The sequence below is a fragment of the Astyanax mexicanus genome, chromosome 24, assembly GCF_023375975.1.
Source record: "Astyanax mexicanus isolate ESR-SI-001 chromosome 24, AstMex3_surface, whole genome shotgun sequence".
Classification (NCBI taxonomy): domain Eukaryota; kingdom Metazoa; phylum Chordata; class Actinopteri; order Characiformes; family Acestrorhamphidae; genus Astyanax; species Astyanax mexicanus.
This window is the reverse complement of record NC_064431.1, coordinates 31,896,911-31,968,725: the sequence shown is the minus strand read 5'-3', so window position 1 is coordinate 31,968,725 and position 71,815 is coordinate 31,896,911. Positions and strand designations below refer to the sequence as shown.

The 71,815-nt window shown below is 36.0% G+C and overlaps 5 protein-coding genes across 7 annotated transcripts; 3 read left to right on the top strand and 2 right to left on the bottom strand.

Annotated features, from left to right (window-relative positions):
• Window positions 1-10,361: 10,361 nt before the first annotated feature.
• Window positions 10,362-18,868, bottom strand: elf3 (E74-like factor 3 (ets domain transcription factor, epithelial-specific)). Its single transcript, XM_007256710.4, has 9 exons — window positions 18,673-18,868; window positions 18,149-18,306; window positions 15,849-16,079; window positions 14,965-15,087; window positions 14,708-14,821; window positions 13,631-13,705; window positions 13,415-13,519; window positions 13,096-13,291; window positions 10,362-11,915 (listed from the first exon to the last, which is right to left on the bottom strand). Exons 2-9 carry the CDS (start codon window positions 18,297-18,299, stop codon window positions 11,810-11,812), a joined length of 1,101 nt encoding a protein of 366 aa, XP_007256772.2. The 5' UTR covers window positions 18,300-18,306; window positions 18,673-18,868; the 3' UTR covers window positions 10,362-11,809.
• Window positions 18,869-27,581: 8,713 nt separating this feature from the next.
• Window positions 27,582-38,295, top strand: apobec2a (apolipoprotein B mRNA editing enzyme, catalytic polypeptide-like 2a). The gene is made up of 3 exons (XM_022682507.2): window positions 27,582-27,827; window positions 35,187-35,728; window positions 37,183-38,295. The coding sequence occupies exons 1-2, from the start codon at window positions 27,601-27,603 to the stop codon at window positions 35,725-35,727; spliced, it is 768 nt and encodes a 255-aa protein (XP_022538228.2). The 5' UTR covers window positions 27,582-27,600; the 3' UTR covers window position 35,728; window positions 37,183-38,295.
• A 200-nt stretch (window positions 38,296-38,495) lies between these two features.
• On the bottom strand, window positions 38,496-42,041 carry pth4 (parathyroid hormone 4). The gene is made up of 3 exons (XM_049471693.1): window positions 41,840-42,041; window positions 40,492-40,580; window positions 38,496-38,951 (listed from the first exon to the last, which is right to left on the bottom strand). Exons 2-3 carry the CDS (start codon window positions 40,578-40,580, stop codon window positions 38,708-38,710), a joined length of 333 nt encoding a protein of 110 aa, XP_049327650.1. The 5' UTR covers window positions 41,840-42,041; the 3' UTR covers window positions 38,496-38,707.
• Window positions 42,042-44,888: 2,847 nt separating this feature from the next.
• srsf3b (serine and arginine rich splicing factor 3b) lies at window positions 44,889-55,389 on the top strand. Of its 2 annotated transcripts, XM_007256706.4 has the most exons (7): window positions 44,915-45,010; window positions 47,579-47,643; window positions 48,542-48,752; window positions 50,236-50,370; window positions 53,295-53,333; window positions 53,703-53,789; window positions 54,749-55,389. In XM_007256706.4, the coding sequence occupies exons 2-7, from the start codon at window positions 47,637-47,639 to the stop codon at window positions 54,774-54,776; spliced, it is 507 nt and encodes a 168-aa protein (XP_007256768.1). In that variant the 5' UTR covers window positions 44,915-45,010; window positions 47,579-47,636; the 3' UTR covers window positions 54,777-55,389. The 2 variants fall into 2 exon arrangements, with proteins under 2 accessions (XP_007256769.1, XP_007256768.1); XM_007256707.4 differs by lacking the exon at window positions 47,579-47,643 and having other exon boundaries at window positions 44,889-45,010.
• A 6,907-nt stretch (window positions 55,390-62,296) lies between these two features.
• On the top strand, window positions 62,297-70,757 carry cdkn1a (cyclin-dependent kinase inhibitor 1A). Of its 2 annotated transcripts, none has more exons than XM_007256709.4 (3): window positions 62,297-62,486; window positions 66,616-67,060; window positions 68,348-70,757. In XM_007256709.4, exons 2-3 carry the CDS (start codon window positions 66,625-66,627, stop codon window positions 68,401-68,403), a joined length of 492 nt encoding a protein of 163 aa, XP_007256771.3. In that variant the 5' UTR covers window positions 62,297-62,486; window positions 66,616-66,624; the 3' UTR covers window positions 68,404-70,757. The 2 variants fall into 2 exon arrangements, with proteins under 2 accessions (XP_007256771.3, XP_007256770.3); XM_007256708.4 differs by lacking the exon at window positions 62,297-62,486 and adding an exon at window positions 65,340-65,644.
• Window positions 70,758-71,815: the final 1,058 nt, after the last annotated feature.

Sequence of the window (71,815 nt, the reverse complement as noted above, 5' to 3'; positions counted from 1 at the left end):
TGGAGTGAATAAGTTGTTTTGGGATAAGTTTGAATAATGGCGCACCATTGACCTCCTTTGGAATGAGTTGGAGTGATTGAGCTGATTTGGGATGAGTTGGAATGATGGAGCTCCATTGACCTCCTTTGGGATGAGTTGGGATGATGAAAATGTTTTGTGATGAGTTGGGATGAATGAGCTCCATTAACCTCCTTTGGTATGAGTTGGTGTGATTTGATTTGAGATGAGTTTGTATGATGGAGCTCCATTGACCTCCTTTGGGATGAGTTGAAAAGATTGAACTCCATTGACCTATTTGGGATGAGTTGGGGTGATGGAGCTCCACTGACCTTCTTTGCGATGAGTTAGGGTGATTGGGCTGATTTGGGATGAGTTGGAATGATGGAGCTCAATTGACTTCCTCTGAGATGAGTTGGAATGATAGAGCTCCACTGATCAGCTTTTGGGATGAGTTTGGGTGATTGTGATCTTTTGGGTTAAGTTGGAATGATGAAGCTCAACTCAAGATATTTAGGATGGATTGGAGTGAATAAGTTGTTTTGGGATAAGTTTGAATAATGGCGCACCATTGACCTCCTTTGGAATGAGTTGGAGTGATTGAGCTGATTTGGGATGAGTTGGAATGATGGAGCTCCATTGACCTCCTTTGGGATGAGTTGGGATGATGGAAATGTTTTGGGATGAGTTGGGATGAATGAGCTCCATTAACCTCCTTTGGCATGAGTTGGTGTGATTAGATTTGAGATGAGTTTGAATGATAAAGCTCCACTGACCGTCTTTCGAATAAATTGGGATGATTGAGCAGTTTTGGGATTATTTGGAATGATAGAGCTCCGTTGACCTCCTTTGGGATGAGTTGGGGTGATTGAGCTGTTTTCGGATGAGTTGGAATGATTGGGGCTCCATTAACGTCCTTTGGGATAAGTTGTAGTGATTGAATTGTTTTGGGATGAGTTGGGATGATTGAGCTCTTGTGGGATAAGTTGAAAAATCAAGCTCCACTGACCTTTTTCAAAAAAGTTGGGATGATCGAGCTCTTTTGGGATGAGTTGGAAAGATGGAGCTCCATTGACCTCCTTTGGGATGAGCTCAAATGATGGAACTCCATTGACCTCCTCTGGGATGAGTTGGGGTGATTAAGCTTTTTTTGGGATGAGTTGGAAAGATTAAACTCCACTGACCTCCTTTGTGATGATGTCTTGTCGGTATAAAAGTATACTGTATGTAATGCATTTAATATCTGGACGTCCAATTTAACTACTGTGTTTTGATATGTGTATATTTGATATGCCAAAACACGGTAATTAAATTGGACGTCCAGATATTTTTGCACTTTATGCTACCAGCAGAGGTTCAGGTGCAGAACAGGATTAGTACACAGGTTGATTTATATGTAACAGGTTGATGTGTATGTTATTTGTGTAAATGTCTGTAATTAAATCAACAATTTGTCTTGAAATTCTGTGTAAAACTGCAACTAAGTACAGTCATAACAGAATGACTCACAGAAACCACAGTGATACCAGACCTTCTGCAGGCCTGAGGCATTCACACACACACACAAGATACCTCAAGGGAGAATCAAAATGAAAAAAAAAAAAGTAATAACCTTAGGAGTGTATGAGTGTGTGGAAGTATCTGAACTATGAGCCACATGCTGTGACTAACTGACAGAAACATTATCTGATTATGATTATTAATAATATTTACATCACTAATAGTTCAGATTCCATTTCTAATACAATTCTCATTCTGACTCTGAATCAGACTAAGATTCATATTCTAACCGAGTATGATCTAAAATGATCATTCTAACTCTAAATCAGACTCAGATTCTGATTCAAACTGATTCAGATTGCAAATCTAATTCTGATTTTAATAAATTCAGATTACAATTTTCATTCTAACTCTAAATCAGACCCAGATTCTGACTCAGACTCAGATTAAAATGATCATTCTAACTAAATGTGACTCAGATTTTGATTCAAAGTGATTTAGATTGCTAATCTCATTCTAATTTTAATAAATTCATATTCTCATTCTGGTTCTAAGAGATTCAGATTTAAAGTGATTCAGATTACAATTCTTATTCTGACTGAATCAGAATCAGATTCAGTATAAAATTCTAATTCTGAATCAAACTCAGATTCTGATGCTAACAGATTCAAAGAGTCAAAATACAATTTTATTGGCTCTGAATCAGATTCAAATTCTGATTCAAACAGAATTAAATAACAATTTTCATTCTGACTCTGAATCAGACCCAGATTTTTATTCTCACTGTCTAAAATTACAATTTTTATTCTGACTCTGAATCTGACTCAGATTCTGATTCTAGCAGATTCTGAATACGTATATTTTTAGACAGCTGCTAAAAATAACACTGAACTTCCTTGTTCGCTCAGAACAGATCAGACACAGAGCAAAACTCAGATAAAAAGCTAAATTTAGGTTCACATCTCCTGAAAGCGTCAGCAGGGATCAGTAATCTTTAACAGACGTGCGTATGTTTCCCACAATTCCCTCACTGTAATCTAGATCACAGACTAAAGTTCAGCACAGTTCACAACTATTATGACTGCAACTCGCTCTTTACCTGTACTTTCATCTCTTTCTATAGATAAAAGAATATTAAATTGCTAACTGGGCATTTTTTTAACCAGACAGTGTCTAGGCTTAAAAAAAGCTTCAAATACATTTTAGCTTCACATTTTAGAAACACATCGGTTTTGAATGTATTCCAGTAATCATTCAAAACCCAGCAGAAATGTGCAAAACACATCATCTGCAAAACACATCACATGTGCAAAACACATCACATCACTCATCTTCTCATCTAAGCAAGAGGTGCAACTTTAAAGAATCTAGAAAAAGCTATTATTTACAAATGGAAAAAACAGGGAACACTGGTGAAACTTGCCAGGAGTGACCGGCCTACTGAAATTCCTCCAAAAGGGCATGGACAACTCATCCAGGAGGTCACAAAACACTAACTTGCTGCTAACCTGTTGCTTAACTTCAAGCGAGTAAGTGAATTAGATCATTAACTTTATGTTGGATAGTTAGTGTTTTTTTGGAAGAAATTTGTGTTATTTTTCTAGTTATTTGTTGTATGATGTCACTTCCTGTTTGGGTCACCTCCGGGGGGTTTCAGAAGCTGTTGTTTTGCTTGTCAGGAAGCTAGTCAAGCTCATCCACCTCCGTCCTAGGCGAATATCAATGAGGCAATGCCGTAAGTTTATCCAACAAAATGATTGTGTTAAATTTCAGCTACTAATGGAGATATGGGTAGGAATTATGTTTGTTAATTTAGTTTAAAATGCATTGTGTATGATAGGTGTGAGAAGCTAACAGCATGGTTGCTGCTAGTCGGAGTACAGGACAGCTTTATGTGTGCTAGTAGTAGTAGTTTCCAACTACAATGTAATGTATAATTAAGTCAGAAAACGTGTTTTTTTGTTGTTTGATTACATTTTTCACACTGTTTTTTATACAGTTTTCACTATAATAAGAAAAGAAAGAGACTGGGTGAAAATGATCTCCATGGGAGAGTTCCAAGGCAAAAAATCACTGTTGACCAATAAGAACGCAAAGACCCGTTTCACATTTTACCTAAAAACTAAGGAAATATTCTTTAGACTGACGAGACAAAAGTGGAACTTTCTGGAAGGTGTGTGTGCCTTTAAATCTGCCATAAAACTACCACATAATTTCAGTAAAAACTACATCATACTAAATGTTAAACATGGTGGTGGTAGTGCTGCTTCAGGACTTGGAAAACTGAAAAACTTGCTGTAATTGATGGAAACAGGATTTCTGCTCTCTAATCCTAATTCTAACCCTAAAAATAGGGTTAGAATTACCGCATTTTCACTCTTAGCTCAATGAAGTCGCAAAGTAAACTGCTAATTTGTACCTGTCACTCACATTCCTCTGCTATGCAGGCATTGGAGTGGGCGAGAGAGTTAGTGAGCGAGAAAGTGAAAGTGACCTGGTTGCTGCTCGGCTGCCTTTTGAAGGGTTAATAATAGAAAAGCTTGATATCGCTTTCCACCAATCAGGGCGCTTGGCCCCGCCCGCTGGCGGCTTTACCGGTACTGCTAACAGAGTTTCCAGTAAGCTACGTGCCCATAGAGGCCTGGAACTGTGCCAAATGCACCTGTTCAACAGGTATGTGTCTCTCGCTGCAGGTGTCAATAGCCTTTGTGCCCTTTCTATGTAGACGGTGTCGGGTGTCCTTGTGTCTTTGTTTATTGTGTGTGTGCGCGCGAGTGTGTGTGCGATTGTGTGTGTGTGTGTGGAGGTCTTTGTGAGAAAATAATCTTATTAAAGAATTATTCAGAAAATTGTAGAAAAATCTGCACCTGATTAAAAACCGCCATTAGTTTTAGTTTGGGCTGAACCGGTTCCTCTCCTCAAAACAACTCAACCGCGCTCCACTCACCCTGCACTTTACACCCTACACACCCCGGCCACTTTATAGGAAACTCCTCCTTTCTTTACTGCTAATGTGAAATAAAGTGGCCAGTTAGAAAAAAAACAAGGTAGGTGTTTCTAATAAAACGGCCAGTGAATAAAGCACAGTATGGGTGTTCCTAATAATGTGACAAGTGTGTAGAAGCACAATACGGATGTTCCTAATAAAGTGGCAATGAGTGAAACCGCAAGGTAGGTGTTTCTAATAAAGTGGCCAGTGAGTGGAAGCACATTGTAAGTGTTTCTAATAATGTGGCCATTAAGTGAAAGCACAATTTAGGTGTTTCTGATAAAGTGGCCAGTGAATGAAGAACAATATAGTAGGTGTTTCCAATAAAGTGTCCAGAGAGTGGAAGCACAATAAAATCAGTAAATAAAATCAGAAGGGAGGTGTTTTTAATATAGTGGCCAATGAATAAAATAAAAAAGTAAGTGTTTCTAATAAAGTGGCCAGTGAGTAAAGCACAAGATAGTAGGTGTAGGTGTTTCTTATAAAGTGGACAGTGAATAAAATCCTACAAGCAAAAGGTGCTACTTTGAATGTTAAAAAAAATAAAGCATATTTTAGTTTTTGTTTTTTAAATAATTCCATATGTTTTTCTTCATAGTTTGGATGATTTTAGTATTAAAATCTACAATGCAGAACATTTTAAAACAATGAAAAAACACTGAATTTAAGGTGTATTCAAACTTTTCACTGGCCCTGTATATTAATATGTAATATTTTATAATGTGTAATATAGTGCTAAATGTTCGGTTTCTATGGAAAGTCTTCTTTTGATGTTGAAGCTCCACAGTTTGAAGTGTGATGATAAAAGTGACAGGCGTTCACAATCACACCTGAACAATGCGACTGACGCTCAGACAGCTGATTCACCTGCAGCAGGTAAATGACAGACTGTGGATTTCTTACACAACAGCTTTATTGTGTGGGGAGTGTGTCTGTCACTCATGGTGTTTAACATTTTGATTATTATGCTAAACCAGGGATGGGCAACTTCCATGATGGAGAGGGCCACATTTTTTTCAGCATGACCATTGGAGGGCCACATGACCTCGCACTTCAAATAATTGAATATGAAAAACGCTACAAATGATTTTCAATAAGAACAAATTTTATATGAATTTATATCTGTATGTTTACAGCACCAACATTTATCAACAACTATTTTCTGCATATTAATGCATTTTAATACGGCAAAAGACAAACCGTTTGCTTAAAAAAAGTGCAAAAAGGAAGTCCTTCATATCAAAGAACAAAAAGTTTGCTTAAAAAACTGATTGCAAATACAGTAGTTCCTCTGTGTAAAATAAGTTCATTATAACAAGTCCTTCATAAGCAACAAGGACAAAACATTTGCTTATAAAAGTGCAAAAGGCATTTGAACTCATTTATAACAAAGAACAAAAAAGATTTAAAAACTGATTGCAAATAGCTCATTCAATAATAGCAGAAAACTAGACCACAGAGGCCCAACATTTATTGAAGCTAATGAGAGAGCTGTGGTTTGGCCTGCTGGCTCACAATGGACTGGATGTCAATGTCAATTTTCGTGGTTGTTTGGTCAAAAGTAGAATTACGTTTTTTTTGTTGTTTTTTTTTTTTATTATGAAATTATTAAATTATTTTTGATCTATTCGCGGGCCGCACTGAGTGATGACGAGGGCCATGTGCGGCCCCCGGGCCGCCAGTTGCCCATCCCTGTGCTAAACCATTCAGTCACTCTGTATTCAATTACCCAAGATTTCACAACACAGTTCCATCTTTTACAGCATTCTGAAATGGAAACAATGTACATTCATATTTCATAATGCATTCATTGTCAGACGTCAGAGGCATTTTTTCTATTGTTTTTCTACAAAATAAATAAATAATAAATGTTTCCACAGAGATACACAGCCTTCTGAATATGTACATGAATGAATGCAGAGTAATTGGAAAGTATTTTGGTATTCTAGAGTATTTTAGGTACTTTTGGGTGCATTTACATCTACCAGAAAGTGTCCAAACAAGTAAAAACTTTCATTAGCGAAGAGCATCAAAAAAACATTAGGGCATGACTAAAGTATAACATAGAAATCTAAAAGCAGACTAAGAGTCAGAACTCTGGAACAGTGTTCTTTGGAAAGACGAATCCTGACTTGATGTTTGGCTCAAACCAAACCAACTGTGAAGCATGGGGGTGGAAGTGTCACGGTATAGACTTGTTTTTCTATAGCAAATCATAGTTCCAATATGAATTCCTTATTGTATTAGAGGGAGCTTAAGGAACTTTTGAGAGCATCTATGCAATATGAACATCACACAGGTGAAAGAATTTTGCATGGAGGAGTGGGAAACAGTAGCAAAGGATGGATGAAGCATTGCAGATTTATGGTGTGTCGGAGATAGGCAGATGTGTGTGTGTGTGTGTGTGTGTGTGTGTGTACTGTCTAGCAAACATGCTACATTTACACTCACTCACTGTGATTGACAGTCCAGACGGATGCTGAACTTTCTGTCTGTTTCTGAGAGACATCAGATACGTTCAAAACTACAGAGTACACAACTCATGTGCAGCTCGACTTACACACACACACACACACACACACACACACACACACACACACACACACATACACACACACACATACAGACAATGCGGTTTTGTGCAGAAGACTTATGGCGGTTTGGTTTCGTACAAAAAAAAACTGCATTTGCAACAAAATGCAGTACAATACAACAAAGCATGATATTGGGGCGGAGCTTAAAAGTAAATACAGAAAGAAGGTCCTGCGTTTGAGACTAGCATATATACAGCTCTGGAAAAAAATAAGAGACAACTTACAAATGATGAATTTCTTTGATTTTACCAAATTGAAAACCTCTGGAATATAATCAAGAGCACAAGCCATCAAACCAAACTGAACTGCTTGATTTTTTGCACCAGGAGTAAAGCAGCATAAAGTTATCCAAAAGCAGTGTGTAAGACTGGTGGAGGAGAACATGCCACGATGCTTTAAAACTGTGGGTTATTCCACCAAATATTGATTTCTGAACTCTTAAAACTTTATGAATATGAACTTGTTTTCTTTGCATTATTTGAGGTCTGAAAGCTCTGCATCTTTTTTTCGTTATTTCAGCCATTTCTAATTTTCTGCAAATAAATGCTCTAAATGAGATTTAAGGAGGAATGTTGTCTGTATTTTATAGAATAAAACAACAATGTTAAACAACATTTTACTCAAACATAAACCTATAATTAGCAAAATCAGAGAAACTGATTCAGAAACTGAAGTGCTCTCTTCATTTATTCCAGAGCTGTATGTGCAGTTTAAAGCTGCTTTAACACTGAACATGAAACTAAAAATGTGCCACTTAGTAATTTCAGTAAACAGATTAGCAGATTTGCGGATTTGCAGATTTGCGTGCACTTTGCACATACCATGTTAAGTGTAAAAGCCTCTTGTTATTGGTTATACAGCAGCAGAGATGCATTAGTTAATAGCTGTAGTGATTTAATTTGGGTAGTTAATCAGGTTAAACTGCACCTGAACAGCCGTTTTTTTTGCTCAAACATTAGTAGATTATATGTTACTTGGGTCGACAATACAAATCCAGTATTTGTTAGCATTGTTAGCCTAGCAACCAAACACGTTGCGGCTGATGGGGTAAATCAGGAATCATAAATCAATCATGATGATCTGATAATTCTCCAAACTGATCATTTAAACTACACTAAAAAAACAGCAGTTTGCTTTTTAGTCTAATGTGAATAAATTCTGACTGCTCAGATAAACAGCTCTACAGGTCACTTCCTGTATACTGTACAATCTTTCCTTACATAAACACACACACACACACACACACACACACATTCCACTCATTTTAACAGAACTTACAGACTGAAATCTATCAGGTGAGACTGTTAGACGGGAAAACACACGTTCAAAAATATCCGCATGTTTCACATCAATCTCTTTAATCTCTCGTCAACAGGAACAGGAACAAACTCCAGCAAAGTTTTAACCCTTACAGCCTGAAACGTCCCTACTGTAATGTTTTTTTATGTAATTACATCATTAGACGCATTATACATTATGTAACAAACAGCAGATGAATCTGTATTTTTTATGTTTTATATATGAGTTTGCCGTATTCTGTTTGTTGGTGTCAAAAAACAATATATCTAATGCTTTATTCTCTTTTTCTTGTTCTTTCTGCAAAAAATATTATATATTCTCCTCTGCTGACAGACACTGATGTGGAAATAAAAGTTTGCAATATGTGTTTTGAATGTGGTTTCTCCACCTTTTTCAGTAAAAAAAGTTTAGTAAATTCATCTCTTCAACTTAAACACGCCCAGAGCAAAGGAATAAGAGCATAATTCTCCAAAAGTAGACCAAAAAAATGAAGAGAGCACTTCATTTTCTGAATCAATTTCTCTGATTTTGCTATTTGTAGGTTTATGTTTGAGTAAAATGAACATTGTTGTTTTATTCTATAAACTACAGACAACATTTCTCCCAAATTACAAATAAAAATATTAGAGTCATTTAGAGAATTTATTTGCTGAAAATAAGAAATTTCAGAACTTTCAGACTTCAAATAATGCAAAGAAAACAAGTTCATATTCATACAATTTTAAGAGTTTTGGTGGAATAACCCTGGTTGTTTTTAATCACAGTTTTAATTTTATGCATCTTGGCATCATGTTCTCCTCCACCAGTCTTACACACTGCTTTTGGATAACTTTATGCTGCTTTACTCCTGGTGCAACAATTCAAGCAGTTCAGTTTGGTGGTTTGATGGTTTGTGATCATCCATCTTCCTCTTGATTATATTCCAGAGGTTTTCAATTCAGTAACATCAAAGAAGTGATATCTTATTCTTTTCCAAATCTGTCTATTATTTTTAGGGTTTTCTAAAGCAGAAAAGACCTTAGAACATCATGCATCATGCTACTTTCAAGACCTTTTTATGGACATCTATGTATTATTTAACAAGACAATGCCAAACCACATGCTCCACACATAACAATGGCAATGCTACAAAGCAGTAAATGCTTTATTATTCACTGTTTACTGTGATGTTTACTGATTAAGAGTGTGTTAACTCTGACACACATCATTTGTAGGTCAATATTACACTTGAATTAGCCTAATAATGACAAGTAATATAGTACTTAATATATGCATACTGCTTAATACTTTCTGTGGGTAAATTAAACAAAACATCTGGAACATTCTACAACAGGAAGTCACATCTACAACAGGAAGTGACATCAGTTGGTTCTTCTGAAGATCATAGGAAGACCAAAATTAAGTTCCCTTATTAGTTTTTCTGTATATTTGATTTTACTTATTGTAACGATGACTGAGGAGGAGCTCAATCTCAACACTCAGTCCTGTTTCCTAAATTCATTCTTACATCTTATTGGTTTATTTTTAAAATACAAATTTTGGGAATGTTTTTGCTAATGCTATGCTATGCTTTTACTTTCAGTCCTGTTACTCAAAACATAAAAAGTAACGGGAGTGAGTTCCAGTAACAGGAGTGTTTTTTTTTTGTCATAAATATCAATTATTTGAAAATGCAGTCAACCACTTCTTTAAAATAAAGACTTTCTTAAGAAAAAAAATCAAATGAATGAGTGGATTTGCTTTTTAAAACATGCTTTTTAAATGGCACATGAGTTTTGTAACCATCTCCAGATTAGAAACTTAAAAAAATATATAAATATATAAATAAATAAATATATATATATATATATATATATATATATATATATATATATATATATATATATATATGTGTGTGTGTTATTAGATTCAGAGCTGAAAAAGATCAAATATATATATATATATATATGTTTAAATTGGAAATACAAAAAACAAAAACAATGTATGATATCAAGAACTTTATTTTATAGAAAATTCTTCTTTAAAAAAAACACACAATATGTTGTACATAGTAATAAATGTCTCTTTAGTGATACGATTTGAGAAGAAATTCTCATACAGAATTTGTGATTAAATCACAGTCCAGCTGAACAGAATAACACAGAATTAAACCCCCCCCACACACACAAAATAATACAAATAATAATCCAGATTTTTTTTCAACTGATTGTTGACACCAAGGCAGAGCAGAGAATACGCTGAATAACCTCGTTCATTAATAAAAGAGTGTTCTGTATAAAAGTAAGTGTGTATAATGAGTAAAGCTGAGAGTTTTACTTTAATTTCGTAAAATCCTCATCAGAGCAGAGCTTGTTCCTTTTGGGGTTCTGAGGGGGTTGCTGTGGTACTGTAACAGGATTTTGAACTGCAATGAGTTTTAGAAAATCCTTTTCTTCATTAGTTTTTCTGTATATTAATTCTTAGATCTTAAAATACAAATTTTGGGAAAATAACTATAATGTGCTCAGTGTCCTCAAGCATAGCATAGCCGCCATTTAGATATTTTTCATGTTTTTGCTAATTCCTGTTACTTTTTTTTCCTGTTACTCTAAACATAAAAAGTAACAGGAGTGAGTTTCTTGTCTTTCTTGTCTTGTCTTTACTAAAAAACCCTCAAAAAAATCCCCTGTTAAGGATTGTAACATGTACCGTACAAAGACTCATAATAAGATGTACTAAGAAAACAGCAAAGGACCTAACACAGAACCCTGTGGAACCCCATAAGGAAAAATGAGAATCAAAATCAAGACGAAGTGCGATATGAATTACAGCAGTGTGGTCAAATTTCGTAAAATAAAAATTCAACAAAACGACGACAACTTTAAAAAGACAATTTTATACATCAACCTCTAAAGTCTGAAGTCTCTGAAGTTTCTGAAGTTACTCTGGAGCGGTGCAGGATCTCAGAAGATCTCAGAATACGTCCGTTTCCGAAACGGTCGCTTACTTTCAGTAAACATAAATCGTATTCGCGGTATTTTGGTATAAATCCACACCTCTATCCAGAACTGGAGACTTTTGATTTGGGTCACGCCAGCGTGCCCAATGGACCAGAGAGAAAAGAGCCAGTCAGAAATAAAAAAAAGAATTACACCATAAGAGTAATATTACAATTAATATTATTAACATTATTATTGGTTCATAAAACCTACTTTAGCCAAACGTGGCTTACAGTTTGTCTGTATGTCTCTCTTCCCCACATTCGGGAAGTTTCTGTCTCTGTACAAAAAGAAAAAGGTCCTTCAGACTAGAACGCCGTCTCAGCTTTAATGTCCTTCATGGTAGGAGTCTCCAGCTTTTACGTTCAAGTGCGAGAGGGAGCGTTCTGTCCGTCCGAATCTGCAGCTCTTCCTCCGTCAGTTTCCTCCTGAATCCCTCCATCACCTCCCCTTCACATACCGACCTCCTCCGGCTTCCAGCCGCTCGAGTTCTTCCCGAACTTGTAGACGAGTCTTCGTCCGTCCACACGTTCCAGGATTTCTCTTTTATAGTAGTACCTGTAGGACAGGGGACAGAAGAGAGGACAGGTGAGTGCACTGATATACTCTATAGTACACACTGTGAGCTAAATCCCATTTGTTTTTTATGAAGAACTGTGGGAGAAGCTAATCCCAAGCTAATAGAGAACATTTTATGAACGTTTAGCAACGTTAGCCTGTAATGTGTGACATAATAATGCTTTTAATTACGTTACTAGAAAGTTTCAGCTAGATAAATACTGACATTATAGAAACGTTAAAAAAGTAAAACTGAATGTTTTAATTACCAGAATGTTTAAAAATGTTACTTAAAAGAGTTTTCCAAGAACATTCCGCAAACTTGATAGATTTAACTTTCTAAGAATGTTAATTAAGTTAACTCTAATTGAAACAGTTCTACTCTTCTACTAAAAATTGCAACATTGTCTCAACTCATTATTAATTGGCACTAGTAATTAATTAGACATTATTAATTAATTACAGTTACAGAGTTTCGGAATTTCAATTCATGGTTCATTAATTATTTGCAACATTCTTAGACATTGACATTTGGGAATGTTTAATAATGTCAATGTCTTAACTAATGTCAATTGATTATTAATTGAGACATTTCCTAATCATTAAACAATGTTTATTGTATATTGTTGTTAGTATTGTTAATTAATTAAGACACAATATTTACTTCTAATAACATTATATCTATTAATATAATTTAAAAAAATCGAATTGTTGTTAATAATTCATTCTTTATTCTAAACAATACTCAGCTATTTTGAGTTAGTTGAACTGAATTTGTGAGCTCATATACTGTACTATTCAAACTGAGATATTTGAGCTGAACCAACTTATAATAATAATAACTGAGTTTAGTCTGTTTTGCCATTAACAGCTTCTTTTCCATTGGCTTCTGTCACAATCTATTTGCATACTGGGCGTGTTCAACCGTTTCTGACTAACGCTCACCATCAGTGTGTAGTGATTCCCCCTGGGCTACCTTACAAATAAATCAACTTCCCCTTTATTTGTAATAAATAGATATTTTTATTTCATTTAGAATTAAGTTTTTATTCCCCATTCCCCATTTTTAAGGCAACCGGTTTCCTTGATTTTATTAAATAAATTCAACTTATATATAACAGGATTAACTGATTCAACACTTATAATATGTAGCATATAATAATAATAAATTGGTGCTGACCTCATGGCTCTGCTGAGCTTCTCGTACGTCATGCTGCTGTTCTTCTTCTTCTGGCCCCAGAGCTGAGCCACCGCCTCCGACTTCAGGAACTTGAAGATGCCGTCTCTGCGGTCCTCCCACTTCATCAGGCCCTGGTTCTTCTCCGGGTGGATCAGGATGTCCCGGATGAATTCCCACAGGTGTGTACCGCGAGGAGCTGCGGGGTCAGAGCACAAAGTTAATAAATATCTATATAAAAAGCCCATCGATTAGCTGCTGCAGATTAATAGCTATGGTTTGTAAAGGAAAGGCTAGAAGCTACTGGTGGGTAAAAACTCACAGTGTTTGTTTTTCTTGGTCTCCACAAAGTGTTCGGAGCCGCGGCTGAGTTTAGGAGGCCTTCCTCTCTTCTTCCTCTCCAAAGGCTCCTGCTTTATAAAGCTCTCTGTGGGGAGAACACAAAAAACATCCAAAATTAATATTGAGCTTCTTTACCAGCGTATATGAAATGTTTTTATATATATTTTATTTAACATGTGTGATAATCAGTACTCACTTGATGGGATGGGGTAATACTCTGGATCAGAGTCGCTCATGGTGGATTCTGGAGAACTCGGGTTCAGAAAACTGCCTGGAATTAAATAGAAAAAGAGAGATTTAGAGCTGATCTGATGTCTAATGATTAATATGTAATACTTTATTTGATTTATTTTACCCTAAACAGCAGATTTACTATTCATATTAAACATCTACAAAGAATTATCCATTATGAATTACCTCATTTCTACTATCCACTATGTAGATGTTTTATGGATTATTTAATATTCACTATGAATTATCTATGTTCTACAATTAAATATTAAGAGCCCATTATGAATAACTCAATAGTGTTAACGGATACTTTTGTATCCAGTATGAATTACTCAGTAGTTTCATGAATGATTGAGTATCCACTATTTGTCTACTTACTCTATTATTACTCATTTAAGATACACTATGAATTGTCTTATTTCTACTATTATTTATTATGTATCCACTATAATGTATCTTGTTTCTAATATTAAGTATCCACTATGAATTACTCCATAGTTCTTAATGGATTATTAGGCATCCAGCATACATTGTTACATTTCTACTATTAATAATTAAATATCCATTATGAACTACTCCATAGTATTAATAGATTATTATGTATCCACAATAACTCATAATTATTATGTATGCACTATGAATTAGTCAATAGTTTAATGTATGATTGAGTATCTACTATGAATAATCTTGTTTCTACTGTTAATCACTAAGTATCCACTGTAAATGATTCTGTGTGTAGTCATGTATGTACTCATTCACTATGCACAATTTCTATGTATTACTGATTATTACGTATGCAGCATGAATCATTCAGTAGCCACTATCCATTACTCAGTATCCACTATGAGTTATTTTGTAGTTTTTGAGGATTATTCAGTATCTATATTGAATAATTCTGTGGGCATTCTCTATTCATTATTTTTGATGTTTTATTGGTTATTATAAGTGTTCATCATGGACTCTATGAAAATCACCTAGGACATATTGAGTTACTACAAGAGTTTAAGAGAAGATCAGATAAGGAGATAATAATAATAATGACCTGTGGTGGAGCTCTGGAGACTCTCGGAATAAGAGTCGTAGCCGTTGTCGCTGCCCGGCGTCAGCTGGGTCTTGTAGTCGCTGTAGTAGCCGAAGTCTGGAGTCTCCTTCTTATCTATTAACAAAGAATAAGAAGAATAAAAAGTTAGCATTAGCTTAGCATTAGCATAGCATTAGCATAGACGTTTATTATCTTAATAATCTGGATCAATTCCGCTGCTTTAACATAATACAGGATGTGTTGGATGGGCAGCTCACCTATGGGTGCATTATTAACGACCACGGTGTCCAGCAGACCGAGACCCTGAGGAAACCCCAGCAGGAAGTCGTCCAGAAGCTCGTAGGTCTCATTCAGAGTGCAGTTCTGCGTGAGATCGTCCACTGAGAAGAACAACAAGTAGAGAAATCAGTAAACTATTGCTAATTCTAACTTGTTTGCTAACTGGTTTGCCGGTTGATTACCTCTACAAGCTTTGATTAGTGGTAGACAATTGGATTACACTAGAAACTCAACAGCTTTCAAGCATTTTAAAACATTTTTATTAAATGTTCTTGACTAAAGTGCACTAAAAATGAACTATAAGCACCTAATCTAACAAGTTTAGACATCAAAATACAAACTTACTGCTTAAAATGAGCTAAATTAGCTTAAACAAACAGAAAGCGGTACCATTTTCACTCCAAATAAGACTACCTTTATGAAGGGTTTATAAATGGTTTATAAAGGTGTTTATTAATGGTTATTAATACACATTAATAACCATTAATAAGCAGTTCATACATTTATAACACATAAACAGAAATAAATCGCAAAAGTGAGCAGAATTAAGCAAAATAAATGAGTAATTCCACACTCATTTCTACTGTCAACCCTCTTTTATCTTTATAATCTTTATAGATTCTGACCTTACTTTTTGTAAGCATTAAACCTGTCATATTAACATATTTATAATTATGTTTAACTATTTATTATTAAGTGTTGTAACAGTTTATCAATGGTTTTTAAGGCATTTACAATTCAATCAATAATAATTAATAATTTAATTGATAAACTATTTATAAATTATACACTTTATAAGGGTAGTCTTATTTTAAAGTGGTACCCATAAAGCTAACTGTACTCCAGCCCCCTCTTCACTCACCATGTCTGGCTTTGAGCACTTCCAGGCTCTGGTAGAGACGCTCTCCGAACCCCAGGCCAAACATGCCGGTCATGGTTTCTCGGCTGAGCTGGCACAGCACGGTTCCATCCATGTTGCAGAACTCCATGTTCAGCAACCTGGCGTCAAATTTGCTGTCCTCCACGTGGAACTCGATCCAGTCCAGGACGTTCCTCTTGGTCCAGTACTGTGGGTTCACCTGGTGCCAAAGACCTGAAGAAGAAGGGGCACAGTTTGTTGGTCAGCCCTAAAAATATCTCAATTTTTCTCGATTTGTCAATGTTAAAAAAAAAATTGATGAATGAACAAATAGAAATTATCCAAAATAGCCTGAAATAAATTTAATCGACTGTTTTCATTGATTTCCATTGAAAGTTGAGAAGGTTTCATAAGAAATTCTCCTGTAAAGTTGTTTTTTTGCTTTATTGTCATTTTTTAAAGACCATTTAAATGCCACTGACATGACAATGACTATAGAACAAAGCGTCCTAACAAAGCACTGATGGATCATTTAGCATAACTGGCTAAAATACTGTTCACTTTTAATATGTGAACAGACATACAAATTAACACCATTAAGACCATATTAGCATATTATTATTATATTATTATGGTCATGTCCATATATTGTACGATTAATCGATAAAATGTAATTATCGTGACATGCCTACGTAGCTTAAGTCAGTTGAACAAACAGTACGAAACAGGAGACGAACTCAAAAACTCCAATTAATACATTTCCCTCCATTTTTTAATGGTTGTGTGGGAGGACGGGAGGTTTAGAGGTCAAGCTCAGGTTTATTAGCTGCAGGGTGAGCAAACACAGGTTTGGCGGCAACAATGAGAAACAAGAAACCACTTTAACTGACTAACTGTTTCACCTGAAGTAAAACAAACTTATCTGATCTTGGCAACAGTTCCTGCAAAACCGCCGCCTTCAAGTTCTTAGCCCTAGCTCTTAGCACTTAGTGCTTAGCGTCTAGCGCTTAGCGAGTTAGTACTAAAAGCTTGTGTCTTTAGAAAAACACACACGGAGATGAAAAGGCCACATTCCTGAGGACTGGCTGCGGGGGACGTTAAACATTCCCCTGGGTTAATGATTTTACAGCCAGCAGATGAAGTCACTGTAAAGCCTAACCCTGTCTGGCTAGCCTGTGCCCTTTCCCGCTAACGCTAACGCTCTGCTGAGATAAGACGTTGGCTAACTGTTGATTCAGATCGTTAACTTGGAGGCTGCTTGGAGATTGATTGCTACATGCAGCTACATTTACAAGCTTTGTTTAGGTTAGTCATACTAACCTTGTACATACAGTTTTACATTAGTATTTGCTAATTGTCACGCTAACAACTAAAGAGAGCTTTTGAGCTTGTGTTTTTAGCATTTTTGCAGAATAAAAGGCAGAAAAACTGTTACAAAGTAAAACGTATGGGTACTTAGTCAACATTAGAGCTAAAATATATTTAATATTTATTATTAAAAAGCATAATTTGAACACTAGAGTAGAGAATGCAAATGTTAGCACACTTTTCACTTCACTTAGAAGTTTAGATTAGCTTTGTTTAGGTTAGTCATACAAAACTGTACATAGTTGTATAAACAGTAGTATTTGTTAAAAATTTACTAAGCATTACGCTAACAACTAAAGAGAGCTTTTGAGCTTATCTTTTAAGCATTTTTGCATTAAAAAGGAAAAAAATGGTGTTAAGCAAAAGTATGGGTAGTTTTTCAACATTAGAGCTAAAATATACTTAATATGCATTGCTAAAAATCATAATTTGTACACTGTAGTGAAGAATACAAATGTTAGCTCACTTTTCACTTCACTTAGAAGTTTAGATTAATTTAGATTAAGAGTTTAGATGGTTGAAATGCATGAAAAAAATGTTTTTCTACAATCGCTCAGGTGTTCATACTTTGAACATACTGTAAGTTTGGTTAGTTCATTTTGATTCTATAAAAAATAGATAAATCAGCTAGCTGGCATCAAATTCTGACAATCATCTCAACTCATCTACTGAATTTAGAGCTTACAGATCATGCATACTATAAACTGATGTGTTTACAAAGCAAAACATATATATCTAAGCAAGAAAACTAATTCAAATGTTACTTTTAATATGATTTAACAAGTATTAGTTCTGATTGCTGTTCAATTTTCTTAATAATTTGCTACTTTCATTGGTTAAAATGACTAGAAATCGCATGCTAAGGTATTAAATTAGCCAATTAAATTAAAGTATTGGCTAAATGATCATGTTTTGACGCTTTTTTAAGGTCTTACCATGTGATGCTGTGCTGCTGGAGAAGTCCAGGAGATGGGGGCTGCGGATCATACTGGAAACCATCATAGTGGTGAGTGTGGGCTGGGACTCGGATGGGTACAGGTTAGCATTGGCGTTGTTGAGGATGTGACTCAGCTCACTCGAAGCCATTGCAGATCTGAAATGAGGAATCATAGACTAAATATATACATATAATCGAAGCTATATAATGCATATTTATCATTATAATTAATGTTATACAGTGATTAATAGAAGAAATGGTACAAATTTTGATGCAAATATTAAAAGAAACTGATTAAAACAAAAATTATATATATATATATATATATATATATATATATATATATATATATATATATATATATATATATATATATATATATGTATTTATACATTTGCTTAATAATGAATAGTGATATTAATAATGGAAACTTTAGAGTTTTTACGTGTGTGTAAGTGTGTGTGTATTACAGGTACAGGTGCAGGTGTGTATAAATGTGATTTTTAAAGGTGAGTGTTTTACCTGTCTGCCTGTGCAGGTATAGGTGCAGGTGAGAAGTACAGGTCCACTCAGGGTCAAGAGGTCAAGTTGTAGCCAAGTAATCCACTCAGGTGTGTGTGAGCCGCTGCGCAGACCTCTCAGCGAGTGTGTGTAAGAGCGAGAGTGTGTGTGTGTGTGAGTGTGAGTGTCTAGTCTCTGCCTTTACCTGAGCTGCGTCTACCTGTGTTTATATAAGGTGCTGATGAGGGCGGGGCCAGGTGAGTTTTCGCGCTGGGAGGGGGAATTCCACAGAAACAGGTCTAACACCCCTCTGACACACACGCACACACGCACACACACACACACTGAGAGAGACACATGACTGGTGCACCGCCAACCTCTCTCTCTCTCTCTCTCTCTCTCTCTCTCTCTGTCATTTTCTTGTGAATTGTTTTGATAAACTAACGTCACCTCTCTCACACATTAAATTAATGACCCCCCTCCCCCCGTTTCTCTCTCTTTCTGTCTCTCTCTCTGTATATATATATATATATATCACTCTTTTTCTCAGTCTCTCAATCTCTTTATTTTGTATTAACAGTGCTGTGAAAAAGTATTTGAACCCTAATAATATATATTTTTCTATTTGCTTTTTTATAATACTTACATTTTTCTAATTTTTAATATCAGACAAATACAATTTGAGTAAATACTAAGTAAAAATCAGTTTTTTAAATGATAATTTTATTGATAAAAGGAAGAAAATAATCTAATAAAACCAACTTGTTCCTATGTGAAAGAGTATTTGCCCCTAAACCTAACCAAACAAGGATGTGCAACATCTGAAATCAAGTGTTTTGATACCATTTTCACCCAGTCTCTTTCTTATTATTGCATCATTGACACATTATTTACCTTAACTAAGGCATATGAAGCCTACAGTTCTTTAAATGTTGTTCTAGGCTCTTTTGTTCTGACCTCCTGGATGAGTTGTCCATGCTCTTTTGGAGTAATTTGTTTAAGACGGTTACTCCTGGGAAGGTTCACCACTGTTCCACCATAGTTCTCACTGTGGTTCTCTGGAGTCTCAAAGCTTTAGAAATGACTTTATAATCTTTTCCAGACTTCTGATAGATGATCAATGACTAATGATTTTCTCATCTGTTGTTGAATTTCTTCAGATTTGGGCATAATGTGTAGTTCTTTGAGATCTTTTATCTGCTTCATATTCTCAGACAGGTTCTATTTAAGTGATTTCTTGATTCTACAGGTCTGGCAGTAATCAGGCCTGGTTGTGGTTAGTAACACTGAACCACATGAACTACATGTTTTTAATCACAGTTAATTCAGGGGGTGGCAATTATTTTTAATTATAGTTTTTTTCAAAGGGTCAAGTTGGTTTGGATTGATTTTTTTTCCTTAATTAATGAAATCATCATTTAAAAAGTGCTTTTTATATTTACTCAGGTTATACTTGTCTCATATTAAACTTTGTTTGATAATCTGAAAAAGTAAGTATGACAAAAAAGCAAAAAAAAAAAAATTAAATCTAAGGGGCAACTACTATTTACAGCAATGTATATATATATTTCTGTTTCTTATATTTCTTCTAATTTTTGATAACTCTCTTTCTATTTACTTTTCTCTCTCACTCTAGTTATGTCTCCCTATTTTCTCTTTTTCTGTTTCTTATTCTTTCTGTACTCTTTCTTTTCTCCTCCTGTTTCTCATCATCTTTCTTGTCTCTCTATCTTTTCTTTTTCTATTGCTATCTTTCTATCTCTCTCTATAATGCTTGCTCTCTCTTTCTTTCTATTTTCTTTCTTCCTATCACTCTGTTATCCCTTTCTTTCTGTCTCTGCCTCTCTCTCTCTCTTTCCTTTTCTGTCTGTCTCTCTTGTTCTATTTCTTTTTGCTTTCATTTTATTCCGACTCTTTCCCTCTCTTTCTCTTACTGTGGAGTTGGCATACAAAACACACACACACACACACACACACACTGCTATATTGACATAGCCCCATTTTCCACACTCTCTTTACCTCTACAGTGTGTTTGCACTCAGGCAATGAAGTCATTCTCGCTAATATTTACTGTTTACCCAGAGTGTGTGTGTTTCTCTGTGTGTGTCTGTGTGAGTGTGTGTGTGTGTGTGTGTGTGTGTGTGTGTGTGTGTGTGTGCGTGCAGCTTTATCGCAGGTTTCAGTTTGATGCTGGCTGGCTGGGTAATGTTTACTCAATGTTGGTGCTTTTCACAGCCAGTCGCACACACACGCTCATTGTGTGTGTGTGTGTGTGTGTGTTGAATGTAGGGCAGTTTATTGTAATGAGTCAGGTTATGATAGCCTCCTATCAGCTTATAATAATAAAAATAATTAATGATTAATAAAGAAGTAAAAACAGATCTGAAAATATGTTGCTTATTTTGCATGTGAAAAAAAAGCTGAACCAGGTGAAATTAGAGTATTATTGTATGTCAAAGTAACAAATAACGAATTCTAATTTGTATAAGAGTATTGCATTAAATAACACAAAGCACAAAAACTAAGGAAATGTGTGTTTGATAGATTTGGCATTTCTTTGTTGCTTCTTGGTAATAAATCTTATATTGATGGAAAACCAGTTAACTTATTTATTTATTAAATGACGCCACATTTGTGAGGAACCTGCGTTTGTGGGATGCAGATGTGGATTGCACCTATAAATAAAATGTCAAATCTTCTCTGCCATTGACTTGTTTCATGTTTGAGGATCTTCTTAGGTCGCCCACTTCACACCCTGTCTCTGATACTCTCTCTCCATCCCCCGTTATCTAGAACTTGGCATCAGTTTGGAGTTTGGAGATACTGGTACCATTGCTCACAAAAAATGCTGGAACTTGGTTTCGATGAAAACACCAGTTTGAAGTTGTTCTATCACACAGGCTCTATCCATATCAGCCAAACGTGGCATTAAACTGATTCTTGGAGCAAAAACCCACTGACCACTAGAACCATGAGCCCATGATCACAGGTGCTGCCAATCAGAGGCTCAAAATCACTGGCAGAAGAGATTTGTTTTTTATTCGGCTAATCTCACAAATACATGTACTTTACAAATGTTGCTTCATTTAAAATAGAAATAACAACATTTCCAACTGTATAAAATGTATTACAAATAAGCAACAAAGCTAAAACAAATTGTTAAATCCAGTTGGTGCATTATTTTCTGCAGGTTTAGGTGAAGCAAGTGGTGAAAGCGATAGTGAAGAGGGTGGCAGGTGGTAGGTAATCTTGTAGGTGGTGATGGAGGAGCTGGTGTTGAAGGTAATCTTATAGGTGGTGGTGGGGGAGCTGGTGGTAAAGGTGATATTACAGGTGGTAGTGAAGGTGGTGGTGAAGGTGCTGGAGGTAAAGGTGATCTTATAGGTGGTGGTGAAGGAGCTGGTGGTGAAGGGGTTACTGGTAAAGGTGATCTTGTAGGTGGTAGTGAAGGTGGTGGTGTTGGTGGTAAAGGTGATATTACAGGTGGTGGTGAAGGTGTTGGAGGTAAAGGTGATCTTATAGGTGGTGGTGAAGGAGCTGGTGGTGAAGGGGTTACTGGTAAAGGTGATCTTGTAGGTGGTAGTGAAGGTGGTGGTGGTAAAGGTGATATTACAGGTGGTGGTGAAGGTGTTGGAGGTAAAGGTGATCTTATAGGTGGTGGTGAAGGAGCTGGTGGTGAAGGTGTTGGTGGTAAAGGTGGTGCAGGAGCTGGTGGTGAAGGGGTTACTGGTAAAGGTGATCTTGTAGGTGGTAGTGAAGGTGGTGGTGTTGGTGGTAAAGATGATTTTATAGGAGGTGAAGGTGGAGCTGGGTGGTGAAGGTGTTGGTGGTAAAGGTGATGGAGGAGCTGGGTTAGTGGTATAGGTGATCTTATAGGTGGTAGTGGATGAGCTAGTGGTAAATGTGTTAGTGATAAAGGTTATCTTATAGGTAGTGGTGAAGGTGGTGGTGAAAGTGGTGGTGGTAAAGGTGATCTTATAGGTAGTGGTGAAGGTGGTGGTGAAAGTGGTGGTGGTAAAGGTGATCTTATAGGTAGTGGTAAGGGAGCTGATGGTGAAGGTGTTGGTGGTAAAGGTGATTTTAATGATGGTGGTGGGGTGAAATAATGTAGAATGTGGTGAACGTGGAGGTAAAGGTGATAGTGAAGGTGATGGTGAAGGTGATAGTGAGTCCAGTCTGGCTGCAGGTGTGTGTGTGTTGATATGTTGAGCTTCATTAGGCGCTGTCTGTGTCTGAACTTCACCTGTGTTTACCTGTGCAGTATGTTTACTGTGTATGCAGGTGTGCGGGAGGCGCCATTCAGAAGCTCTCTGCTGCCCCCTGGTGAACCCAGTGCACACAACATGTCTCACGCACACAATAACAAGAGGATAATGCATGGTTATTCAATCCCAAGGTAGAACTTTTTGGTGAAAAAACAATTGCATGCTTAAATTGCAAAATGTTAAAATCTATGGAGTCAAAAAAGGGTCATAAAGATTTTGAGTTTGTAAAACAGAAGTCACAAATGTATGAAACTTGTAACTGCGTTTAAACAACTGCATGCACCCATTGTTCTGATTGGTTAAACAAACCCCGTAATCTGATTGGTCCGGATAAAGCTTTCCTATTGGTTCATTAATCAGGCGTCAAAACAGGGTCAAAATTCACAACTGCAGCTGGAGCTTATGACCCTTTTTTGACTCCATAGAGATCTGCTCTGCTGCACATCTTAACATCAAAGCTCAGTTTAAATTCACTGTATTATGTATCCTGTGCTGTAAAAGATGGATGGAATCAGAGGTTCTGAAGGTGAGCTTGGTTCTGCAGATTCAGGATGAGTCAGGTGTGTGTTTGCGCATGTATGATTGACAGCTGTATTGAGGGTGGTTCCGTGACGCGTTTGGACTCTTTTTTTCGTCAGTTTTTCCTGCAGATATAAAACACCTGTCCAGGTAACTCTACCTGTCCTTTCCCACATTTCACAACTGCGTTCAGCCCCGCCCCCTTTTCCGCTCAACCTCAGGAATGCTGGAGAGCAGCATTTATACCCTGACATAGTCTTTCTGTGTGTGTGTGTGTGTGTGTGTGTGTGTGTGTGTGTTTCAGTTTGGTTCAGTTCAGCTTGGCTCTGTTGAATCCAATTAAATTCAAGTAACTTTATTTGATTACAGTTTAGTTCTTTTAATTTAGTTTAATTCAGTTCAGCTCAATTCAGTTTGTTTAATCTAATTCAGTCTAATTCAGTCCAGTTAATGGAGTTCATGTAACTTTAGCTCAGTTCAGTTTAATTCAGTTATGGTAATTCAATTCCATTTAATTCAATTCAGATCAATTTCATTCAACCCTTCCCAGTTTTTTCATTTGGCTTTAGTTCAGTTCTGCTAAGTTTAATTCAGTTCACTTCAGTCCAGCTGAGATTTACACTAGACTGAATCAGACTTGATTAACTGGATGTTATTTATTAAGCAACAAAGACTGAGCAACACACACACACACACACACACACACACACACTGTGGTCATTCAGCCTGCTTAACTGTTACACATTTACCAAAACATTCCCTGGAACCCCGGTGCGGATTGTGTGTGTGTGTGTGTGTGTGTGTGTGTGTGTGTGTGGCTGAGGGCGCCAGACAGACAGAAACTGTCCGTGGAAAATAGCCCGTGGAGGGCGAGAGTGTGTGTGTGTGTGTGTGGGGGTGTTTTAAGAGGGGTTTCAGTTTTAGTTATTCTTTTACTAAAGCACTGTTCCCACCCCCACTATCCAGTTCCACACACACACACACACACACAGACCCACCCACATAAACACACAAAACCATCACAACTCCCACAATAGCCCCATTACACCCCCCCCCCCCCCAGAAACCCATCAATCAAATCCACATCTCACCCCAACTTCAAAAGTAATCAGATTCTTTATGTTCACACTGGAGCTGTGAAACCTATTACAGAGAAAGGGCCAGTGTACAGTGAGGAGTCAATGTAGTAGTAGCATTCAGTCACCCAGAGCTGGAATTGAACCCCAGTCTCCCACGTGATAGGGTAGCTCACTGGCAGGTAGTGGTGTTATCCACTGTGCCACACCAATCAATTAGCATGGTGATTACTGAAGGCCTTAATTAGAGCTGTGTACTAACAAAAAATGTTCAATAAAACCCCTATCCAGATAAAACTCTCCATCCAGATCCATCCAGAGTGAATCTGATTGTGATTGGATGTAGAGATACCATCTCTACATATACCATTCCGACTCCCTATTGGTTTATACTGTGATTCATCACACCTGCACACACAACCACCCCCCCCCCACACACACACACACTCCAGTAAGAACATAGCAGACGTATGTAGCCTAGTATGAAGATGATCCGTGTAGAGACTCAAGAGACAAACTCCAGCCCATCTAAACTTCTTTTATATATTTACTTTATTCTACTAAAATACATTAATTTTTAATGAGCATATATGCAGCTGAAACACTAGGGAGGAGCCTAGTGCAAAATCCCAAATTATTTTATCAACATTAACATTACGTTTACTTTAATACCTTAAGTAGTTTTAAAATCAGTACATTTAATTAAAGAGTAAAAAGCTTGAGTTGATCCTTCTTTAACTTCTACAGAAGTATTTTCTTAAGCACTAGTATCTATACTCTATTCTACCTACAGAGTAATGAATAGAGATACTATTCACACCTTTGTCACAGATTGTGTCACAGAGTGTGTATGTTACCTGAAGCACAGCTCACTATTATCCATAAGGCAGCAGCTCCTCAGCAATAGTGAAAAAGTATTTGCTGCCACATTGTGGTGAATGTGTGTTAATGCCAGTCTAGGCTGAAAGGTTGATTCCATTTGGAGACAATTTCTGCTGCATAACACCGTTAATGTGTTTCTCCATTATGTTAAAGATATATGTTTTAATAGATGATGCACTTAAAAAAAACATTTTCAGCAAAATAAAAAACAGAACAAAATGAAACAATGGGCCACAGGCTGAATACAGGTTTATTAATGTAGCCACTTCTTCACCACAGAAGCAATTAAAGAACCTAAATATATTATTGCATTTATTAAACACACAACTCAACAGATATTTCAGTAGGCAGAAAGCACAAAACATTTACCTCGGCAGTGCTATTCTAATCATGTACCTCAGTAATGCTCTTCTTATCATACCTGTACCTCAGCGGTACTATTCTAATCATACCTGTACCTCAGCGGTGCTATTCTAATCATACCTGTACCTCAGTAGTGCTATTCTAATCATACCTGTACCTCAGTAGTGCGATTCTAATCATACCTGTTCCTCAGCAGTGCTCTTCTAATCATACCTGTACCTCAGCGGTGCTATTCTAATTATACCTGTACCACAGCATTGCTTATTTAGTTATAAATGTAACTCAGTAGTGCTATTCTAATCATACCTGTACCTCAGCAGTGCTAATCTAATCATAACTGTACCTCAACAGTGCTAATCTTATCATACCTGTACCTCAGCAGTGCTAATCTAATCATACCTGTACCTCAGCAGTGCTAATCTAATCATACCTGTACCTCCACAGTGCTAATCTAATCATGCCTGTACCTCAGCAGTGCTAATCTAATCATACCTGTACCTCAGTAATGCTCTTCTTATTATATCTGTAACTGAGCGGTGCTATTCTAATCATACCTGTACCTCATGCTCTTCTTATCATATCTGTACCTCAGCAGTGCTAATCTAATCATACCTGTACCTCAGCGGTGCTATTCTAATCATATCTGTACTTCAACAGTGCTAATCTAATCATACCTGTACCTCCACAGTGCTAATCTAATCATGCCTGTACCTCAGCAGTGCTAATCTAATCATGCCTGTACCTCAGCAGTGCTAATCTAATCATACCTGTAACTCAGCAGTGCAATTCTAATCACACATTTACTCTCAGCCAAAAGTATTGGTTACATCCCTATTTTAAAAACACAGTTTTAAGTATTTTAGGTGCGTCGTGATGCTCATCGCTATCTTACATTCTGCCAACAGTCTATTTTCACAACTTCATCCTGCTTCGTTTAAATAGCAGCAGTGCTTCTGAATATATCTACACTGATGGGCGTGGTGTTCTGGAAATGAGGTGTGTTCAGGTACATTTCTGGAGTTTTGCTTGTTTATCTTGGGAGCAGAAAACGCAGGAGCTCCACTGACTGAATACAACCTAGACAGACGCCAACAGTCAAGATGTTCATTGCTATCTTGCTCAAAGCAGCAGTGCAAAAACCCAACTTTTACATCAACAATAAACAGAATATCAAAAATAAAAAGATGGAGCTGGAGCTCCTTCACAGCGTCAACCAGCAGCTCAGTTTCCTCTGCTGAGAAGAGTTTGTTGAACACGTCCAGGTAGCTGCACCGTTACAATAGCAATCCACCAAAGTCAGAGCTCACCTGGTTCTTAATAAAGGGAATGATGAGCAAGAGACACCCTGATTGATTTATTTTACGTTATGCCCAAATTTATCCACAACCATGATTAATTAAGAGAATTAGTACATGAGTTTTGTGTGTGTTTTGAGCTGTGCAAGGTGTACTTTTCCTGTCAATACGATAGCAAAGACACATTGACACGCCCAAAATCAAGCTGCTCGCTTATAGATCACTTAAATTTGGCCCTGTATAATACTATTAAAATGCTGACACTTTAAAAAATTGTGCCCCATGTAATTCAGTGTTTCCGATTCAGTGTTTCTGATGAAGTGGCCAGTGAGTGTTTCTACAAGGTAGGTGGACAAAATAAAGTGAACACCGCGGTGCATCTGTGTGTGTGTGTCATCTGGTTTATTTGTCAGTCCTGCCGAGGTACAGACTTTATATAGCACACACAGCAGCTGCTGAGGACCCTTCTATCCACCCCCAAACTAACACACACACACACACACAGGCAGTTATAAATACAGGCCCCTCCGGTGTGTGTGAGGGTCAGTGATGGCGGAGAAGGGTAACGGTGGTGTGAGCTCCAGGCTTGCAGCCCGGAGGAAGGAGAAAGCGGGGGAAAAGAAGGAGGAAAAGAAAGAAGAGGATGGAGGGAAGGTAAACGGAAACGGCAAAAACGTGGCCAATGGGGATGCGGCGGTGGCCAACGGTGCACCCGGCGAACCCGGGCTAGAGAAACCAGAACCAATGGAGCTGCCCCCCTTCGAAACCATCACTGGGTGAGTGGCCTTCACACACACTGCTGTAGTGGTGGAACAATATATCAATATCTCGATATTCAATTTCTAAATCAGTTTCCCTGATTTTGCTATTTATAGGTTTATATTTGAGTAAAATGAACATTGTTGTTTTATTCTATAAACTACAGACAACATTTCTCCCAAATTCCAAATAAAAATATTCTCATTTAGAGCATTTATTTACAGAAAATGAGAAATGGCTGAAATAACAAAAAAGCAAAAAAAGATGCAGAGCTTTCAGACCTCAAATAATAATGCAAAAAAGAAAACAAATTCATATTCATAAAATTTTAAGAGTTCAGAAATCAATATTTGGTGGAATAACCCTGGTTTTTAATCACAGTTTTTAATCACATGCATCTTGGCATCATGTTCTCCTCCACCAGTCTTACACACTGCTTTTGGATAACTTTATGATGCTTTACTCCTGGTGCAAAAATTCAAGCAGTTCAGTTTGGTGGTTTGATGGATTGATCATCCATCTTCCTCTTTATTTATGTAATTCAGAGGTTTTCAATTTGGTAAAATCGTTTGCGATACTTTATCGAAACGTGGTGTCAAATATAGATATATATTTTTATTGAAACATAGGAGTTCTAAACTCTCTAAGAGTCACCCCCCTCAATTAGACTTACTGCTTCGTTACTCCACATGGTGGCATTATAATCTAATGAATAGGCTTAATAAACATGCGGTGAGGGATGTTGGTGTTTAAATTGTGTAAAACTGAAACACCAATAAATCCATTTGATTATTTAGTAGTATTTTATCCTCTTCAGTAACAGAAGATGCTGTAAAGTATTGTAGATAATTATACTGTAATATATTGAGTGTATTACACAATCACAGTATTGTAATATCATCATTATTGTAGGCCTACTATGCCTTTCCATGGTGTACGCCTTGCCACGAGCACATTGGCCAGTGTACGATCAAATTCACTCACAAGATAATACCTCACAACTATTAACACAGGTGTTAATAGTTGCTTATATAGTTGGTTTAATTAAGTGTTCAAAAGAAAGTTGGTTTGTATCTGTTTAAAAAAGCATCTTGTATGTGTTTAAACTTAGGTTTTTATGTAACTTGGCCTTATCCAGATACAGTATAATCCTGATATGTTATAAGAATGTTTCACAAAAATGTTTCTGGAAGATTAGCCTTTTTCTTTACAGAAATAATGTTTCAGCAATGTTCTGAAAACTGTGACATAGTAACGGTTTGTAACACAATGTTATTACAATGTTACATTGTAACATTCCCAGCTAGACGAATGCTAACATTAGGGAAACGTTAAAAAAGTAAAAAAAAAAAAAAAAGAACTTCGACACAAGAAACATTTCAGCAACGTTAGCAGAACATTTAAAAATCTTATGTAAATACTTTTAATAACATCCAGAAAAGGTATCAGATTGAACGTTCTAAAATTGCTAACTGTTTTCTCCAGTCCCATGTACGCTAAAGTTATGAGGAACGCTTTTTTAATCAAGAGGAAGATGGATGATCACAAGCCTTCAAACCAAGCTGAACTGCTTGAATTTTTGCACCAGGAGTAAAGCAGCATAAAGTTATCCAAAAGCAGTGTGTAAGACTGGTGGAGGAGAACATGATGCCAAGATGCATGAAATTAAAACTGTGATTAAAAACCAACCAGGGTTATTCCACCAAATATTGGTTTCTGAACTCTTAAAACTTTATGAATATGAGTACTTGTTTTCTTTGCATTATTACTGGAGTTCTGAGGCATTATTCATGATTTATACATATTTATTTACTGAATCACACTTCCGAATGTCTACGGGCTAATGGCTAACGTCTCCTAACGCATTCTGTGAGTTTATCAGACCCTTGGCCTTCTGGCCCGTCGTCTCTCTCTCATCACGTCCTTATAAATGTCCATCTAACCCCCCCCCCACACACACACACACACACACACACACCCACACACACCACTCTAAAGGTCAAATACCTCACCAAGGACGGCGTAAGTGGTTGATATATAAATGCTACATTCCTAACGGTCAGTACTGACAAACTCTTAAAGGACAAAGCCTCATAGAGAGTCACTAAAAATATCTCACTTTTCTCTGTTTATAATGCAAATTTAGTCACTTATTTAGTCTTTTAGAGGTGCTAAAAGGCTAACATACATTTTGCATCCCAAGTTACACAAAAGTATTTCCAGGAGGGGGAAAAATTAGTGTTAGAAACTACATAATCTAATTAATTCTAAAGTTGATTAGATATTTCTCAACTGAACACACATTTTAAGGAAAGTAAGGGATGATTTACTAGATGTGCAGTTAGCGCCATGCTAATAGGTGGATAGATATAGCACATAGCACAGTAGCCTGTAACATGGCTGTCCACCTAAACTGGCAGCCCAAGCAAGGAGAGAGCAATCATTAGAGAAGTAGCTAAGAAGCCAATGGTCACTCTGAAGGAGCTGCAGAGATCCAGAGTAACATAGTAATCAGTGAAGACTTTTTTTCTGTGGCTGGAATTTTTTTTTGTAGAAAAAAAAAATCTATGACCCAAACAAGCATGCGTTGGTTAATTATCTGCATTTGGGTGGAATATTGTGTATGTTTAATGTTGAAGCTTCATTTTAAGAGTTTTAGAGGCAGTAAACCTGTGATTTGATTTGATACTCTACAGTAAAACGCGATTACATACCAGTTAGCTTCCGCTAATGCAGCAGTTTATATTAGCTGTTAGCGCTTTCTGTTGTCTGCAGCTCTGCGATCTCAAAGCCGTGTGATATTTAACTTCATGTCCAGGTTATTTTGTTAAATGGTCAGGGGGGCTCTTAGCATAGCTGGTAGATTTATTAGCGTGATATGGCTGCTGTCCGATTGTGATTAATTAGAGAATTTGGTGCAGCAGCCCTGATTACACGGGGCTTTAGGAGCTTATCTGTGAGACATGAACTGGCAGCAGAATCAGACGCTTTAATTTTGGCTCGGTGAGAGACCGGGGGTCCGTGAGTCCAGCTGCCAGAGGAAATCACTGACACACACTGAGGGAGTGTGTGTATTTATCTCTTAGTGGGAACCAGGTGGTTTTAACACCTAAAAACTTTGCTATTGAAACAGAAAAACTGTCTATAATGCTTTTTTTAAGCTTTGTTTATTGAGTTCTTAAATTACTTTACATTTTCAACATAAATATGTTCATTACATGCATGATACAAATGCATAGCCATACTTTAAGAATTAGCGATAAACTAATATTAATAATAATAATAGGCTAAAGTACAAAGGACCAAGTATTACAAAGGCTAATAAATAACTAAAAAAAACAATTTCCTTAACAAGTGCCAAAAATCTACTCCACTCTTTTACTTTTTTATAAAAAAAAAAAAACTAAATTATTTTTTAAAGAAATATGAGTTAAGGCTTAAGATCCTTTCTCATTCTGGAATTGCATGTTTAGTTAAAAGTAAAAGGGGCACAAACTTTTCTTGTAGACCCTTTAAGTATTTGATAGATTTTTTTCTAATCCTACGACTGTTTAAATCAGAGGATTTCTATTTAAGCAAGATTAATCTTCTTGCCAACAAAGTGTTGAATCAGACAATCAGATCATTGTTTGATTTAGTCAACTGTAGAATGGGTGGGGAAAACCCAAAATAATGCAATAAAAGGGTCTGGATTAATCAGTGTACTAAAAATTCTCAGTCTAAAAATATGTATGACAACTGTTTGTAATGCTTAATGAATGGCTTCCAGTTCTCTTTTTGACTCTAGCTAAGATAAATTGTTTGTCAAGACTAGAAATAATGTAAAACCTTCACTATCTGGATGCATTGGCTACAGAAAACACTTTATAAGTGCTAGTGCTTAGTGCTTATAGTGTAGTGTAGTAGTAAAAGTGTAGAAAAGTGCAGTTTGGGACACAGAACAGTCAAAGAGTCAAGAGTCAAAGCTAAAGATATTTAGAAAAATGTAATGTAAAGCATGTTTTATGCGTGTTTTCGTAACTCAAATATTTGGAGAATATTTCCTGCTTTGTAAGTTGCCTTAAAAGTATGTGATGCTTTACTAGATGCGAAGCTAGCACCATGATAATAGGTGTATATGGTATATGTATAAAACATGGATAAGTAACCTGCAACCTGACTGGCCAATGGTCACTCTGAAGAAGCTGCAGAGATCCACATAGATTCACCCTCTGATTTATTTTCTTCTGTTTAAAAAAATAAAGAATCTACACCTTATAGATATATATAGATACAGTAGTCACCAGTGTAACCTGCTGTGTCCAAATTGCTCCATGACAGGTGGGCACACAATGGCAATTCAGATTATTTTAGCACAACACCTGTTTAACACCAGTTGAATAGGTGTTTTTCTTCTTCTATTGTTAAATGGATGACAATAGCCTGTCTCAAATTACTATAATTGGTCTGAACAAAGTCCAAACCTTGTAAAAAGTGTGTACACACTTCAAAGAAATTGGACTAAAGTTTAGTTAATTACAATCAAGATAAAATGACCAAATTTTGACCCTTTTGGTCCTTTTATCTTTTTCACACCTGCTATTTTGGTTTAGACCAACTGAAAAGTGTTTGGTGTGAAAACACCCTAAAAGGAAGACTAACACTTTTTAGCTCTTACAGAGAGACAGAAAGAGGACTAAAAAAAGGTTTAGCTGCTGTCGCGCTAAATGTTAAAAGTTCTCAAACACCCCCTTCCACCCCCATAAAGATAGTATTATAAGAACAGTGTGTTTAGCGGTGAGTATTAATAACCTGTGGATTCTCTCTGGTATTTTCATCCACCGGTATGTAAAGGAGCCTCATTTCGCTCCATTTAAACTCTGTACTGCAGTAGCAATTACGCCCGAAACCCCCAGAGCAGGATCTGACAGGCTTAGCTGCACTGCATTGTGGGCAATTTTAAGGGTTCAGCAGAGTGTATTTGCAGGAGAACTCGAAACTCTGTCTCACTGCTTTGTCAGGCTTGGCATCTGAGCCTCCAGGGCAATATTAGCATCGGTAAAAATATCCACGCAGATGAATGGAGGAGCTGAACTGGGAGATATGCAGGTCACTGGGTCGCTAACCGCACTAGCGCTGGGGAACTAGCTTCAAGCTAAAAATGAGAAATAGCACCGCTGATTTACTGGAGCCCAGAGCTTCCCATCATTTTGTACACTGTTTTCTACCTTAATCAAATATACTGGTGTCTGAAACATTGGTGTCAGAAGTGCGGATGAATGTAAAAAGTGAGGCTAATGTAAGTTTAAATGTTTTTCCAACACATGGGGTACACCTGACGGCCAAGACAATGAGAGCTTAATATAATTAGAAAAGCAGACAAAAGGCCCATGGTCACTCTGGAGGAGCTGCAGAGATCAATCAATCAATCAACCTTTATTTTCACTTGATAATACAATAATTTTCAGTGCAGCTTAAAAATTGTACAAATTTAAAGGGACTAAAAAATGAGTTTAAATAAAAAAGAAAATAAATCAAACAATCTAAGATTTAATTAAGAAGAAATAAACTAAATCTAGAATAATTAGTATAATAAAATATAAACACACTTAAAGAAATGGTAAATGATGGAACTAAAATAAATAATAATACATTTAAAAAAGGTATTTAAAAAATAAAATAAATAAAACAAAAGCTAAAAGGCCAAAAGTAAAACCACTAATAAGACAAATAAATGGATGAAATTAATAAAATAAATAAAAAGGCTAAAAGGCAAAACCCAAAATGAGACAAATTAAAAGACAAAATAAAATCAATAAAAAGGTAAAAAAAAAAAATAAAAAAAAAACTCAACTAAAACAATTACAGGCTGTTGGGAGAATCTGTTCACAGGACAACCATCATGAGCATGAGCTATTCTTCAGAGAAGAATGGGCAAACATTTCAGCCTATAGATAGAATAGATGCAAAGCTGCAAGAAACAAACCCCATTTATCTTTCACTTCACAATTACTTTCTTTTGGGTCTATTCGAAGGTCACCAAAGGTCACTAGAGGTCAGGTAGGTATTGTAGTATTGTACTACTACTGAGTCTACTACTCACTCACCTTATGTTCACTAGACTTGCTGGAGGTCACACTTCTCACAATTCTCTATTTAAAATAGGTCTCTGCTCTATTGCAAAAGGCCACTACACTCCTAATGGTCACAGTTATCTCTTGATGGTCACTGAAGTCGATATAGGTTCACTTTTTACCTCCAACAAGACCTTACACGTTGTAATAATCACAAATATCCTTTAATTATTACTATGTTTTTCATAAAGGTCACTATTTAAAGGCCCCAAGGGGTGGGACAAAATATCGATATTGCAATGTATTGTTATTATTGTCATTTGTGATACATTGTCGATGTGTGGCATCAAATGCACTCTAAACGCCTCTAAGACCAGTCCCCAATTTGCCTTGCTTACTGCTTTATTACTCCTGGAATGGCTTTCAGTTAACAGCTGTGCCTCATCAAGAGTTAATTACCAGGAGCAATAGTTGTAAAGTTGTGAAGAAGTATAATTGGTAATTATTTTTTTTAAATAGCCTTTAAAAATCCATTCAAACATACATATGCATGCAAAGAAAATTTAAGAGACAACTACATGTATAATAGTTACTACAATAAAATTAAATATTAAACCTCACAAAATAAATAAGGCCACAAAATAAGATATTGCATTTTAGAGTACATTAGTAAAAACTCTCTGTCTCTTTTTTTCCCCAATATAAAAGACATGTTATTGTATAAGTGTATTTTTGTATAAGTGTATCTATTTTGTACAAGCGGGTCTAATTCATTTTATGGCAAGAACTACTCAACCAAGTAAATAAAAGTAAATAATTACTTTAATAAAATGAAGGTCAGTCAATTTAAAATTCAATTTCAAGAACTTATCCTCCAAGAAAGTATCCTCAAAAACAGACCTCCAAATATTTTATGAATTTTTCATGAATTTAAGGAGACTTTTTGTACTGTGGTCCATGAGGTGGAACGCAATGATATCCTCACGGTCCAGTTACACGCAAAATGATGATGAAACTGGCCAACATCAGGACTCTCCCAGGAAAGGAAGAGTAAGAGTTTCCTTTGTTGTACAGGATAAGTTACCAGCCTCAGAAACCACAGATAAGAGCACTTAAATGCTTCTTCACAGAGTATTTTGGTTTGTTTAACACTGTTTTTAAGTAACTATGAATTATTATATGTTCCTTTATATTAGTATAGCTCGATACCCTGTGATTTTCACCCCTACTCTTCACTTTCAGAAGATTTCTGCACATTCTAAATCTTGCTTTTACCCCTTTTTGGTAACTATACTCTAACGGTCTCCGTTTTCTCCTCTGCAGGGACCGGATGGACCCGTTCTCCTTCAGGTTCCAGTTTAAGAACGTGGAGTACTGCTCAGGCCGCAATAAGACGCTGCTGTGTTACCTGGTGGATCAGAGCAGCGGGGCGGACGGGCTGCTGCGGGGCTTTCTGGAGGATGAGCACGCGGGGCTTCACGCGGAGCTGGCCTTCTTCCAGCTGATCCTGCCGCAGTACGACCCCTCCGTGAACTACACGGTCACCTGGTACGTGTCCTCCAGCCCCTGCGCGCACTGCTGCTCCAAGCTGCTGGAGATCCTGCAGGAGAGGAAGACCCTGCGGCTGAACATCTTCTCCGCGCGGCTGCTGGAGGCTGAGGAGGAGGAGGGGCAGGAGGATAACCGGGCCGGGATGAAGGCTCTGGCCGGGGCCGGCTGTAAACTCAGGGTCATGAAGCCGCTGGATTTCTCCTACAGCTGGGACACGTTCGTAGAGCACGAGGACGAGCGCTTCACGCCCTGGGAGGACTGCCAGGAGAACTACGAGTACCACCACGAGAAACTGGCCCAAATACTGGAGTGAAGTCAGTATAATATACACACCATTACTCTCAGTACATACTATTATTATTAATTAGGGCTGGCCAATAATGACTGTGAATACATGTTTTTTACAAACTACTTATTTAGTATTCACTATGAGTTATTTATTGTCCATTATGACTCAATCGCTATAATTCAGTATCCACTATGAGTTATTCAGTGTTCACTATATGAATCAGTCACTATATACTATAAATAATTCAGTATTCACTATTAGTTATTTATTGTCCATTATGACTAAATCACTATAATTCAGTATCCACTATGAGTTATTTAATGTTTACTATGAATCAGTCACTATATACTGTGAATAATTCAGTATTCACTATTAGTTATTATTTGTCCACTATAAATCAGTCACTATTTATTTTTAATAATTCAGTATCCAGTATTATTTTGTTACAATCTTCTAAGAATTATTATAAGAGTATCCCTTATGAGTTCTTTACAGTCTACTATGAATATTTATCATCTAAAAGTTATTTAGTGTCCAATATGAATCAGTCACTATATACTATAAGTAGTTCAGTATCCAGCATGAGTTTTTTACAGTCTACTAATTTAGCATTCACTATGAAATATTTACAATCTTCTTTGATTATTTGGTATCCAGTAAGAGTTTTGTTTTACAATCTACTAAACATATTTAGTATCTACTATGAATCAGTCACTGTATAATATGAATAATTCAGTATCCAGTATGATTTTTTTTTACATTCCACTAATTTAGTGTTCATTGTGAGTTCTGTAATGTTGACTTAATTAAGCGGTCCCTGTATACTATGAATAATTGAGTATCCACTATGAGTTATTTACAATCTACAGTGAATATTCAATATCTGCTGTGAGTTATTAAGCACCCACAATTATTTACTATCTACTATCTATTCTATTTAGTGTTTACTATACTTTTTCACTATAAATTATTAAGTAGCCACTCTGAACTATTTAGTATATACTATGAATTATTTAATATGCACTATGAATACTTTACACACATCATATAAAACGTGTATTTTTAACTTGTTTAATGTAAAAAGATAATAAATCCACACTCAGAGCTGTAAATGTCCAGTATGAACCCTGGTAACACTCGACCCCGATACACCCTGCAGTCTAAACTGGGTGCTCTGCTGGCCGGCAGTGAGAATATCTGCTTTCACATTTTACTGATGATTAAAACAAGTGTCAAACATTAAGCTCAACTCATTCATATTAGTTTAGCTCAGACCAGAGTGTTTGATTACATGAATACAAATCCATATATGTAGAATAGTTATATACATGTTTAAGAGAGACTCCACTGTACTACAGCTACACTTATAGAAAATACAGTGTTTAGATTCAGTGTTTATTAATTCTATGTATTAAATCTTCTTTCTTTCTTTCTTTCTTTCTTTCTTTCCTTCTTTCTTTCTTTCTTTCTCTCTTTCAGGACTCAGGGAAAATGAAGAATTGGATGACAAAAATGCAGATTTACTCTTTCCCAACCCCATTTAAGGATTGTGTGTCAGTGTGTGTGTGTGTGTGTGTATGGTTGACAGTGTGTGTGAGGAAGAGTGGGGTTACTCTTACCCATTTTAAAGTTCTGTGCGACCCACAGAACCTACAGAACCCTGTCCCTTATTTTATAATATGAAATTATATGTAATGTATTATGGATGAATATTTATACCAGTAAATTCACCACAAATCACAGCATTTCAGAATAAGAGTCCTCGACCGACCGTCTCAGATTTGTTTCCTATGCTCAGGAAATAAAGTGCACAAATTTATATGCTTATAGAGTTATTGATGCTTAATTGTGCTATAAAAATAATTATATTTTAAACAATCAGAGTAATTCTGAAAAAAATATTTGTAATGAAGAAAAATCTTATTTTTTTTATTTTTATTTGATATTTAAGATTTGCAATGCAAAATGCAATTATCCATCCCTCCATTATTTGATTAAGTTATGACTTCAGATTTAATTTATACATTAAAAAAATAAATAGTTAAAAAGTGATGATTCAATAAATAACAGCAATTTTATAATATGTATTTAAACATTTCTGAGACGGTCTGTCAGAAGTTAACGGATGTTTCTGTGGATTGTTAAAGTAATTTGAGTTGCTATTTCTTATTCTATTTTTTAATTTTTGTAATATACACTGACATGCCACAATGCATGGGATAGCAGTATAAGTTGTGAGGTGAAATCCATTTCCAAAGTGCATTTAGCAAATGTCCAAGCAAATCGTGCACAATACTAGCTTCTGTCCCATGACTTTTGGCATGTCAGTGCATTTTATACAGTATATGCAAGTGCACCAAAAATCGTATGTTTTCTGCACACTGTGTTTATAATTCTTTCATTTTTATGACAAAAAAATTGTGGTGTTTTTTCGAAAGCGTAACATTTTTTTCAAGTGATTTACTTCAAGTTACATCACCTGTCATTTCATTTTTGTAATAAATGTAAGTTACCTGAATGACAAAGCACTGAGCGAACAGCATCATTTCAGCAAAAATAATGATATTAATACTAATAAAAAATGTTTTCTCATTTCAGTCTATGATTATACTTTTAACAGACACATATTTACAGTTTTATGATGTTTAAAACAAAAGCAGATTTATTAATTTTCTCTTGAATACATGTACGGTTCTAAATACAGATAAATACACAAATAAATAGAAAACTAGACTAGTGAATAAATAATAATAAATTAATTAATTTTATTTAAAGGATTTCACAGTAGACGATTCAGCTTGACTGATAAAATAGTGACATTTAATAGCAGCACACAGTCAGGTGTGAAGTGTGTTGTATGGTGTAAGGCCCCGCCCACTAATGTGTACAGAATACATTTATGGGCGGAGCCTGTTTAGGCCAATCAGGGAGGTTTATCAGTTTGTAAGGGTTTAGGGTATCTTTTTGTATACATTCGGAGAGAAAAGAGAAGAAAGAGTCGATGTTATTTGTCTCCGTCCCCCGTATTGGCAGCGAGGTACGGCCTGTACATGTCGCTCAGCAGCAGCTCTAGCGCCCCCCTGTGGATGCTGCTGTCCGCAGGCTGCTGCTGGTCGGCGGTGGCGGTCAGGGTGCGGGTGTGGGCGGTGTGTAATCCCTCGATGGCGCTGGAGAGCCAGATTAGCCTCTTCAGACTCTGGATGGAGCGCCCGCGGTCATGCATCAGCTGGTGCTCTGTTACTGCCCGCCTGCAGGGGGAGACAGTGAGACATATTTTTTATATTAATTTTTTTAAATATTTATTTTTGGTCCTTTTTTTTCTTACATTATGTGGATATTTTTACAATTGCAAAAACACACAGGAACAAATATTAACAAACTAAGGATCCTATTATACCCCCTAAGCAAGGTGCGTCGGGATGCTCATTGCTATCTTACACCCTGTATCTTACAACAGTCTAATTTCACTTCTTCCTCCTGCGTCGTTAAATTGCAACAGTACTTTTGAATATATCTACACTGATATTGCTATTTCAGCAACCGAAAACACAGGTGCTCCACTGACTGAGTACAACCTAGACAGACATCAACGCTGTGTAGACAGACAGGCATTCATTGTTATCTTAGCAGTAGAAAACACAAGTGCATCCCCAACATGCACTCATTATGCACACACATGAACACGCAGCAGTGCAAAAACCCAACTTTTACATCAACAATAAACAGAATACAAAATGAAATAACATTGCTGTTCCCGTAAATTAGCTCAGTTTCCTCTGCTGAGAAGCGTTTGTTGGACACGTCCATGTAGCTGCACTGTTAAAATAGCAATCCGCCAAAGTGAGAGTGCACCTAGCTCTTAAAGGGAATGATGAGCAAGTGACACTCTGATTGGATTAATTAGTTTTGAACTGTGCAAGATGTACTTTTTCCGATGTTACGATAGCAAAGACATACTGAAACATCCTAAATCAAGCTGCATGGTTCACGGTTGACAACTTCCTTATAGATCACTTAAATAAGGCAATTTTTTTCAGTGGACAAAAACTCATTGTTTAAAACATAATGATTTAGCAAGTTGTTGGTAAGCTCATTATACTTTGTTTAAGGATTTACAAGCACACTACCTGACAGAGCAGATCAATATTATATTAATAGTCACATTCCATTTTCAGAAATCAACTGTATATATCAACAATATGGCAATTTCTGTGAATATAATGAACACAAGGTGGTATATAACAAAAAGCCAGGCAAACAACAGGCCCTAGATTTCCTTTTATACATGTTCAATAAAAAAAGAGATAATTAGATGTGGAGAAAATTATAACATTTTTAATGTAGTATGTTTTGCATGTTTTTATCTGGTCTTTATAAATTGTGTTTCATTTATATTTATTTGTTTTGGGGGATATTTAAAAATATTTATCCTAAAGTTAAAATATCCTAACATTACAATAATTTTATTTATTGCAATTTTTGGGACAATATAACACCCAAACAAAAATACACTTCCAGCTTATTTTAACACACATAAAGGCCAATCCAAAAAAATAATAATAATATAATAATAATAATAATAATAATAATAATAATAGGAAGAAGAATAAAAAGAAGTAGATGAATTGTATTATTATTATTATTATTATTAGTAGTAGTAGTAGCAGTAGTATTGTATGTCATTATAAATTATTAATATTTATTTATTAGTATGTGTGTTATGAGTAAATGAGTATATATTTTATGAAAAATGTCTGAAATCTGAAAGCAGAGTGTGTGTGTGCTCACCTCTCGTTCTCCTGGCAGTGTGTGAGCGCTAACACCATCAGCACCACCAGACTGATGGAGGTTTGGCATCTCTGAGCTTTCAGCATCATCTGCAACCAAACACACAGCAAGACCTTAAATAATAAATCAAGATGTGAAACAAAAACAGGAAAAAAATAACTATGGATATTAATTTGCTTGGTAATTACACTTTTAATTTGTAATATCGGATTAATTACATGTGGGATAGACATTTGTGTATATTTGAATATAAAAGTCAAAAGTCGTATTTTTAAAAATCTAAATAAGAAAAAGCCAAAATTTTAGAAAGTATGAGAAATATAATCATGTTTCCAATGTATAGTTAATTATTATAGACATAAAGCAAGCATTTCATATTATATTTTAAATAGACATAGTATATACATTTAAACCTGTATAACACTTTATATCATCAGTGTCCTATAAAAAAAAAACATGTATCTCCAAATGGGCAACTTTGCAGAAGAGGGATAAAACCTTCTTAGCTTTTAATGGAAGTCAATAGAAAAAGAGTTAATTTCAGGTCATTTTTTATCATTTTTATTGATATTTTTTATTGAGAAAGTTTAAAGAAATTATGGAAGTAAATTTAAAATTGACAAAAATGGAAATACTTTTTTTCACTATTAACAAAAGCTATATATATTACACAAGTTTACATATTAATTTAATATACACTTAGAATTTAAAACATACAATTTCTCTGATTTTGATTTATGTTTGAGTAAAATTAACATTTTGTTTTATTCTATAAACTACAGACAACATTTCTCCCAAATTCCAAATAAAAATATTCTCATTTAGAGCATTTATTTGCAGAAAATGAGAAATGAGTTTTCAGACCTCAAATAATGCAAAGAAAACATGTTCATATTCATAAAGTTTTAAGCAGAAATCAATATTTGGTGGAATAACCCTGGTGGTTTTTAATCACAGTTTCTTTCATGCATCTTGGCATCATGTTCTCCTCCTCCAGCAGTCTTACACACTGCTTTTGGATAACTTTATGCTGCTTTACTCCTGGTGTAAAAATTCAAGCAGTTCAGTTTGGTGGTTTGATGGTTTGTGATCATCCATCTTCCTCTTGATTATATTCCAGAGGTTTTTAATTTGGAAAAATAGTAAAAGTATATATAGCTGTATATATCTATAACTAATTTAATTTACCAAACAGAAATTGGCTCATCACATGCAGTTATAATTATTATGCAGTAATAGATACTCTATAATAAATCTCTACAGTAAATCTAACTGCGGTCTGACCTGTATATCTTGCATTATCTGCATTATCTGTATTATCTCTGTGTATCAGATGAAACGCACTCACCTCCTGACTCTGCTGCAGGTGAAGGTGGGGGGGCGTCTCCTGCACTGACCTGTCTGTCTGTCTGCATCACTCAGGCTTTTATAGCTGTTTCTGCTCAGGGTCTTTCGTTAGAGTGACTCAATCACAGGACGTCACTTTACACACCTTCAGTCCACAATAGAAGCTCTGATAATAGATAATAGAGTTCTGGAGGAGGGTCTCTCACTTCTCCCACCATTCACAGCCCATCCAGCGCTCATTAGCATGAAAATATTCTAGAAAATCTCGCTTACAGAGGATTATTCAGAATGCTAAATATCAGCGATGAATCACCCTTTTTTCCTACTTAAGACTTAAGTGTTTTATAGTGGATATTTACCTATAAATAAAATAGTGAATGTAAAATTTATATTATTGACAGTCTCTTAACAAAATAAGAACATTTAAATGCAGTTTTTTCCTTGTGTTTTTGGGAGAAACAAAATTAATCTTCTCTCAATTTTCTGATTTTTTTTATCTCGTAACAAAAGTAAGTTGCATTATACCATCAGATTTTAGTTACAAAATGCAAAAATTTAAAAGTCTAAAAATATTTTTAGATATATGTATTTTTTTTTCATATCAAAAGGCAGAAATAGAAAAACTAAAGATTGGAAATTGGATCAATTGGATAAAATTTTTTCAAAGTAAATTGAAAAAAATATATATTTAAATTTAGCCCGAAAATTTAACTGATTCCTTGTATTTTTGAGAGAAACATAGAAATAATTGTGCAATTCTGTGTTTCTGACAAACAGACTTTACTATAACAAGGCTAGTTACTGCTTTATAAATTACATTAGAGTCCTCTAATGTGCCGAGTAAAAGTCTAACACTGAGCTTTAGCATCAAACATGTTATTAAATTGAATTAATATTTCAGCAAAAATAAAATTTTTCATTGGTTGGTTAGTTAATGGTCTATTTTGATGGACAACAGGTCCAAATAACTGTTATTTTAGACAAAACATAGAAAAAAAAAGAATATATGATGTCTATTGTAATGGAGGCAGGGTCTGAAAGGGTTAATTATCCAAAGGATGCCTGAAACCAAAAAAATCATAATAAGCAGTGTGAATATTTCATTAATAACTCCATTACTAATTATTCTATTAAGATTTAGTGCAATAGTGTTCCTTACCTCTAACAGGAAATGGTTCAATTCTGATAATTCACTCATTTTTCATTAAAAAAATACATTTAATTTTTTTTTTACTTCAATAGAGCTTTTGTATAATATGTTCTGCTTTTTACACTGTATTTACTAAGATTTATGCTGTTTAACCAATGTGTCATAATTTTAAAAACCCAATAAACAAAGTATAAAAAAAGATTTGAAAGGATTCATGTTTTGGGTGATTTTTTTTTGTATCTTTGTGAGTCAGCTGGTCGCTAGCTAGCTGGTATAGACTGCTGAAGAATTTAGAGTGTAGGAGTTTAATTACCACAAACACACACTATATAAACACACACAAGCACACACACACATTCTGCATTTCTCTCAGACAGAAACCGATTCTGTTAAGTGTTTCACTGCTGTATCGGCGGTACCATGGTTTCTCTCGTGTCTCAGTAACGCAGTAATTCTGAGAAGCTCCTGGTTTCAGAGCTGAGAAACGTCACTAAGAGGAAAGTATTTTAATGAGGTGAAACACTGACAGAAGCTGAAGCATGAGCGTACGCTAACGCAACACTTTTCTTTATTTCTGTAAAATACAAAGGTGGGGAAACGATCTAATTTAGCCAGTTTCACCCCCCTCCCCCTAGATCAGTCAGTCAGCTGAGTCATGTTTGGTGTCTAAAGTTCTTTTTCAGCGCTTCTTGAGTTTTGATTCTGAAGATACAAGACTATTGTGACTATCAGTATAGGCTAACCTAGGATTGACATGTCCCGTAAAATATGAGTTGACACAGAATGCCATAAAAAACACAGTGTTTTTATTGGGTCGTGAGCAGTGCACGCTGCACATTACTGCATGTGAAAACAGCATGGAGAGACAGCATAGACGGAGACAGCATATGTTTATAGCAGTGTATTATCTGCCTAATATATCAGATTAAACTGCACCTTATCAGCAGTTTAGCTCAATTAAAAAGGTGTTTCTTTAGTTTTGATACTGAAGATACAAGTCTATTGTGACTCTCCAATGAAACAAATAAATCTTCTCTCAATATTTATATTTTTCCATCTTGTAACAAAAGTAAGTTGCAATATACCATCAGATTTAAGCTGCGAAATGCAAAATTTTCAAAATCTAAAAAAAGCTTAAGAGAATATATGAATATATATATATATTTCAATTCGGTTGGCAAAAGGCAGAAATGAAAAACTAAAGATTGGAAAAACAGATCAATTTCTTCTTCCAATTTTAAGTAAAGTAAATAACGAAGTTTTATACCCCATTTTTATATATCATTATTTTTTCCATTCAGTAGGGTGAAAAAAAATGGGTTTCCATCCAATTTTTCAATTAGTTTTTGATTTCAGCCTTAGGCAATGAGAATTTGAGAAAAAATGAAAAGGTGAATCTTCTTATTATTTTCAGATCTGTCATTTTCTTTGTATCTTGCAACACAAATCTGATGGTATAATCCTTGTAAAATGGAAAAATAAAAAAATAAAGAAAATATTCCTTTTTTCATTTTTCCTGAAAATCCAATTGTGAGGTGCAGAGATAAAAATAAAATAAATGAAACTTATTTCGTGTACACTGCGCTACATAAAAAATGGGTTTTTACATAGAATTTTGTATTTTTGCATTTAGCCTCAAACAGTCAGAAAAATAAATTAATATACGTTACACTGACCATTAATAAAGTGGAGTTTAAAAGTTTAATAAAGGATGTCTGCAGTGCTGAAACAATTAATACTGTTCTGTTTTGAGAAAATTAGTACATTTTTCAGTATAAAAATCTATAATATTAATAAAATTAAGATTTTGTTTAGGAGCTCCATAGAAACCCATTCATTTTAATCTCACTCTGGAGCGCCCCCTCGTGGTCTAACACCCCGCCCACTTCTCTGACCACGCCCTTCGTGTGATTCGTCACGCGAGCGCAGGCGGCGCCTTTCTTCTCTTCGCCATTTTACAGCGGTTCAGATCAGCAAACAAACAGCGCAAAAACCGCGGCGGAGCAGCAGCGAGAAATCACGGTAAATATATAATTCAGCCTGCAGAACAATTTAACTGTTTATTATGATGCTTTATCTGTGTTTTATTGGGCTGGTTTGTGGGTGATTTTAGCTTTAAGTTCAGGGTCACTCTCAGAGAGACGCAGCCATTTCAGACAGGAGCAGTTAGCTTAGCTTAGCCTAGCCTAGCTCTGTTATAGCCAGCGTTATATATCCGTAACCTCATTTATTCCTAATATATATTATTTTTCTTATTGTTAGGCAATAATAAACTGTGTAATTGTGTTAGAAAGTAAAGTATATGTCTGTATTTAAGTTCACGCTGCTGTGCTATCATTGGCCTGCGCCATTTTGGACTGGTATCGGTCTGTCTAACTTGCTAGCTTAGCTAAGCTAACTAACCAACAAAGGAGGCCTTATGTTTAACTAATTATTCCGTTCCACCTTAAAAATGTGCGTCGGGGACATAGCAGAGCCTGCGGGGCCCCTGAACACAACAAACGCACTCTATTAAGGTGGATCAGGGAGTTAGGACACAAGGATAAATAGTAACTCAGTGAGATGTGGAAAAAAAACGTAAGTTAAATATGAAATTGTTTTTTACACAGAAAATTATTTGATGTTGATTAGTGAAATGTTATTTTAAAAATGTAAATTGAAAGACTTTAGCTAGCTAACACTGATCCAATTTTCTAAGCTAGTTTCAGATGGTAAGCTTAAACTAGCCTTTTTAGCACACTAAAACTATCTAGCTGCTTAAACTTTTCCATTCCACCTTATAAATGTGTGTCTGTTAACTTACATAGCAGCAACCAAGGCATTCTTTTAAGGTGGATCTGGGAATTATGGCATTAGGATTAACAGTAACTCAGTGAGATTTTTACTCAGTAAAATGTTTACTGTAAAATTGGGCTGCAACTAATGATTGATTGTTTTGGTTATCGACTAATCTGATAATCTGGTTGTTTTTGCCATGTCCTCCATCATCTAAATAGGACAGAAACAGCCGAACATGAGATTTAAAATCCATTTAAATAACAAAAAATTGTTTAAATGTGTAAAGTTCTGTTAGGTTATTTAGTGAGTAAATATGTAATCTGACTTTTGGGGACCCAGATCAAGTTGACTGTAAACTGTTTCTGTCCCCAGCACTTTGAGGTAATACAGTAATACTGTTATAAATTGACGATTAGTCGACAAATGTAAGTAATCGACTTTGTCGATTATGTTGACTAATTATTGCAGCCCTACTGTAATGAAGTTTTTATATAGCTAACGCTATTTAACATGTTGGTCCACTTTTCTAAGCTGGTTCTAGCTAGTAACCCTAAAATTATTTAGCTAAATAAGCTTTTCTGTTCCTTCTTTAAAAAAGGTGCGTCTGTTACATAGCAGAGCCTGGGGGCCCCTACTGCACTCATTTAAGGTGGACCGGGGAATTTGAACATAAGAGCAGTTTAACATAAGAGGATACTTTTTAAAGTTTACATGACAATATTGTAGCTTACCAACACAAATGTGTAATTATATGTGCATGAATATGCAAAGAAGTATCCTTTATTTAAATAGGTTTATTTAATTTTAATATACCACTAAAACAGTGTTTTTGTTTTTCTATGTTTGCCTCAGGGCAACATTGTAGTTAGTCCACATTTTTATGTGAATAAGGCTAAAGCATTGGTTTTATATTTTTCTCTAAATATTAAAATGAATACCAGAGTTATCTAGTGTTAGCTACCTAAAACGTTGAACTAGTAATTATTCCATTCCACCCTAAAAAGGTGTGTCTGTGTTACAGAGGAAAAATGGCAAATGTTGTCCCTAAATGGCATTATGTTGCCTTTAGGCAACAATCCATTTTTTGGCTTCTTATTTTACCAATACAGGTAGGCAAAGAAGTAGCATATGATTTGCTATTTAAAGATATATTTTTTATGTTTATTTACTCACTGAAGCAGTACTCAGTGTTTTTCTATGGTTGCCTCAGGGCAACATTATGCAGTTAGAGCGATGATAAAACCGTTTTCTGTGTAATATTTAATTGAGATTATAGCTAATGCTCTGAATGTATTTCAGTCTCAACCCTAAAGCATACAAACAGAGTACCAAAATTATAATATCTATCTAGTTTTGTTTTAGTAGCTAGCTAACTACATGACCTATTAACAGTAAAATAAGGCCTGCTGTTGGGCCACTGCTTATCTTACCTCTCCATTTCAGCTTTGGCTCACTGTAAATGCTTTTGTGATTAATGAGAATATGATGTGAAGAAGCTGAATGCATTTCCATGTGCTATGCATTTCCACACCCTACACATTCAAGCTGGTGCCATTCAATTTAAAGCACAGCCTTTTTAGGTGGGAAGAAAATCCCATGCTGCAGCTTTTTGCTCTGGAAATGAGGCCACATGGTCTGAATTCAGTAAAACCCTTTAGAATTTCTTGTGCAAGTTGTTGTTCTCTCTCTCTCTCTCTCTCTTTCTCTCTCTCTCTCTCTCTAATTTTCTATTTTCCTCTCTTGTACATTTGTTGTGTTGTGTGTGGAAAATGTATATTACATGAAAATCTAAACACACGCTTCTTCTTTCAGTTTGTGATTCGTGTTTGCGGAGTAACAATTTTTGTTTAGAGGGTTGAGGCCGGTTGAAATGGGAGGTAAACACACAATTTTCATACTTTGCATGTTTTTGTTTTGTACTTTCAACTCTGTTTTAAAGTGTTCTTAAGTGTCCTGGAACCAGGGTTTGGTAGTGTTTGCCAGTATTTGATTTTAGTTGCAGTATTTGCTTGTTTTAACAGACCAAACGTGACTGTTAATATTGTTTTCCTGCTATTATTATTATTATTATTTCTAACTTAATGGAATATTTAGTTCATTTTTAACCAGTGTTTGCTACACTTTTTTGATACTGGTGGATGTTTTTATCTATTATTGGTTGCATAGATTAAACATGTACCTAACCTTAGAACTAACAGTCTCATTAACACTGCATTTGCAGGAGCTAACTTAATATTTGTCTTTCATTTTCATGTTGGTAGATTTTTTTTTTAAAAAGATTTGCATGTGGGGTGGGGTGATGTTCTGGGATTACATTTTTGCCGCCTGCATGCAAATTAGCTTTTAACACTATGTTTATATTAATATTTGAGGCTTTTCGCCTGTAGTGTGAGTGTGTTTCTCGCGGCCTGGGCTTGACTTGAATATAAAAACACGAGCAGTAACACACTACTTGTTTTTCTTTCTTTTTTTGGGGGGTACTCTTAGAATTTTATATAAACATTTGGATTTATTTCCACCTAATTGATATCTGATACATTTTGACTACTAATTTGTATAATGTTTTTTTTTACCTATGGTTCTTTACTGTAATCATTAAATTCAATTATGTGGTTTGTTAAGCTAAATTTGACAATCCCTTTAAATCAATTACTGTTTGATTCAGCATTTTCCGTTTTTGTTAAGCCTAGTTCTGCAGAAACACCATCAGTATTGGAGTGTCTCGTTCTGTTTAAGTTGAAATTTATGTCATTGTATCTTTGATTTAATCTCCAGATCCCAGCATGCATAGAGACTGCCCGTTGGACTGTAAGGTGTACGTGGGGAACCTGGGGAATAATGGGAATAAATCAGAGCTGGAGAGGGCGTTCGGATACTACGGCCCCCTGCGCAGCGTGTGGGTGGCCAGGAACCCCCCTGGCTTTGCTTTCGTAGAGTTTGAGGACCCTCGCGATGCTACAGACGCTGTCAGAGAGCTGGACGGCAGGTAAAACATCAAACATCTGACCAGTTTCAATGATCAGGGTGTGGTTTAAACTGAGAGAGTAGAACCGGTATAGCGTGAAGCTGTGCAGTGTGTGTATAGAGTTCATGCAAATCACCTGCCTGGCTGGTTCCGGCTGGGTGTGCTGAGCTGTATTCCATTGAATGTAACCCGACTCTTATTTTCCACTTTTATTTTCTGCTGAAATTATGTTTAAAATATGGGTTTTAAATGTTGCAGAAGAGTTTGATTAATGGTCTTAATCAATGGCTGCGTTCATAAACCTTAAAACCAATCCTCCTTTTCTCCTCAGGGAACCTGAAACAAAGGAAGCCGCTTTAAAATCTTCTTGAAAATATTAAAAATTATGCAATATTTAGATCCCACTGTTCAGATTGGGTAACAAGCTAAAAGTTTTACTCAGATTTTATAATTTTTTCTACACAGTTTATTAAAACATCCATTTCTTACTTACAGTATCATAATATATTGGGGGATATAGAATTATAGAATCAAAACCCCTTTGGTGTTTCACACATTTCTAGCCAATACACAGCCAGCCATTATAATGGAGTATATTTTGCTGTATTACCCCCACAGTGATGTTCACTTTTATTAAGCTGTTAATAATGGATGCAGCAAAAGCTTGTTCTATACTTGCTTTGTTACTGTTACGTAGCGGTGTGTGATATTGACAAAAAATGTTATATGGTCCAATAAGATAATATAAAACAAATGTCCTGTATTGTATTAGCCTGCACTTTTTAAATGGTATTCATAATTGCTTTCTAAATATACAGTATATTTAAGGCTATTTTTTTTATTTGAAACAAGCATAAATTACCAGTGCAAACATGAAACTGTGCGTTCTACCAGATTTCATTAAGCTGGTAGTAATGTATATTTAAATGTAGATAAAAATCAAAGTTAGTTTGGCAAAAGCTAATTCTTTTTATAATGACAGTATCAATCACTATATAACAAACTGTATTAATCACCACAACATTCTGTGATTAAAATGATGATTAAAGGATTAAAATAATGATTTAATGATTTGGTAATTGGACTAGGCTGTGTCCTTGTCTAACAAACTATTTTTTACTACTTCTTCTCCTTCTTCTTCTTCTTCTAACCGTATTGTAACTTCCCAGGCTAGTTTTGATCCTTTTAAATTATGTATGCTCTATTGATCTATTGAACGCATGGGTTCATTTTGACACACCACTAATAAGCATACTCTATAGGGATCATGTCGGAGTGTGCATCATTGTTAACACAGCGATTAAAACTACTATAGCAGACTATATAAATCACACACCCTCACCGTTAAGTGGTGGTGAGTTGGAGGTATAGCAGTTATATTAGCAGTAATAGCACATTTGTGTCATTTACAGACTTTTAACATGCTCTACATTTCAGATTTCTTTCTTATTCATAGTTAGTTTCTGTATTATTAAATAGTTAACTGTATATTTTTGAAATCCAGGAATCTGTGCGGTTGCCGCGTGAGGGTCGAGCTGTCCAATGGTGAGAAGCGATCTCGTAACCGGGGCCCGCCCCCATCCTGGAGCCGCCGGCCACGCGACGATTATCGCAGGCGCAGCCCGCCGCCCAGGCGCAGGTAACCCAGCACCTCTCCACACTTGTGTGAAGTATAATCTCCTCTATAATCAGAGTTTTAATAACTAATCTTTAAGTTTCTGCCCACCCCCCCAGTATAATCACTCAAATCATTAAAGCTGCTGCTGCTCCCTCTGAGCTGTTCCTGATCTTTCTGCACGAGCTGATTTTAAAGCAGTGGCTCTGAGTCAGATGGCATGCTGTTTTTCCACCCCCTCCCATCCTCACTTGCCATTTACTGCTCATTTGATCATTAGGTTTAAAGGGGTAGCATGGACACAGTGGTGTGTTGTAGCTGTGTATATAGCTGTAGCTCAGGCTCTGATGCTCCACTTTTGGGTATTATTTGGAAAACAGCAGTTTTTTAAAAGTTGTTTAGAGGATTCATTTAGCAGAATTGAACTTGCTGATTAGTGTTAACTATTCCCAGAGCAGTTTACAACAGACTTTCTTATATTAAATGGTTATATGTCTCATTCTCAGTTAAGGGGGGATAATTTATGATTGAAATGCAATCTTTTGTTTCATTTATTAAAGGTTGTTTTTGATTTTATTTTCCTTTTTTCATCTATATTAATAAAAATGAACCCCGTTGCAGAGTCACCACCATGCCTCTTCTCACCAACCTCTGAGTCAGTCAACTAGTCCTCTTTCAGCATCATGTGACCAACGTGCCCCAATCAGCTGGCTGGGTTCGTGTCACATGACCCCAGGCATGGCCAATCGTCAGGTTGCACCAGCCCAGCCCATTGGTTCCTGAGCATGCCGTTCTCAGCTCCTCCTCCTCCAACCTTAACACCCAATCAGCAGCGGCCCACCTCACATTCCTGACCAATCAGCGTGTTTTACGTTCCCAAATGTCTACACTACAACCCACCAGCAACAGCCTTCGGCTAACCAAAAAAAGCAGGAAAAATCCACTACAGCCAGCCCCCATCCGCAAGCCAACTAATCAGCTGGCAGCATCTGGCCTGCCCTTTTCCGCCAAGTCCCGCCTCCCCGGCCGGCACTCCGCCTCCCCTTCGCCATTTCTAGCTTGTTGAAAACCAAAAGACTAGTAAGTTTTTCCTGCTTCATACAGTTTGATGCTGAATACAGTTGTAAAATGAAGACAGGTTGAGTAAAAAGGTGCCTTTTTTAAATTAAAAAATATAAAACAAATTAAAAAGGGTTGGAATGAAATGGAATTAAATAAAAAAGGTTTAAAAGGGGACAGCTCTTCTTCTCTGAGCAAAGAGACTCTTTTTGTTCGTTTAAAAGGAGCTCTCCTCTTTTAAACCTCCCAGGTTACGTAATTGTCTCCTTTTGAGCATTGTTCCATTGAGCTCCAGTGCTCTGGGCTCTCATATTGAGTGCGTTATGATGAGTTTGTTTTTGCCTATTGGTTTGTGCTTCAGTTCTGTTTTCATTGATATGATTCTTCTGTAAATATTGGGATGTTTTTCTCAGTTGAGAGACAGAATCAGTGTGAAATGAACTACATTCACTCCCAGCATTCTCAAATACAGCAGTTTTAGCCGATGCTCCCAACAGGCTTACAGTGCTAAATAACAATAGGGGCATAGTGGTGCTCATGCAAAGAAATCCATTTATATGGACACTAGTGCTGGGCGGTATGACCAAAAACTATCAAAAAAACTATATTGTATCACAGTATTTTTCAAGATATTGACAGTTTTATCAGTTTATCACAGTTCCCTTCATTATCCAGTGAACAAATGCATTCAGTTCAGTGTACATGAAAATTATCCTTCAAGTTACAGTATTAATATATTTAAAAGGGCTATAGTTAATTATATTGCAAGGAGCAGCAGCAGAAGCTCCAGGAGTTCAATGGAGCTACCATTACTCCAGTGTTTTAGCTTATGTTAACTGGCTAGCTTTAGCTAGCAAGCGCTCTGCAGCACCTCTAGTGGCATGGCGGTATGTGAAAAATGCATACCAGCTCTAATTTCCCTTCTGGTATTTTGGATGAACTGGTATACTGCCCAGCACTAATGGACACTAAGTCAACTTAGTGATTTTCAGCAGTAGCATTTTTCATATATTTCCCCAGAGAACTCCCTTAAGGTGCTATGGGTATATTTAAAGCATTTTTAATATAAACTACTTTTGCACTTTCAAAGCTCTCAGTGCCTCGTTTTTAATGTCAGGGTCCTCAGATTTCTACCATTGAAATATGGAGCTACTTTGAGTTTGTTATGGTGTAAAAATAGTCATTTCTGTCTCTATGCCACTATCACTAACACTGTAAGCCTGTTGGGAGCATCAGCTAAAAGTGTTTCTGAATGCTGGGTGGGCTTTTCATTCAATTTCACACTGGATTTCTTCTTTAACTGCCCCACAAATTAGCTTGGTGTTGAGGCTTGGTCTGCAGTTTTTTCAGACACAGTTGAAACCTTTTAAATGGGGTTTATTTTAAATGTAGGGCTGCGATGGCATGTTATTATTAAACATAAAAGCTAATTGGTTGGTGTCTTAAGTCTCATATTGGTCACTAATATTTAAATTTCATTTTTCTGTCTGCAGTTGCGCTCTATGCTTCCTGTGTGTTGAGTTTAACAGAATCTGTTTTTCTTTGTTTATAGAGCAGTTGTTAGGGGGTTATTTATTTTTTCGTCACTAATATCAGTGTTGTAGTGTTTGCAGCCCTTCTTTAAAATTTCTGTGTCTGGAGAACTGAGCTAAACAGTACCTTTGCCAAATTAGGTTAAAGCTAATGCTAAAATTGACAACCTATCAGGTTTTCTCAGCCTCTGAGCCAAAATCCCCCTCCCTTAATGGATCTCTGCCCTGTAGTAAAGCTGTGGTGAGTGCAGGTAGAGTTTCTGGCAGAATAAGTACTGAAGGGCTAAAGGGTTGATGATGTTTTGTGTGTCTTGTGGCTCATTCTCTCCTTGCTTTTCGTCCCTCTTCTTCCCCTAGATCCCCCCGCAGGAGGAGCTTCAGCCGCAGTCGCAGCAGGTAAATATAAAATATATAGACATTTATATTTCACTTATTAATGCTGTTCGCTTCTATAGCATCTAAGTTTTGTTTTGCGTTAAGAAATTACCTTAGGGTGCTGCAGCTATGAACCTTTTAGTTTTAATACCGTATTGCTTCTCCTCCATCAGCAGCCGGAGTCCGAGAGAGCGCAGTAGGTCATGCTCTGTCTGGGCACCTTCCAAATTGTGGAGAAAATGTGAAAATTATCAATTTATCCACCTATATACATTTACTGCAGTGTGTGTGAACTGTGATGCACCCTGCACCGTGCTTTAAAGACAGTTGCATACTTTTCCTGCCCGTTAATCAGATTAAGTTAACTGACTGTGATCTTTCTGTGTGTAGATCTCTCTCCAGAGACCGTAGAAGGGAGAGGTCTCTGTCGCGTGACAGGAACCATAAACCATCTCGATCCTTTTCCAGATCCAGAAGGTATGTACTTTTCACGAATTGCAGATTTACGTTAATTTAAACTTCAGAATAATGGGTTTATTTCATCAAGTACTTAGAGTTAAGTAACTGATCTAAGATTAGTTCTCATCAGCTGACTTTTTTTTTTATATACTTCAATAAGCTTGAACAATATTTGCCATTATTGTTCATAAATACAAATAATTTTGCCTAAAAATTGTATTTTAAATCGTTTTTGGCCACTACTGCACATTTTAAGGGCACAGCAATCTTTCACAATTCAGTATAGCTTGAGTATAGAATACAAAATGAGGTTTTATGGTTTATTCATGTTTGAAATTAGGGTTATTTGTAAAGTTGGGGTCTGTAGAGAATCATTTATATGCCATTTAGGATTAAATAACATTTAATTGACATGCAGTTGAATCTTATTTAAGCATCCATAAAACCATCGGTGGACCATCCAAATAAAATGTTACCCAGAAATCTTTGTGAAACTAAATAGTCCCTTTCTGTATACAGTAGATTCTTTATCAGTATGTAGCGTCAAATATGGATATTTTAATGAAATTAAATTCCCTAAAACTCTCCCCCAAATTAGATTTACTAAAGTTAATGCTTCATTAGACCATGGTGGCGCTATAATCAAATAAATAGGGTTAATAAAGCTGCAGTGAAGAATACTGATTGTGAAATTCCTGGTATATTATTATTTAGGATTGTTTAATCTTATGATATATTGAGTATCATGATAATGTCGTATCAGGAGATGCCATGTTTTTCCTAATCCCTAATACAGTATATTGTGCAGTGCTGATATGGGAGTAAGGATCCCTTTAGAGTACAATTTGTGAATGCATTTTGTGAAATGTTAATGTTTTTATTATATAGTCAGTTTTATATGTTCTATATAAAAAAATTCTATGTTCCTAATAGTGATTTTTTTTTTCTTGTTTTTCTTCTCTCCCTTTTTTCTGCAGTCGTTCTAGATCAAACGACAGGAAGTGAGCTTTAAGAAACACTGATCGTTATGGAAGGATTGTGTAAAGACTGCGATTCTTTGTCTTTTAACTCCAGCGTTATGGACTCTTGATGTCCCCCACAATCGTCTTGCTTTATATATTATCCTATTTTTTTGTTTTTCTTATTTTATAAAGCGATTGGATATTTTAGAGCGGTTATGTTCCCCTGCAGTCTGTGTGTGTGCGTCGTGTGTCGTGTGGTCGTCCTCCACTATTCGCCGTATTTCATTTTTCATAAAGCGTCATTCCGTCTTGGATCATTTTTTAAACCCTTTTTTTGGGATGGGCGGTATTTCCTTGGTGGTGCATGGAATGTAAGGAGCTGTTTTTCCTCCCCCCTCATGTCCGGTCTCTTCTTCGTACGTCATGAGCTTATTTCTCCCTAAAAGGATGTGAAATTATTCTTTTTTTTGGTCTGAGATATCGCCTCTGTATAAATTGGACTTTGTGAATTGGAGCTCGAGATGTGACTGGGGTGTACAGCACTATGAAGAACAGATTTTTGATGTTCCTACATTGTTTGGCTCCTTTTGTTTATTCCTCCCCAGTGTTTGTACCGTTTGTGATGTTTCTCTGAAATTAAAATGGTTCCAGGATGACCTTATGGGCTTCAGTGTTTTACTTCTGTGAATTAATTCATGAATGGAAATTACAGATATCTCTACATTCTTATATAAACAGCTCTGGGGGAAAAATGAGATAACTTAAAATTAAAAACCTCTGGAATATAATCAAGAGGAAGATGGATGATCACAAGCCATCAAACCACCAAACTGAACTGCTTGAATTTGTGCACCAGGAGTAAAGCAGCATAAAGTTATCCAAAAGCAGTGTGTAAGACTGGTGGAGGAGAACATGATGCCAAGATGCATGAAAACACTGTGCTTAAAAACCAAGATTATTCCACCAAATATTGATTTCTGAACTCTTATCTAAATAAATGCTCTAAATGACTATTTTTATTTGGAGTTTGGGAGATTACTTTTGATAAAATATAGAATTATTGCTAATAATTCACCCTTAGGTAAATCCATGCTTCATGTTAGTGTCTGTACTTTAAAAGAAGAAGTAAAAATGTATGTTAAAAGTATCACATTCACACTGATATGTGATTCTCTGAATTGCAATCAATTCAATTTCACTTAATGTGGAGTGGAATAAAGTCATGTTTTTCTTCATTAAATTCAATTGAATTCTGAATTTTGCACAATCCTGATCTATAGAGTAGAAGCAGTAATTTTACAAAATTACAGTGTTGTATAAGATATACATGACGTTCTATTAATATTTTTAATTTTAAGACTCATTTTATAAAATCTCCTCTACAATTTAGATTGCTTTTGCAGTTATTTGTAGAGGATTATTCTTGGTTTAAAAATGCCAGATAATAATTTAAGGTCTAACCAATAATCAGTGAATGGCCAGTGCTTTGATTCTACTGAGATTATAGAAGTTGTGTGTAAAAGCTGGTCTGGGTAATTTCAGATTATTATAAAGTGAATTTCTAGTTTTTAATTCCTTCTGTTTTAGTGTTTAAATGGATGCAGTTCACATCTTCCCCAGCAGAGGCTGACAGTAAGCTGAGTTTCCAGTTTACAATACCAGAGCAGATTAGTTATGTAGAGGAGAAAAAGACTGTCCACTTCCCATCTCTTACCATTTAAGCAATAAATGAATTGGGGTGAATGGAGCTCAAAGGCTTAAAACATAATTAAAAAATAGTAACTGTCCTCTATCCAGCTAGAATATTCCTTGAATTTTGGGAAGTATAATAATATACAGTATTTTGTTACAAAAGCAAAGAAAATGTATCTATATATTTCAGTTTTCCCATTTTTTTGTACTAAAGAGGGCACTTTACTGCATGGAGTCACGAGAAGAGGGGCAAATGCCCCCCCTTACCCCCCCCCCCCCCCTCTCCCTTCCTTTGAGTCCACAGTGGCTGTGGTAGTACAACTGCATACTGTGAAACTGTATTAAACTATATTAAACTGGAAAAAAAGAAAAACAGAAGCTGCGTAGTAGAAACAATGTCTTATTTACTAATAAAATGTATCAAGTATTTAATGCACCATCACTTTTTTAAAAGACACATGTTTATATTTTATGTTTATTGTCTGTTAAATGTAGTATATTATGTGTCTCTATCTCTGTATGGATTTTCCAGTGTTTCTGTTAAGCCCGGGTTTTATCTCAGTATCTCAGGCTTGTGGGTGTGGGAGAATTCATCATGTCGCTTAATTTCCTGTCAGGTCGAGTGTTCTGCTGTTTGGGAAGCTTCTCAGATGGACTGGCTCGAATGAAGAATGTGCAGTTTGAGCACAGAGTGTCCTGTACTGAGCGTCCTGTACTGTGTGGTGTATGGAAGCTCTGCCAGATCCTGCTCAGGACTGCCAGGACTTATAATCTCCTGATAATAACAAAAAAAAACAATATGCACTGCAGAAGTGCTTGAAATATATTAAATGAATACAGTGGGAATATTTTACTATTATAATGGTTACAGTGGTATAAATGCGTTTAGTAAGTAATGTCCCTGCAGTTGCATTAGAGACCCAGCCAGAGTTGCCAGGTTTGCGTTTTTTCCGCCAAATTAGTCTTGTTTGAAAATCCGGTCGCAGATAAAAAAAATTCAGGAGTGGCTGGGTGCATTTTTTGGGCAAATTTTAAAAATTACTGTGGCCACCAAAAAACAAGCAAACAAAAAATCACAATGTAACCAGAAATCACCAGTGGTGTTAAATGTCAAAAGTGGTGTAAAATAGACCTTTAGTGTAATAAAGCATGATAAAGAGTACTAATCTTTGTTAAGCAGCACACCTCTGCTCTCCTGCAGCTTTCTGAGATCCATTAATTTTGTTCTTTTTGCCCAGCACTCTTTACTACGGGCACTTTGAGGCATATTTTGCCCCGATACATCGCTTTTTACACCGTTATCCAGACTTAAAGTAGCTCCACACCTTATTACTAGAATTCGGAGAGCCCTGATATTTAAAACGAGGCATTAATAACTTAAAAAGTGCAGAAGAAGCTTATTAAAAAACACTGTTTATCCTATAGCGCAGGTGAATCTCCGCCTTAAATAAGAGCAGTAACACTCAACCAGCAGCACAGCCCTGTTTATACTGTGATTAACTTACTAAACCTCACCCTTCACCTCCAGTGTGTGTGTGTGTGTGTGTGTGTTTGGAGGGATTTAAGCTGGGCTGCAGGTTAATCGGCCCCTCGGTGTGTAAAGGTGTGTGTTTAACAGTGTTATAGTCATATGACCTTCTTACATAACTGAGAGCTTTAGGGGCCGGGCCCCTGCAGTTCCCTCCAATTTACTGAACACTGTGTATTCCCGCCATCTACACACACGTGTGTGTGTGTCTTAGTTATGTAATTACGAGAGTTAGACAGTCAAAATTCATAACACACTCATACACACACACGCAGTAAAGCATGAGTTAATGCTCGTACTGTTCAAAGCAACACAATTGAGTTTGAGTGGCAGTTTTAAGAGAGTTGAGTTTGGTGATTTGAGCAGCATGTATGAGTTTAGTGATGGTAGCAGTAAGAGGCTTGAGTTTTAGCAGAAGAGTTGAGTTTGGTGATGCTAGTAGCAGAAGGGATTTTAGTGATGTTAGCAGGATTGAGTATGGTGAATTTAGCAGCATGTTTGAGTTTAGTGATGGTAGCAGTAAAGGGATTGAGTTTGGTGATTTTAGCAGAATAGTTGAGTTTGGTGATGCTAGTGACAGAAATGATTTTGATGATGTAAGCAGGCTTGAGTTTGGTGATTTTAGCAGAAGAGTTGAGTTTAGTTATGCCTGTAACAGAATTGATTTTATTGGTTTTAGCAGGATTGGTTTTGGTGATTTTAGCAGCAGGGTTGAGTTTAGTGATGTTACCAGTAGGGGTGGAAATCACAGGGCAACTCATGATACAGTATTATCATGATATGTTGCCCGTGTGTGTACTGGTATAGCTTTAATATTACATTTCAATGTAATATTAAATGTCCAAACTTTTGACTGGTACTATAGATCATTTCAATACCTCTATTGTTAATATACTCAGATAAAGTTTATCCAAAGTGGGAAATAGACTAGATTTAATATATTTAGCTGTTAAGTTAAGTAACTCTCTTCGTTCTCTATATATACGTAAGCGTGTGTGTGTGTGTGTGTGTGTGTGTGTAAAACCTCTCTTTCACATTACTCATCATTACTCAACCCAGCCGTGACGTCACGTGGCGCTGGTGACTCACCGTGTCTCGCCGTTTTCCCCTCCTGTTACGTAACGCGTTTTCCCGCCGTTTCTTGGTCTTCATTCAGCTTCAAACCCGCGTCTCTGATTGGCTGATTAATATTTAATACTAATTTAATATTGGCTGCAGTGGGAGAATGTGGCTGACCCCAATTGCAGCACTAATTATTAAGACCCAATTCTGACCACACACACACGTTCTCACACACAGGGCTTTGTTCAGATCTGGTCTAATGAGGGTTTCATTAAAGCAGGGTTTAGCTCAGACTGGAGTTACAATTACTGCACAATTAATGCAAATTGAAAGTGTTTATTCAGGGAAAATGTTATTTCTATATTCTTTTTTAAAATATGATAAATAATCAAATGAATTAATTCATTTCTGAAAATTATTAGACATTAAAAGACAAAATTTTGATAATAAACCTGCAACAAAAATATTATTACTCTTTAACGTTCCAGACGACTTAAAGCATGCAGGCAAGTTTCTGAACATGAATGGTTTCTGCAACTGGAACTTATCCTGTCCTGGGTCAATCCTGATGAGTGCCAGTTTTATCATAACGTTTCTGATGGTCTTTGCAACTGCACTTGAGGAAGTTCTTGAAATGTTTTAAACTGACTGACCTTCATTCCTTTACTTAGTTGAGTAGTTGTTGCTTCTCATAATCTGGATAAGAACATTACTCAAATATTCACTATTCACTGTATACCTGTAACTCTACCTCTTCACTACTTTACTTTAACTGATGCTCTCAAACACTTTATTATTAAGAGACAAGAAATTCAAGTAATTAACTCTTGATGAGTTCTGCACAGCTGTTAACTGAAAGCCTGAATTCCAGCTGCAAATAAATGCTCTAAATGACAATATATTTGTATTTGGATTTTGGGAGAAATGCTGTCTGTAGTTCATAGAATAAAACAACAATGTTCATTTTACTCAAACATAAACATATAATTAGCAAAATCAGAGAAACTGATTCAGAAACTGAAGTGCTCTCTTCATTTTTTCCAGAGCTGTATATCTAAACCTGCGCTGCTCGTTAACTGTTGGCTCATTGTTTCTCTCTCTCTCTCTTATGATGTAATTTATTAACAACCTGCTGTTATTAACCTTAATTATGAACAGACACATTAACATATTTATATAATGTATACACTGATAGGTTAGTTGTGTGTGTGTGTAAGAGAGAGTGTGTGTGTGTGGGAAAAGAGGGTTGCTCTAGTTGGATTGTAAAGCTTTTTATAACCCAGAATGCTCATATTTGTGTTTCAGTTTGAGACAATGAGTTCTCAGTGTTAGTCCGAAAACTCTGTTCTTCCCTCTGACAAAAGCGCCTGTGTTTGTATGCGTGTGTGTGTGTGTGTGTGTGTGTGTGTGTGTGTGTGTGTGTGTGTGTGTGTGTGTGTGTGTGTGTGTGTGTGTGTGTTATGCTGGTCATTAGACCCTCTCTGTCTGTCTTGCTCCACACACACACACACACACACACACACACAATGCAGTGTATCTCTGTGGGCCGGTGTCCGGGTCGTGACTCTGCAGCTCTATTGTAAAAGTTCTGGGAACCTGGAGCTGCGCCAGGTGTGCTGGAATCACAAGAGGGGGCGGGGCCTCATCCAGGTTCTATTGATAGTGATGAAACAGGGCGTGGCCTAGGAACAGGACATATCCCTGGTGGTTAATTCAGAAGAGTTCCTGAACCAGAATATCTGTAAAGGGTGGGCTGACATCACATTAAACTCAGGGTGTGAATTAAACTCTATCCGGATGGGATTAGTTTCTCAGGGGTTTCTGGGGTAATTTTCTCTTTTATGGGGGTTTTATCCTCTGTGAATTTATTCCCGTCCGGAACGATCATGTACATGTTTTTCTCAGACGTCCTCTGAGAAAATTACAGGCTGAATTATCTACTGTTTTTCTCTGAACTCCGTGATCCTCCGGTAATTTTAGTACCATCCGGAGGCACATCTCTGAGTTTCATCACCTCACATTTAGTAAAATAGCTATTTGTACACTGCGCCATGCACCGTGATAAACAGCTCGAAAATGTTTTTAATTACTTCAGTTTTAACGCTCTACTTACAAAAAAAAAAAATCAGTTTATTGGGCGGGTCGGACTGTTTTTTTTTGGGCCAGATCTAAGCTCTAGTCTCTCTCTCTCTCTCTCTCTCTCTGTCCCTCCCTCCCTCTTTCTCTGAAGTTTGATTATTGCTGATGTAGTCAGGTCTGGGTCTGGCAGTGTGTGCAGTGGGCGGAGCTTACTATCGAATTTCAGCGCGAGACTCCAAAGTCCATTCTGCAAGACTACAGACACGAGTGCACCCAGCACTGATCCGCACTGACCCCCAGATAATGCATATTACTGTGATAATGCATAATACTGTATAGTACTATACAGTTCACAGTACTGTACATACTCTAGTAAAAAAAATAGTATATTTAAAGAGTGCTAAAATGGAACAACTTTTTTTGTATTATATTATATTTTAATTGTATAAAAATTGTAAGTGTACTTAACTGTCCTAAAATGGAACTATTTTACTATTTACTTAAGTACAGTTTAAACATACTACTTCATGCATGCTTATTTGGAAAAACGTATTTTAGAAGTATATTGAATTACAGTAAACTAAAAGTGTACTTCATAGTAGTCCTTTTCTTTTTTTCAATACACTATGTTGTACTTTTTTAAAACATTTGATGAAACCATAATATTAATGTACTTTTAATATATTTTAAGTAAGGACATAAATATGTTATGTATATTTCCAGCATACGTTTTTATATTAAGACATTTAAAAATATGTTTAAAGTACAATTAAGTATATATATTTTTTTTTATCACGGTATATATGCAGAAATTAATGTTTTTTTGTTGTTATTTTTTTTGGTTGCACTTCCCCACAATTTTTTTTTGCACCGGTGGTGCCAATACTTTTGCTCAGACTTAACTCTTAATATATTATTTCTAAAATATATATATATTAAAATGCATTTATAATAAGACATTTACAACATCTGGATAATATGCAGCTGTGCATGCGCTGTCTGCAGTGCACGCGCCCGCACTCACTCTTTATTAATACCCTGCGGCTGGAATGTCTTCAGAAAAAAAGCGCAGGACTGGGAAATGATCTCACGTGAACTCGCGTGTTTACCGGGTTTTTCTACACGTGCTTTCTCGTATGCCCCGCCCACAGCAAAGGGGAAGGCACTGGCCACGCCCACCCGGAGACTTCAGAGCTAGAGAGCTTCAGAAGTTCAGAGAAGTTTAGAGTTTAGAGAGTTTAGCCCGGAGCTCTACAGAAACCTGAGATACTGTACCATCAAATTCTGCTTTAGTATCTGTTTTAGGAAAGTCCTACAGGATCTACTCAGCTTTTTTGAGTTTCAGATTCTCTTCACCACTGCTTTTTGGCTTCAGTTTGCTGTTCTGATAATGTAAGTATCATATCTGCTTCTTATTCTATAATGTATTATGTTTTTTTACTTGCTAAATCCAAAATCAATATTTTTCTCTTTTCTCTCAACTTTTATTTTGGTATTTGTACAGCTACAGTTTTTACTCCAGCTAAAACGTTTGCTCTTGCTTGTTGTGATTAGTTCATTTATTTGATAGTTCACTTACTGGACTCTAAACATATTCAGAAACTTTACTTAATTACTTAATTCATCCGATTGTTAGTGATTTTTTTTAAAATTCAGAAATATTGGTTAGAGCTGTTTTTCAATCAGAGCTGTTTTAGATTTCTTAAGATTTTTAAAGCAGGAAGTTGAAAAATACACTAAAAACAAACCTCTCACCCCTAATATTGCTGTTCATCTCCTCAGACAGACTTTTAACGACTTTACTGTACTTTTACTGCGCTTTTTACAGTGTGTGTTCTCTGTAAAAGTGTGTGTGATGTTTTGGGTGTGAACCCTGACTGACCGGCGTACACGAGAAACTTCTTCACGTGGCCGTGGACCGCACGCGCTCCTGAGTCACCGCCCCCTCTGACCAATCAGGAGCTCCTGCTGGTTCCCGCCACCAGATTCAATTTGATCACGCTGTCAGTTGCACGTGTCTCCCGCTCGGCCAATAAGAACCGAATAGAGCAGTTAGCGGATTGTAGCGATTATATGAATATATTTGCGTTATAAAAAAAAACTAATTAATTGCACGATTAATCACGTTTTTTCCATACACTTAAACTTATAATAATGGATGTTTTTTAAGGTAAAATAAAAGAATCAGTATTGTATTTGACATTTTATTTCATTATTTTATTAAATTTAAACTTTCAGTAAAAATGCACAGAACTTAAGAAAATTAACCTTATAAGTGTTACAATCTACAGTAATCACTACAATCTGCAAATTATAGGAATATATTTTCATTATTTAAAAAACTAAAAATTTATTTCACGATTAATTATAGATTAATCACTGTACACTGAAACTTTTAATAATGGATATTAAAACATAAAAGAAAATAATCAGTGTAAGATGATGGAAGATGATAGATTTTATTTATATTAATACATAATTGTTTAATTGTATGTTTGAAACTTTTTTTAACACATATTGTGCTTTGTGAACTACGCTCAAGTACCAGTTGAATTTACATCCATGCAAAATATGAAACATTATGATTTATTGTTGACGGCACTAATTTGTATTTGATATTTTATTTATTTTATTTTATAAAATTTAAACTGTCAGTAAAATTGCACAGAATTTAAGAAACATTATCTGAATAAAAGTGTTTTAAAAAATACATACAATGATAAAAGTTCCCACCACCATATTTAGCGGTAAGGATTTTCGCCTTCGAATGGGTGGAGTTTCTGTTGGATGTTCTCATTGTGTCCCACAGTCCAAAAACATGTAATGTTCTAAATTGCCCAGAAAAATTGGATATTTTTAATGTAGTGCCTGATGCAGTCCTTCAGGTAATTTCCGGTTGAGAGTATGCTGTGCACAATTGTCTGTCGCTTCTCACTGTAAAGCTTCCGACTGTAAAGCATCCTTGGCTGTCTATAAAGGTGCAATATAAGTGTGATTCCATTCATTCATTTATTCATTCTATATTTATAATTATAGTAATAAAGTTATAATAAGTTCATATTAATTATGACAGGTAAAATAATATTAGCTCTAACAGTTCACAGTATTAATGTGTTTGTGTGTGAGTGTGTGTGTGTGTGTGTGTGTGTGGAATGTGTGATGTAAGTTTGGTGTTCTGAGACGTCTTGTCCTTTTCCTATTTTTCAATGAACTGTGTCCTAGAAACTTGTCCCTCCCAACTCCAGCAGCCCCACCCCACTTCTGTACATACCAATATACATCAATATACAATACAGTAGCTGCTGTGGTTCACTTTTCACAATGCAGATAAATTAATAAAATATACAATAAAATATATATATATACTCTAAAATAATTGGAAACACCTATAATCAAAAATCAACTTTTTAGAGGCTGGATTAAAATGTGCATTGGTAAAAAGTAAGCATTTCTAACCAAAGTTTCTAAGTAATGTTAGAATTTGGTCAAAGATAAATAGTAATTTTAAACCAATTGTCAATCAAGTTCACAAAAATTCCAGTTTTGACACAACAGTTCGCTGCATTAGGTCACCCTGCGCTCTAAGGGCCTGAACACTGCTGAGTCACTTTTGGTATTAAACTGTTTGAACTGGTTTGTCTGGATCTTACAAGAACTGTGACGTGGCATATTACTGGCCAAATATCAGATTAAATATATCTGTTTTTAATGAACAATATTTCAAACTTCAGATACTTATTTTTCCACAATTTTGTCAACTTTCTCAAAATAAATTGAACTTAAATTACAATATAGTGTTTAAAAGGGTCAGCACATTACATCACATTAGCAACTAATAAGTAACTTAAAGCAGTGTAACTAGTATGTAAAGTTTTGTGTAGGAAAAAAAACTCACTGATGCACTGTAACTGATGCAAATAATGTTTTTTGATTAAAATAATTGAAAACTAATAGAATTTGACTGGATTCAAATACAGAACAGCAAAGTTATTTTCACTACTGCATAAATTAAACAGCTCAAATGTATTTTTGTGTTACTTTTCAAAGAAAAGGGCATTGTTTGGTTTATCTTTGGTTAAACAAAACTTTCTTATTTAGCTAAACACTGAAACTGTTTAGTGCACCATATATTTGGTGCATCTCTAATTTGAATATAATATAACTTCATTAGATCTTAAATTAGAAAAGGCCCAGTTAAATAAACCCTCTTCATACAAACTCGAAATAACTGAGCTGAATTTATACCAATTTGCACTTGAATTATACCACTTTTACACCAGATTGAATACGTTAACTCTGGGTTTTAGCAGCCACTAGTGGTCGGGTCTGGTTACTGCAGGCTGGGGTAACATGTCTCCACTTGTTGAGGCAGCTTTGCCCGGACATGTATAAGAGCAGAAGGGAAGGGAAGGGCCTCAGAGTTAATGAGTCACACACTGCTTTAAAACACTGAGCTTCTCTCAGTCACACACACACTCCTCCACCACCACACACACTCTTCACTTCCTGCAGAATCTGCTGCTGATCATTACCTCAGGGGGGCTGAGATGGTGAGATGCCTCTACATGTCTTTCGTATGGCTGATATAGGGAATATTCACAATTAATATTAGTGTCAGTATACAGTATTATTAGCTTTATTAGGTTTTGGTAAGTTGATGCTTGTTCTTATTAGATTGTTTTTAATATATAAGTAATATATGCTTTGTAATATATTATCATGGGTTTTTTTTTTTATTAATTTTGCCACTTTCTTCACCACTGCTTACATTTCAAAGAAAATATCATTGTTTTGTGATTTTTGGGCAAATGATATCGATTGCTAAATATTCACAGCAAAGATCTTCATTAGATCTAAAAATATAATTAATGGAAACTAGTTTAGATTAGAAAAAAAATTATCCTTTTGTTCTGCTTCTTGAGTACAGAATATTCAGAATTAATATTAGTGTCAGTATACAGTATTATTAGCTTCATTATATTTGTGTAAGTTGGTGCTTATTCTTATTGGATTGTTATTCCTTATTTGAAGTTACTCCTTGTGTTATATTAACATTTCTGTACATTCATTGATTTAAATAATGAATTAAATATGAGTTACAGATTAATTTGAAAACCATTTCTTCAAGTTTTTTTAAATAGGTTTTCATTAAATTTACATTTATTTTGTACTTTTTTAGTCACCCTTTTTTTTTTACAAATAATATATTTTGATGAATATTCGCAATATCCCTAATTCAAATAGAATATAACTTTAGATCTAAAAAAAGTTAATTTATTTGAATGGAAACACGTTTATATTAGAAAAAAATAACCATTTTGTTCTGCTTCTTTTGATCCATAGGCTTCCTTATGTAGAGACTGGATTAAAATGTTCATATTGATTGCCTTTTCTAATCTGTAATTTCTTAGTATTTTTAGATTTTGGCTTAAGAGCAAAGCACTAGAGATTTTAAATCAAATAACAAAAAAAACAATTCTAAATAAATGTATAAAATAATTTTTTCTCTTTCTCTCCACAGTGCAGAATAATGTCCTTCCATAAGCGAGTTCTGCGCTCTCTGGGGAACGGTCCCGCCCGCAGGAGTCTGTTTGGGCCGGTGGATCGGGAGCAGCTGCAGGCGGAGTATCGAGATGCTCTGAGGAAGGATGTAGAGGACGCGTCCCGCCGATGGGGGTTCGACTTCGCCTCTGAGAAGCCCCTGGACGGGGGAGACTTTCAGTGGGAGGGGGTCCCAGGGGCCCGGGTCCCCGCCCTGTACCGGGCCTGCACTGTGGGAGAAGAACCGCGACCACAGACGGCGGAATCCATTTCAGCTTCATCCACACCATCGAGTTCGTTCTGCTCTGCGGCGGGAAAAGAGAACGTTCCCAAAACACCAGAGAGATACGCCAGCTTCCAGCAGAACCTGGAGAACACGCCCGAGAAACAGGACAGCCTGAAGAGGAAACAGACCAACATTACAGGTGTGTGAGCAATCAAGTGTGTGTGTGTGTGTGTGTGGGAGGGTGTTGGGTCATTAATTCTGGGAAAATGGGGATTTTTTTGCTTCCATTTTCACTATGAGAACCAATTCTTACGACCTGAAACACATTTATATAATTCTCTAAACTCTTGATTCAGCACCTAAAAACTTCTTATTGTATAAAATGTATAATATAGTTTTAAAAAAGGCCAACTGAGCTTTGCACTGTGTGACTCTTTATATATCAACAGAATGGCCCAACAAAAATGGAGAACAAAAACAATACACTAACAGAGTATTTTTATTTTATTAAATGGTCCAGTAGAAAAATTGGATCAATACAACTGAGAAACTAAACAAACCATTACAAACCACTACAGTTAAACAGGTGAACAGGACATACAGAAGTGGGCCTGTAGAACGAACCAAAAGAACATTTGGTTCAATTAAATGAATCATTAGAACAGTAGACTAGTAAGGAACCAGAAGGACATTGGAACCAAACAGACCTGACCAATCAGATGAACGATTTTTACAATAACTGATAGAATGGCCAAATAAAATGGACCAGTAGGATATTTGGCCTGATAGAATGGATTGTTCGAACATTTGGACCAATAGAATAGACTGTTTAAATATTTGGACCAAAAAATGGGCTGTTTGATCATTTGTACCAATAGAATAAACTGTTAGAACATTTTGTCCAATAGAATGAACTGGTAGAACATTTTGATCAATAGAAAGAGCTGGTAGACAATGGGCCAATAAAATGAACCGATCGAACATTTGGACCAATAGAAAGAACTGTTAGAACATTTGGATCAATAAAATGAACCGGTAGAACATTTAGACCAATAGAATGGACTGTTAGAAGATTTGAACCAATAGAATGAACTGGTATAAAATTTAGACCAATAGAATTAACTGTTAGAACATTTGGACCAACAGAATGAACCAGTAGAACAATTAGCCCAATAGAATGAACTAATAGAACATTTGGGCCAATATAATAAACTGGTTGAACATTTGGGCCAATAGAATGGAACACTGGAACATATAGAGCAGTTGAACAATTGGACTAACAGGTGCAGCTAAATGAATATATTAGCTTTTATTCCAATATATTGGACCAACAGAACATTTGGACTAATAGATTAGACCATCCAAACATCTGAATCAGTCTTTTAGGAGAATTAGATGCTGCTAAAGTCCCAAAATTATTATTTTGTTGTTTGTTTAGTTGATTGTTTCTCTGTTTGATTTATTCTGTTCTTTGTTCTCTGTTCAGATTTCTATCAGGCCAAGAGACGAGTCGTAGCCACTCCCAGAAAATCAGGCCAATGACTCAGAGTGTCATCACACACACACACACACACAGAGACACACTGCTCAGGAACTCACCCACCCCGGACCCACACAAGGACTGTGTAAATACCCGTCTGTCTGTCTGAAGGAAACAAACTCTTAGCATGTAGCTTTAGTTTATTGAATAATATTTTAACACTATTTTATTTGTATTGTTTTGTTTATTGTATTTGATCAGTGTGTTTCTTTTTGGTGCTGTTCATCATGGACCTGTTTCTGCCAGTCAGTATGAAGCATTTCTGTATTTTTTTTGTTTGTCAACGGTTAAAACACCACTTAAACTCAAACTAGACTAGGTCTAGATTTATATGAATAGAATGGAAGAGTAGAACACTAGAGATATGGATCAACCATTTGTAGTGATAAAACATTCCACCCTGTGTTATTCCATCTTATTCTGAACCTTTATTGGGATCTAGACTATGTTCTAGATTGGGTTCTAGACTGCAAGCCAGTAGTTTGGAAAATGGACCATCCAAAGGTTTGAATCAATTGAATTTGAACCCAATACTAAGGACTAATAGAAACAATTTAAGATTTGAAGAAATGTAATTTATAACATTTTCCAATATATTGGAATAAATTATGGGTTCTAGATTGAAGTCTAATCCACCCATACATGGATTTAGCTCAGGTTCTGGATTGGGGTCTCAATTGCCTTTAAAAACTAAGCAATTGAACATTTGTATCAACAAAATTGACCCAATAACATAATAGTTCTAGATAGTGATCTTGACTGGCTTGTAGTCTAGGCTCTATACTTGGAGTTCTAGAGTTCTAGATTGGAAAATGAACCAACTGATCATTTATATCAGTAGAATGGACCATTAGCACTTATTAGATCAAGTCTAATTTGGAGATTTGGAGCCTTTAAATGGATCTAGTCCCGATATTTGATCCTTGGTACTTGATCCTAGAGAATGGGATCTAGACTGGCTTGTAAAATAAGCTCTAAATTGGCATCCAGTAAACAGTAACACTGAGATTCAGTTAAAGACACATTTAATATGATTTTACAACATTTCAGATTAAGCAAAATGGTTAAATTATCATGGAAACAGTGAGAATTTACTCATGCAGTGTCTACAGTGTGAACGCAAACTGAATTATACACTCTTGGCCCCTCAATTTTGACAAATTCACACAAATTCAGCCAATAATTCCATTATATTCAGTTAATTCTGCCTGTGTTGTTTCTGTAACAATGTTCTGGTCAGTTTTCAGTTTTTCATTCTGTTTTTTTTTTTTTTATTCTGGTCTCATTATAATATTTTTTTTTTATGATTATTTTGCTATCTATGCTAGCTATAACTGTATAACTGTATATAAACCTGCTGAATCTTAAATAGCTCTGTTTATCTCTAATGCATAGAAAGATTAGTTATGTCCGACAGTAATTAGTATATATATTTGTACCTTTATTTGTGCAGACAATCATGAAACCATCCCAACAGTTCTTACAAAAAAAGTTCTTTTTTAAAAAAGAAAGCAGAAATGTTACGCACTAATTTTAATGGAAAGTAAGAATTTTAATTAAGAATCTAGAATTTAGAACATAATTAGAGTGATTTTATTTCTGTCGTAAACATGAAACAATTTTTGCTTTATTGCACAAAACAAGTAGCTCTTGGAAGCTACTTTAGAAGTAAGCTAAAAGAGATGGACGTTCTCAGAAACACAAACCAGAAATAGCATTTCAGATAAAGATTTATTTGTACAAAGTAATAAAAAAAGAGTATTTCTTGTGTTTGTTTTATTGCTGTTAATTGAAAATGTTGTTCAGGAAGCATCAGTGCAAAACTGAAATCTTTAAGTAATTATGCAGATGCCCCAAATCAGTGGTGTTTCTCTGCTTACGACTGTTATAAGCATCCATATAAGGGAGATTGCTGGTTCGAATCCTGTTCATGCAGCTTGCCATCAGATGCCGGAGCCCTGAGAGAGCACAGTTGTCTGTGCTCTCTCTGGGTGGGTACAGTACAGTAGATGGTGCTCTTCTTTCCCCTCATCACTCCTAGGGTGATGTGGATCAGCACAAGGCTGCGTCTGTGAGCTGATGTTTGATCTGTGCTTATTGTGCTTTAAGCCTACAGGGTTTCTGGGTGTGATTATAACAGTCTGCCAGCAGAGGTCGCCACAGGCTTCTTTTAAACAGCTTCAGTATAATCAGCCTGCTTCACACCTCTAATGTTGCACTTGTGTGTGTTGATGTTGATGTCGATGTTGAGGTCCTTATCTTCTGTTATAGAATATTTACTTTATTTATTATAAGATGAACGTTTTATTGTAGATTTTTGGCACAAATGTATAATAAAAATATAAATGTATCTGTACCTTTCTGCTGTCTATGGCTCGTTTGTGTGTGAGCGGAGGGGGTCTTGGGTGGAATAAGAGCATTAAGGAAGGGCTAAAAACTAATGGGAAGTAAAAAGAAAACATATTTGTTGTTTTTAGATTAGATTTCATTTAATAGAACCATTAATTAGTTCATGTTAAACACACTAAACAACATATTTTTAAATAACTATAAATAACTAAAATTAGAGACCATTAAAAAAAAATGATGAGTTTCCTTGATTTCACCAAATTGAAAACTTCTGGAATATAATCTAGAGGAAGATGGACGATCACAAGCCATCAAACCACCAAACTGAACTGCTTGAATTTTTGCACCAGGAGTAAAGCAGCATAAAGTTATCCAAAAGCAGTGTGTAAGACTGGTGGAGGAGGAGAACATGATGCCAAGATGCATGAAAACTGAGATTAAAAAACAGAGTTTTTTTTGCATTATTTGAGGTCTGAAAGCTCTGCATCTTTTTTGTTATTTCAGTCATTTCTCATTTTCTGTAAATAAATGCTCTAAATGAGAATATTTTTATTTGGAATTTGGGAGAAATGTTGTCTGTAGTTTATAGAATAAAACAACAATGTTCATTTTACTCAAACATAAACCTATAAATAGCAAAATCAGAGAAACTGTTTCAAAATCTGAAGTGATTTCTTATTTTTTCCGGAGCTGTATATAAATCAGAAGCCTCCAGCCTTACAATCATTACGCACTGTTTTCAGTTCTCAGAGAGCTGTGTAGGGTGTGTGTGTGAGTGTGTGTGTGTGTGTGTGTGTGAGTGACGTCAGCGTCTGCAGACACAGTGACCCGCTTGTTGAGCAGAGCGTGTTGCCATGGTGACGACGCCAGCATCCCCTCCCATCACCCTGTTGTTTACATCTCTATGTCGGTGTGATGCTATAAAGCCCCGCCCCCTTCCCTCTCATCATTCTGCTCACGCATGCATAGCACAGAATACACACACACACACACACACACGCGCACACACACACGCACACACGCACACACACCACAGGTGAAGGTGTCTCTCTCTGCTGTGCTGAA

What these genes read in the sequence shown, in the direction of transcription:
- elf3 (XM_007256710.4), bottom strand. Translation starts at nt 18,299, where the DNA reads ATGGCTTCGAGTGAGCTGAGTCACATCCTCAACAACGCCAATGCTAAC. An exon ending in CGTTAATAATGCACCCATAG is followed by an intron (nt 14,822 to 14,964) that starts GTGAGCTGCCCA and finishes CTTTGTTAATAG; the next exon opens with ATAAGAAGGAGACTCCAGAC. An exon ending in GTATTACCCCATCCCATCAA is followed by an intron (nt 13,520 to 13,630) that starts GTGAGTACTGAT and finishes TTCTCCCCACAG; the next exon opens with AGAGCTTTATAAAGCAGGAG.
- apobec2a (XM_022682507.2), top strand. Translation starts at nt 27,601, where the DNA reads ATGGCGGAGAAGGGTAACGGTGGTGTGAGCTCCAGGCTTGCAGCCCGG. An exon ending in CCCTTCGAAACCATCACTGG is followed by an intron (nt 27,828 to 35,186) that starts GTGAGTGGCCTT and finishes TCTCCTCTGCAG; the next exon opens with GGACCGGATGGACCCGTTCT.
- pth4 (XM_049471693.1), bottom strand. Translation starts at nt 40,580, where the DNA reads ATGATGCTGAAAGCTCAGAGATGCCAAACCTCCATCAGTCTGGTGGTG. An exon ending in CACTGCCAGGAGAACGAGAG is followed by an intron (nt 38,952 to 40,491) that starts GTGAGCACACAC and finishes CTCCCCCTGCAG; the next exon opens with GCGGGCAGTAACAGAGCACC.
- srsf3b (XM_007256706.4), top strand. An exon ending in GTCAGAGAGCTGGACGGCAG is followed by an intron (nt 48,753 to 50,235) that starts GTAAAACATCAA and finishes TTTGAAATCCAG; the next exon opens with GAATCTGTGCGGTTGCCGCG. An exon ending in TTCAGCCGCAGTCGCAGCAG is followed by an intron (nt 53,334 to 53,702) that starts GTAAATATAAAA and finishes TTCTGTGTGTAG; the next exon opens with ATCTCTCTCCAGAGACCGTA.
- cdkn1a (XM_007256708.4), top strand. An exon ending in GAAACAGACCAACATTACAG is followed by an intron (nt 67,061 to 68,347) that starts GTGTGTGAGCAA and finishes TTCTCTGTTCAG; the next exon opens with ATTTCTATCAGGCCAAGAGA.